A 70721-nucleotide genomic window follows, 5' to 3' on the forward strand; every position below is an offset into this window, starting at 1 on the left:
AGACTGGAAGGCCAGGACATCCCAGTGGCTGCTGAAAAATGTGTTCCTTGCTAATTACTTCCTATAAAGGTCCAGTAGGTAGAAAAAGCTTGGGCACTGGAACAAACTGGTAATAGTGATCCAGAGATTCCCAGGCTCTGATAATTCCTATTGTATGAAGGGAAACCACGAGGGAAGTGGAGCAGTGGGGATGAGGCAGAAGCCAGAGGTGCAGGAATGTTCTGTCGCCAACCCCACGACTGCTGGCAGCAAGGCAAGACCAGCTACAGAAATGAACTGAGAATGTTATATTATTCTCATTTTATACTTATTTAACATAAGGAAGAAGGACTATTGCAAAGTTCATGAGGAAAACCTCTGTCTGGGTGTATGGATGAGAGATGCATCAGGCAGTAGCCAGTGGAGGCATATGGAAGCCTAGTCTGGTACTGGTTTGATACTAGAGATATTTATCAAATGACATGTCCTAGGAATGGTCATGCTCTTGAATACAAATACTTTATGAAGTAATTTAGAATGAACTCAGTCAAAATACAGACAGAATTCCTGCTATAAACAAAGTATCTGAAGTTATTGGCAAGTAGGCAGACTATAATATCAAAACAGAAGCTCCAAAAATTCTCCAGGGAAGCAGTGATTAGAAGATACTGATCAGCAAGTGACATCTTTGTGATTTCTGAGCCTAGGAGGTGATGGGGTGACTACAAAATGCCTGGGACTTTGGAACAAGGTGGCTGTACCTAAACAATTTCGTATGCAGGAAATGTGGCTTTCTGAGATAGAAAACTGTCCCACCTAAAAATAATCTTTCCTTTGCCATCCAACTGTTCACACAGGAGGAAGAGGGGCAAAGAATCCCGATCCTAGATCCCGATTCTGATCCCGGATCCCGATCTCAGATCCCGATCCCGGATCCCGATCTCAGATCCCGGAAATTGCTGTTTTGTTATTGTCTGTGTTTAAACTGTATGGAATTCCTCCTGACTTGGAGTTTTACTCCAGAGGGGTACTCTAGATGTGTTTTTCACTCAATGTTACTTTTTTTGGTGGTATGAAGTGTTTTGTTAGATTATTTGGTGGTTTTTGTGTGTAATTTGTTTTTTGAGTGAAGATAACTTTATGGGTGTGTTTGTCTGTATTTGAGGAAGAATTAAATACCCTTTCTTATAGACTTGGGATATGTGTTTTCGGGTTTTGTTTATTGTGTGTAAGCATTTAGATTGGCTTGGACTGTTGTGTTTGGTTGTTTTTTTTTTTTTGCTTAGTGGTTTTAAGGTGTTTTTAAATAATTTACTGTGTAGCTCTATTTTGCTAGTAGATGGTGTACGATAAGGATTTTGGTCTATTTATTTTGTGTAAGGTTTCTTAGTTTACGTGTTGATCAGAGTACTTTTTAACTGAGTTTTGCTGTTGAATTTTTTTTTTTTGGTGGGCTATTATGTTTTCCAAGGGTATGTTTTCTAAGGTTTATGATGTAGTTGGCTGTGGTGTGAGAAACAGTGCAGACTTTTACTATGGTGAGTGTGTAGTGTTTGTTTTGGTGGGTTTGAGGTAGTGTGATGTAGTTAATTTTCAAGATTTCTAATACTTACAATTGGATTATTGTTTATTGTGTTACAGGGATTTACTAGTTTAGCTTGTTGGACAACAGTATATATTCCATAGTTATGGGTAATTTAGGAGATATTGTTTGTAGTTGAATGGGTCTTTTGGTTTTGTGTGTATTTATAGGTGGTCTTTTTGTTTTGATGGTTTTGAGGAATAATGGATGTATCAGATTAGGAATAACTTTTTTGGTGTTGTCAATTTACATATATTTGTGTTATTTTTTTTTTTTTTTGTCGTTTAATTTGTTTGTTGTTGTCATGGTTTAGGGTAATTTTGGGAGGAGGCTTTTATGTGGGGTTTTTTTGGAAAGTAAACCCAAATAGTCTCTCTTTAAGTTGTTTTGGGAAAGAACTTCCTTGGGGAAAAATAGAAAAAAACATTTATTTAACAAAGTGTGCACAAGCATCAAGATTGAATAGCATGAAATAATTCAACTTCTTGTTATTTTGAAGTAAGGTAGTAAATTCAGAAAGTCCTTCCTGTGGGCTGTAGCTGAGCTCCTTTGGTCTCTTATCAGCTGTTCTGGTGTTGATAAAATGCTGAGGTCCAGGCCCGGTGGGCTGCAGGTGCCAGCTCTCGGTGCTTCTCTGGGTTTGTCAGTCTGCAGCAGGTTTAATCAGTCCTGAGTAAAAGGACAAAAAAACAGTTCAGGGGACTTCTCTGCCCTCGTTAGGTGGAACAAACTAAGAGCCAGGCAGCTCTCTGTGCCGCAGTCTGTCTGTGCTTGGGCTGAGTATACTGGAGAGGGAATGCACAGGAGTGAGCACTGTCTTCTTAACACAAACTGCACGCTTTGTCTTGCCTTGCCTTGCTCTCAAGATCAGTCTGAAAAGTACAGAAGGCATTTTTGAAGTAGTTACTTTATGTCTTTGAGGGGTTTTGGCACTTAAAAGATTTGTTTTGGAGGAAGTTTGCTTGGAGTGCTTGGAGTTTTAGGTTAGTTATAATGGGATTGTTTTATTTTTAATTAGGTGTTTTTAGGTTTTAATGCAGTTAAAAGTTGTGACTTTTTTGATACATTAGTAATAGAAAATAGGTTTTCATTTTGTATTTAGTGATGGGATTGGTGTATATGGTGCACTAGTCTTGACTAAAGGTTTAAAATTCTGTGGTTTGGATGTGTGAGGTTAGTGAATTTACGTAGTTCAAAAGACGTGGGTTTTCTACTTTTTATTTGGTTAGAGGCAGGTCTTTGAGTTGGGGGGTCCTGGGTTGATATTTTGGAGGTTTTTTAAGGGGAATGGGCATGAGGTTATTTTTATTATATGTGGTGGTTTGACCTCACAGGGTGCCCTCAGTCAAGTAAGTGTATTTTTGAAATCAGATTAGGCATATCATTAAATTATACTTGGACAAGTTGTCAGGTTTTCTGTTCACAAAGGCCAACTCCAAGTACATTCACTAAAAGCATCTTTTCAATCAACACCTGGGTAAGTACTTGTGGCAGCAAGTTTTATCCATTCAGATTTACCAGTAAGGAAAGGAAACCTGGCAGAATTATCACTCCTTATAAGTCTTGTCTGACACAATAAACATAATAGATGGATCTATGATGAATCCTTTAATCTTAAATGTCTGTGTCTCAAAACAAAACTATTTTCAAGCAATACCTATCTATTCTTATGGGAAAACTATATTCTTACCAGAAAACTTTCAGAAATGTTCGTTTTCAGCAACTGAAAATTACAAAAAAACTCCTGTTTTTCAATGAGGCGTTCTGAGAAAACCTTAGGATAATTAATAATGAAGTGTACATGCTTTTTGTTCCCATTCAATTTTTCCTCGAAGTTTCTTAGAAACAAGCAAACCTGTCATGTGGTTCTACAGCTGGCACTCCTCTGACTCCATTTTGAAAGGCTCAGTTGTTGCTGTACTTTGGTTATACTTCACACTTTGGTCACTATAATTTTGCAGTCATCCCTACCAACATTCCTGATCAAGCTGGAAAACCAGTTATGGCAGATTAATCCACAAGGATTAGATTAGCTGGAGCCCAGACTCAAGAATAATACACACTCTTTTCCAAGGAGGACTATCCAGGTTTGTAATTTGGTATATATTACAAAAAGAGATACCAGTAAAGGGCATCTAAAAGTATATCAAGACACAAACCAACTCCACAATCAGCAGCACACAAAAATACAGCAGCTAAAAGATACAGCCTTGAGAGGCACATCCTTGTGCCCACATCCAGGTTGTGGTACCATAAACAAAATCACAGAATCCCAGAATCACTTAGGTTAGAAAAGACCTCTGAAATCACTGAGTCTAACCTGTGACTGAACACCACCATGTCACTGAGTGCCATGTTCAGTCTTTCCTTTAACACCTCCAGGGACGATGACTCCACCACCTCTCTGGACAGCCCATTCTAATCTCTGATCACACTTTCTGGGGAGAAATTCATTCTAATGTCCAACCTAAGCCTCCCCTGAAGCAACTGAGGACAATGTCCTCTCATTAGCTGGTTGCCTGGGAAAAGAGGCTGACCCCCACCTGGCCACACCCTCCCTTCAGCCTTTGTAGAGAGTGATAAGGTCACCCCTGAGCCTCCTCCCCTGCAAGCTAAAGGATGTGGTAAGTTCTAACAGCATGAGACATGTTCTTGGCTGTTACACCTGGCTTGAGGTCTAACCTTATTACTTGTATTTTTCCTGGACTAATCCCAGTCTTTCAAGATTTTGAAAATTATATTGTGCAAACTTTGCTATCCCACAAAGACAAGCTAACAGGATAATGATATGCAGGTGTGGTGCACTTATATAAATAATTAGATTGTTTAATAAATCAGATGTAGAGATTATAGATAATGATTAGTTATGCATCATCTTCTCTTAGAAGTTTCAGGACTAGGAGCTGTATAATCTATCAAAACTGACAGATATCAACAGTGATTCACAGTTCAGTAAGCAAGTTCAGGTTAGGAAAGCTGACTTCTATCCTTAGTGGCTTTCATGGAATAAACAAGAATCAGTTTAACAGAACAGATTCTGGGTTTCTTGAATGCAAACATCTCCTCCCAGATCCCAAAATATGTTGTAGTTCTTCTTTGGTGAAAATGATACCTCTTTTCGCAAAGGACTCCAAACCCATTGCAACACATGAGTGACATGCAGCCCAACATCCCCTGCCCCTGCAGCAGTGTGTCCAGCCACGGGGGGATGTTCCCCACAAGGCTGTAGTTGAAGGGTAGCACTTGTATGGCAATAACACTTAAAGTGAGCTAATGAACTCCTGCTGTCAAAGGACAAAATGGAAAATGTGCAAAAAGGGCATGAGGCACCTGAAAGACAATGAGTGCTGCAGGTGTCACCTAATGATGTATCCCCTGCTCCAGTGGGACTGCACATGACACTTCACTGCCATGTGATAAGCCAAAAGGCCACTACAATTTGACAGCAATGCTCAACACATATGTGTGAGGGACCAGACACGCCCCAGGGGTGAGACAAGGTCCATGTTCACAGGGGAAGCTGACTCCTATTCCTTGGAAACCAACCACCCTGAGCATCTACAGCTCAAATATCTGCAAACCCAGATAACTGCAAGCTGTGCATGGGCTGTCTTCTCCAGGAGCTGGACAGAAAAACAGCAGCAAGGTTCAAAGAGAAGTTCCCATACTGTGCTCAGTTTATTAGGGCAATTTAAAATGTGCTTTTTTTTGAGGAACCTGCAAATACAATACCAGGATCAGTGGGCAATTGCTTGATTGGGAACATCAGTGTAGGAATGTGTGGACACCAAATTCTGAGGACATTAGTTATCAGGTTAGAAAGCTCTGGATTTATAACTTCATTTACTTTGGAAATATGAACCTTGGGCAGACTGGATAACAATCCATGATGCTGCCACCGGCATCTAGCATAAACTGGAAATTAATCAGTATTTGAGTCTTCTCCTTTTGCAAATGCATTAAAAATCAAATTACATTCGTGTACATTAAATACCAAAAATTCTGGAACAGATCCCAAGTACTGTCAAGTTTTGGCTAGCATATGATCCTCTGAAAAGGTGAAGAGCAGATAGTTCAAATAAAGGGCTGCCCAAACGTTTTTGTGAGAATAATCCCTGTTGGTCAGGCTCTGATGGAGGTAGCATGTTTTGCTCCATCCTGATACCATTAGCACTGGTTTTGAGATTTATAGAACCACAGAGTGTAAACAGAGACAAGCCACAACCCTTGAGCATATATCAATGAGTATAAAGGTACACCTATGAGCATAAAAAAGCGCTCTGTGGACCATTCTAAGGTCATTTTCCTTTGCCATGCCTGCCAGGGTTATTGTTCCGTATTTCTATGAATGGTTTCCCTACTTTGGTAACTAAAAGGCATGAATATATAAATAAACATAGTTGTATATACACACATTTATACCCCTGGCACACACATGCATATCCTAGTATCTCTTTATTAGTCTGCAGAGTTATCCAAATGCTAATATAAATCCCAGAGACTGATATGCGAGTTCCCTCTTGTGACCAAGTGGTGTTATAGCAATACCTGAAAGTACACACAACATAGGTGCTTAACAAAACAGACATTTAGAGAGAAACAAATCAATGCAAACAGCAGAGAATCTGTCAGTTTTGCAATATTTTTTTTGTTCACTAGCCATTGGTTTAACATTAAAAAGAAATTTAAAAAAACATCATCTGTGCACAGTACAGAAAAGAATGAACAGGAATATCTCTGTGAAGAAGACTGTTAGAAAAATGAATTAGAAATCAAGTTGAGGTTGCTAAAGCTAAAATAATATTTTATCTATGCATGAATCCTAGGCCTCACAGATAAAATCCAAATAAGGTGCAGAAAAATGGTTGATACCACTTCTATAACCTTTATTGTTGTTAGAATTTCCCTTCCTGGCAGAAGAACTGCAACAAACCCACTTCCTCCTTCTGCCAACCGGGTGAACAGATTTTCTCAAATCTGTGAAAAAACCCCAGCACTTGGCAATGGCAGAAAAAGAAGATAAGGACATAAAGAGAGCATGAATGGTTGCAATACAGGATTGAAGGATAACTTGTACAATTGTTTAATCCCTTCCATGATCTGAAGCATGGTCTTGTATGTCGACACCATCCTTACCCCAAATTGTCTTACCTGTTCTGAGATCTTCCAAAGAGGGTTTTGGATGCTTCACAAGCAGCTATAACTCATCTATAAAACTACAAAGCTTCGTCTGGTATTAAAGCTCAAAATGTTTGCTGCTGCATCAGGTGCTGACTTATCAGACATTTATGAGCCATTTTTCTGATCAAATCAAATCTTCAGCTGCCTGCTATGGACAGCTATAGTTCTCTACGGCCTCTGTTTTCTTAGTCTGAAGGGCCTCTATTTGTTAAAGAGGGTAATGAGAACCAAAAGTATTAAAGATGGCATTTTAAAGACAATTTTTTGTGTGCTCATCTCAAACGCATTTATCAAAACCTCAGTGGATATGGCCATTTCAGAGGATTTCATTACTTAGGTCAGATACACTGTGCTCTCTATACCAACACCGATAAACAGAAGCTGAATTAGCTGGCAGGCTATTTTTAACTCTGCTTAGGTAATATTGAGTCAGAGGATCAAATAACCTGTGCTTTACAGATTAGTGGTCAGTTACCCATCGAAAGTGTCACAGCACTAATACATTAATAACCTAATAGGCACTAACAGCCCTGAGCAGCCCAAGCCTCACCCCCAGCCTTGCCCCAGGGCCCCAAGTGCCCATTTAAGCTCAACCCTGCCCTGTCAATCCCTCTCTGAGCAAAGCAGGAGATTGTGTTGGAGTCACTGCCACCCTGAGCCTGGCCAGGAATCCTGACCTGACTTGACCATGAGCCTGCCTCACCCCCAGGGACCTGCTCCACGATGTGGCTGAACCTGGCTGGCACCGGTGAACCTGCCTTGAGCTGGCTGGTCACCCCTGCCCAGCTGCCTACCAGACCCCTGGGTCTCAGACAGCCCTTGTCCTACTGGAACCTTCCTCAAAAAGTTAATGATTGAAAAACTGGGGGTTTTGCTAGGTAGAGATTTTATATATACATATATATAAATTAGAGAATAAAACACATTAGCCCAATGGTGTCTGAACAGCATGCCTACAGTAGTACACCACAGGAATACAGCAGTTTCTCCACACAGTTTGTTTTCAGACAAATTATAAACTATTAACACACCTTTGTGGCGGCTCTTATGACAGAAAGGACAAACAGCACCTCTATCAATAATTTTCTTATCTTGTTTTGCAGTTTGACACACACTGTTAACTGCACCTATTAACAAATTTGTGTAAAACATATATCTAGCATATATATATATGTAGCAACTGTAATATAACATCTTATAGAATCACAGAATTAAACAATGGGATTGGATTGCAACACACTTAGAGTTACTCCCTTCAGTGATTCATGCTTATTTCTGGAGAGACAATATTAGACCGCTGTTGCATTTCTAAAAGTGCATCTCATAAAGATTTGCTCATATAAATCCATGCTTTACTTCGTAATTATAAAGAAAGGCTTTTGCAAAGAGGAATATAGATAAGCCATTGTTTTCCTAATTGTAATTCAGGTTCAGTGTGTACACTAGAAAATTATACAAAGTAACTTGGGTGATTTCTACTCCCGAGACAGGCTGGTTCTTGCTGCCTGCCTGTGCAGCAGCTGGTGTCTAGCAGAATAGCTCAAGAGCCTCCAGCAAACACAACATACTAACCCACTTTCTGGGTGTGAGTCTCATTCACTGCTCCAGTCTGCAGTGTTAGGTTTAAATTGTTAAAGCTGCAGAGTTTGATCACAAAGTTTAAGTGTTTGGGTTTTAATTTAAGAATTACAATCAAACTTTTAAAAGGAATGGCTACAATATAGGACTTATTTGGCTTAGCACTCTTATGCAAATGCAAATGCTTTCAGAGAGAAGCGAAGACTGACCCTGAATACCCTTCAGCATGGAAGTGATGGGGCCTGTGTGAAATTCCAGCCAGAGCTCAGCACCATAGCCTCCTCTGTGATCTTCCAAGAGTTGAAGACAGCACTCAACCAAGAGTTGTGTCCTTCAGTTATGTGGATTTGTCAGAATCACGATCACAATGAAAATGAAGCAGAGCTTGCATTAAAATGTGTAAATCCTGTGATGAAGTTCAGCTATGCCAAAGTACGGGTGTCAAAAAAGCTGGTGGTGAACTCTTTTTGAAAATTCTCTGTATGAACTGGCCTTGTACAGCACAAAGTACTCTATGGCTTCCTACCTCATATTACAATAAATATCCTTCTTCACTTTTTTTTTTTTTTTTTGTACTGTCTCTTCTCACTTTTGCAGTCTATCTATTAAAAACTAGTTAAGAAACGGCCAATAATTTCTAGGCATTCCACAGAGTCCTTGTAAAGCTTTTAAGTTCATGGCATACTGATTTTGAATTGACATATGCTTATTCTTTGGTTCAGGGAAATTTTGATTTCCTGATTGCTTTCTTATACTAATTAACTCATGGCTTTATTCAAACTGTTTTTCTTGATTACTACTTCAAAGCCCAGTGATAAAAATTTTGAATATCATTCTTGATCAAAGTACAAAAAGAGTATGTATTATGAAACCTGCAATGCAAAACATTCCTGTAATCACCATAAACATGAGAAGTGAGTCGACTGCACCTTTCTGTAAATCTGGTTTGAGGAGAGACAACCACAGGAAGAAGGCTAAGCTCGACTTTTGAGCGGCTGGATGGCGTGGGCAGTGAGGGCCCAGATATGCAGGGCCTGTATCCAGTATACCTGCCTATATCAGGGCCAGGCTGCATGGGGCTCTGAGCAACCTGGTCTGGGGGAGCTGTCCCTGCCTACAGCAAGGGGCTGGAGCAACCAGATCTTTAAGGTCCTTTCCAACCCAAACCATTCTGTGGTTGTTCTAAGCTCCAGTGATGCAGTTTCCCCTCATCTTTGCATCTTGTGTATGAGATGAAGGGTTTGGAGACACCACAGAAGCTCTGTGCCAGGCCCCTGCAGTATGAGTAGAGACAGAATCTCCTGGGTGGGCCCATGTCTGTGCTTGTTTCCTTCCAATATTGTCAAATCCATAGCTGATTCATTTTTAAATTCATATATACCTGTAAGCATTTGAGCAAGAATGACTACAGCTATACAATGCATAGAATTCTTCTATACTATTTTATGCTTGTCCATTTTAAGTTAGGTATAAAATTTGTTTCTGCTAGACCAGATCAAAACAGGAAACTCTTCTATACAGAAAGCCTCAGAGATTAGCCTATATGAACCTTTCTAACGTACATTTGAACCTATTACTGCACAGCAGCCCAAAGGTTATTGGCAATGCATCAGAGAAACCCATGACTGGTGGATTTAGATAGTAGCTGCAAATCTGCACTAATCTCTGTTTACAATCTATCCTCTACTACTGTCAACAGAGAGCAACTACTAAGCTGAAGATGGTTTTCATAGCAGTATTTACTGAAAAAACCAGTTTTAAACCATCTACTAGGGACAAAATACTTGAAAAATTTACCTGGAACCTAATCTCCTTCTTCCCGTAAACAGAAAAAAGCAGTCAAGAACCATATAGGTAAGAGCGATTTTGGTAGCTTTTCTAAACTATATTGATTTTAAGAATGTACTGCATTTTGTCTCTCTGTTTGAGGAAATTGAAAATGATTTAAAGAATTGAGGAATTTGAAGATGTCATAGTGACTGTATGGCAAATATTACTTGCAGTTTTTTTCACTAGCCTTTCGACATGCTAGTTTTCTAGGCTTTTAGATGTGTGGAATAAACTGCATTTTGATGTCACACAAATAGTTAACTTTTGCCAGCTTTGGTTTTATGTAGGGCAGATATAATCTACCATGGAAATGCTGCACATGTTAAGCATTACCTCTTCATAAAAAATGATATGAAGGCTTAGTATTGGTAAATAATTGCTACATGCAAGAGCCAGGAAATCTGTGGCTGCAAGTGTTTTGCAGTTGGTAATAAAAGCTCTGTTGTTCAGATACAGCTAGATATAGCTACAATAATAAAGCAGTACTGATTAGTGATGAACTGTTATGCACTGTGTCTGCATAGATTAAATCTGCAACGTTTTTAAAAATTATGCTTTAGATAACAAATTAAAAGGCAGACTTTGGGCATCTGCAGTTTGGGTGTGATGCAGTGCTCAGCCCTCTCTCAGTTGGGTGCTTTGGAGAGGCCCCAGAGAGGATACACACAGCAAGCAGGGAAAGCCTTGCTGCTCAGAATGGGGCCCTTTTTGGCAAAAGACTGTTAGAAATCAGTAATAGCAGCTTGTACCCCATCCTTCTTTGAGTCTATGATCCTATGCCTGGCTCCCATGGAAGGGCAGGGGACGGCTCTGCCTGGAGGGAACAGCCTCTTGGAAGAGGCTTGTGGGGCAGTTTCCAAGGCCAGAGCTGCCCCAGCTCACGGATGATGAGGGCTCACGGATACTTCATGTCAGGAAATGATGGAAAATACATGCGGCAGGAAATGAGTGTGAGCCAGCGTGTGCCCAGGTGGCCAGGAAGGACAACGAGACCTGGCACATACCAGCAACAGTGTGGCCACTGGGAGCAGAGAAGGGATTGCCCGCACTGCTGAGGGCACACCTGCAGCGCCGTGTCCAGGGCTGTGCCCTCACTTCACACACACTGCAGGGCTGCAGCGGGTCCGGAGAACGGAGCTGGAGCAGATCTGGAGCACAAGTCTGGTGAGGGGCAGCTGAGGGAGCTCAGCTTGGGGATAAGGGGACTCAAGAGGGACCTTCTTGCTCTCTACAAGTCCCTGGCAGGATGATGCAGCCAGGCGGGAGTTAGGGACCAGGCAACCAGCAATAAGAGGACATGGTCTGGACCAGGGGAGGTTTAGATCAGGCATTAGGTAAAATTTCTTCCCAGAAAATGTCATCAGACATTGGAATGGGCTGCCCAAGGAGGCAGTGGAGTCACCATCCCTGAAGGTGTTGAAGGAAAAGCTGGCACGACACTCAGTGCTGTACAGAAAATCACACTAGGAAAAGCCAGTGTCCATAAAGAAGACAGAAGGGTCCTGCAACTTTATTCCAGCAAAGGGGGAAAGTCCGCTGGGTCTCCCCTCTCTGAGTTTCAGAGGGCACAGCCTCCTTTTAACCTCTGGGCTATGTGTTGCCCTTTTGCCCATCAGCTGAGGCACTAGGGTACAACCTTCCCGAACCGCCTACCACATACTCCCCCTTCAACCTGTCATTTTACCCCAAAGTTCAGAAACTCAGGCTTGTGTGGGCCCACTTGTGTTTCAGGAGCCAAACTGTCTGGGTTCTGTAACAAACATGAGGCTCGAAGTGGGAAGAAACATTAAGACCTATTTCGAAAACGCTAACACCCACACCATCACCCATGGAATTGCTTGGAAAGACACCCGCACACATCCTTGCTATCAGCACCACGGTCTGTTTGATAAGTTGGTGTTTGGCCACGGGACGGACTCGATAACCGCAGAGGTCTTTTCCAACCCAAGCCATTGTGAGAAGGGGGCCTAGCGTTGGGGAACGCCCTCCTCCCGCCCCGTGTGCCCGCCGAGCCCCGGGAGCAGACGAACCCCTCGCCCCCCCATTTTACCCGCGGCCCCGGCGCGAAATGGCGCCGCCGTCACGTGCCCGCCGCCCGCGGCCTCGCCCCGCGCCTGCGCTGTGGCCGCGGGGCCGCGGCTCCGCCCTCGGCGTGTCCCGGGCGCTGCGGGCTGAGCGCGGTGCTGGCCCTGCTCTGCCCCTGCTCCGTGCCTCGGCCCGGCCTCACGCTGCGAGGGAGCCGCGCTCCGGCGGCGGTGAGCGGCGGGGCGGCCGCGGAGACCGGCCCTTGCGCGGCGGCCGGGGGGTGGGGGGGCACAGGCCGCGGGGCGGCCCGGGCTGCGGAGACAGACGGAGTGACGGGCAGGCAGACGGGCTGACTGAGGGACAGACTGCAGACGAGCAGGTAGACGGACGGACTGACGGGCTGACTGACTGACGGGCAGGCCGACGGGCAGACAGACGGACTGACGGACTGACTGACTGACTGCCGGACAGGCAGACTGACTGACGGGCAGGCAGACGGACTGACGGACTGACGGGCTGACTGACTGACGGGCAGGCCGACGGACTGACGGGCTGACTGACTGACGGACGGACTGCCGGGCAGGCAGACGGACTCCGCGCCTGGAGACCTGTGTTCTCCCTGGGCGCCAGACCTCGTGAGGGGCTCCGTGTGCGGTGCCTGGGTTTGTACCGTCCCGGGAGCTCCCGGCGAGCTGCGGGAGCGGTGCCTGCGAGCTGATATTCCCATGTAAGGAGCTTAAACGGCCTGCGAAAGTCGGGTAGGAAGGCTTCAAGAAAACCTCTGGATGTAACAATTACTTTTCATTCCTGTCGTAGGCGTGTAGGTGAATCCTCAAGAGAGCTTTTCTAAAGAGTTTTGCAGCTTCAGATGTGTCACTGAGTAAAACGAAGGGTCTTGGGCGTCGGGCACAGGGGTGTGGCGTCCTTCCGAAAATAATGCATCAGTAGAAGTCCAGTATCTAAATTCCACCACCAAAAACTGGCGATGCGTTTGTATTTCTTCAGTTAAAATTAATGCAAGCATTAGGATGTTCAGCTGAGTGTGGTTATTTTTAGAGCTCTGAGGGTTTGTCATAAACGTACTAAAAATACAGTAAATCTCTTGAGTCAGAGGCTCAGTTTTGAGAAAAATGAGGACTGGTTTTAAAAAAAATAATCCTCTTTTGAAGCAAAAATGCCGTGCATTAAAAGTCTAAAATACCCTATATGAAGAAAAATCTGAGCTCATCATCCTGAAAGACTCGATCTTCTGGGACTTAGGCATAAAGTGTGTGTTTTACCTATGTTTTGCACCATACTCAGAGGCTGGATTTGTGGTGGCAGCAGTTTCCAGGGCTGCCTGCCTTGTGCTGCTCCTGCTCCCCAGCCAGCCTCTGAATTCGAGTTCCTTACCGTGCTGAGAGGGTGGCCTCGGGTGCTGTCACTGAACTGCGATTTCTTTAAAGACACTGTGATTAATGGGACCGGTATTTCAGCCGTGTGAGGCAGGTCTGCAAACATTAATTTCCAGCTGTTAGAAAGTTAAAGCTTAATTATCAAGATGCCTGCTTTATCCCAGAATATTTCCAAGCTTGGTTATTGGGAAGAGTTTTTATTTTTGTGTTTGGTTGCTACTGTTTCTACTAGAAATCTGATTTTACAGTGTTTTATTAATTCCTGTTGAGTCCCGGTGTTGAGAACTGGAAGGGAAATCTAGAAATCAGAGGAAGCAGTTACTTCTTTGTGGCTTGAATCTGTGATAGGTTTGGTTACAGTAATAGAACCTTTTTTTGAACTGACAGTGTAGCCTGGGAAATAGTGAACAGCTACTGAAGGCTTTTTGCTGCTGACCATATTTCAAATCCCCCACCAAGCCCCTGTGCCACAGTAGAGGTTTTAATGTCTTAATTTTAACAGAAATTTACAGCTCTGTTGGCAGGATAAATTGCAGAAAGAGTTAATTATCTTGATTTTCTCTGAATCCTATTGCCTTTAGTGGATTTGAGGTAGTTTGAGTAAGATAATGTGCAGCTGTCAAAATAATCCATCACAGTTAGAGCTGTAGGGGGGGGCGTGCACCAATTTTTGATACTTTGCTTTATACAAATGAGGATATGAATAGATTTGATGAACCTCAGCAGTTATCAAAGCGTTTCATTTCAATGACTGTGCTGCTGGGGTTTATCTTTGATAATCATTTAGGTAACTACATTAGATAACAATTTACTGTTGTTTGCATAACAAGTTTGTATTTGATTGCATCTCTGATAACGATAATGTTTTATTGTATACATTTCTGCTTACGTAAGCTAACATGATTTTACATTGATTTGGATGGTTCTTGTGTCCTTAGACACTCAGAGGTACATTAGATGTACACCTTACTATGTTTTTATTGATAGCAGTCACTTTTAGTAGCTTTTTTTTAGTGTATTATCTATAATTTTGCTAGTTCTTATATGCAGTGTAAAAGTATGAACTTCCTTCTCTATTGAGGGGTCTTGGGAGACAGGTCTGCCCAAAAGAAACTCTATTCCTCAGGGGTACTCTTGGTTATTTGGCTGTTAAAGGTAACCAGCCCCATCTTTGTGAAACTCAGAAGTCTGCTGGGCATTGTACATAGTCTTTATTGACTACCTCCTTTATTGACCTGTATTTGATACAGTTATTACTAGAAAAGGATATTATTGTCCTTTCCTTAATTTCTGGATGTCAGTTTACTGTTACTGATTACTTTTGCTTGTGGCCTGATGAACAGTGTTGGGAAGAACACTGCACTCCTGAGTTGGGACCAGGTGGAAGGGTGCTCATCCCCCACCCTTGAGATGGGCTATGTAACAGCAATGTCAAGTTTATCACAACAAAGATTTCAGGGTTTTGGTGTGTTTTTATAAAATAGTTTTTGGTGATATTCCTGGAGGTAAAGCTTTGAATGATTACATGTGATGGAAGACTCTGAAACGCAAACTTATCTGTCACGTCATATTAAAAGCAAATAGTGTTGAGGGAGGCAAGAGACTTTTAATGTGAACCCCTTGGTGCAGTGCCATGTGATCTGTTTCCCAGGTGGCCCAGGCTGTCACCTGGCTCCTGGGAGCTCATAAACAGGGAGGTGGCTGCGGGCTGGGTGCTTTGTTGTTGTCAGGGAGCAGCTCCTGCCCTGTGACTGCAGCCAGGCCTGGGCAGGGCTGTGTTTGTGGTGGGAGGCTGAGCCTGTGGCCTCTGTGTGTTCATCACACAGTTCCCCAGGCCATTAGACAGCCTTGCCACTGAAGGGGAGAAGGCAGGAGAAAACATTTGGGTGGGTTTTTTTTCTCTGTTTTTCAGGGCTCTTAGATTACTTTAGTAACTAGAGTGTTGTTTACCACGATTCTCTAGTAGTGAGCAATGATAATGCAAATACTGAATAACTTGCTGTTTACTTTGTACTGTGGACCAGTAAATGTAAATGCAGTTGCAACATTTGTTTCCCGTCACTTTCATACTTAATCTGCCCTCATCTTTCTCTCAGTGGCAATATTTACATTGTAGGATAAGCTACCTTGTGTTAAAATGATCCCCTCAAGCTCCTTTACAAAAGCAAGAAAATTTATAAATTGATGTCAATGTATTTCCCCATCACTTTGATATTTGATGTAATATGAAGATTTGGTTTTTTGGTTTTTTTTTTTTTTTTTTGTTTTTTTTTTTATTTATTTATTTATTTATTTTATTTTTCAGAACTAATACAGGTTTTTGTGGTATTTTATTTGGACAGGAGGGGAAAGCAGACAGATGCATGTGAGTGCCCCATGGCTGCAGCTGCCTCAATTCATTCATTTATTGCCTGTTGTAACTTGGAAGCATTCTTTAGGTAAGAAAATTGCTTCAAAATATGTGGTTTATAAACTTACTGCACTTCTCTGTTGAATCTTTAAATTGCATCTCAGTGTTTTGTGCTCTCAGTTATAATGTTATTTAAGCATGCTGTTTATATGTGGCATTATAAACCTTTTCTTTATTAGACACTGACAGTACTTAGGAAAACAAATTTTGTGTGCTGTACAGACTCTGCTCACTCTACAGGAGAGAGAACATGTGATACTTGCAGACTGTGCAATACAAGGCCACCATAAATGACAGATTTCTTCAGGTGCCACCCACAAACAGAGTTACTAATGAGTATCAGCTTTCTCTTTATAGACAAGCATGACTACTCAGCTCTAATTTTTCTGGTGTGTGAGCTGAGCAGCAGCATTACTTGCACAGATTGAAGTACTTGAGTTGGATTTTGTGTGGAAGATGAGGGCTCCATCTCATGTATTCATAAATAATGTACACTATACCTTTGTTAAGCTTGGCATCTATAAAGCTGATATTAACTGGGTACTTTTTCAAAAGATGATGATAAGACCTGTAGAATCTAAAGCCTTGTCCTATTTTTAAAGAAAAATAGAGAAGTTCAGCACTGGAAGGTTTCTAAAGATGCTATTACTGGTTGAACACAATACCTGGTAAACATCTTCTGTTTCTAAAATCTGTCATGATTTAGTGAGGTGGGTGTTGCTGTTCTTGTAGCTTTCCATTAAAGCATCTTCAGATAATGTAAAATTGGTAAGTGGATATGGGGGATTTGGGTCTATTTTCTCATAGTGCACCAAGATACTCTGTCATACTAAGACATAGGCTAGTTTTATTTGTTAGTATGTGGGAGGATATTTGTACATTATTGGTATCTTTCTTCCAGATACAGTTTAATTAGCCAAAATTGTTTACTGTCAAGATTATCATGGTGCAGTAAGGATACTTTTGGAGTAAAAGTGAGTAAAGTTCAAAGCCAAGTCTATAAATGTCAAAGTATTGGAGGTTCTGCCTTTAAGTATAGCTTTTGATTCTTGTGGTTTTGGTATAGAATAGGCTGCAAAAAAATTAACATTTCTTATTAAGGTCTGTAGATTTCTCCAGATGATATTCAAGAATTCAGAGGTGTATCAGTGTTGCAAAAGATTGCTCATGTGACTAAAACTGTAGATAATGCAAAAGCTATTTTTTTGGCAACAGTTACATATTCCCCTTAGTTAAATGGTATTTTTCAGATAACGCTTGGTAAAACCAACTTGCTTGTTACATTCTGTTGCTCTGCTTCTGCATCTGCCCTGCAGAGCAATGGGTACTATTCATCTCAGTCTTTGTTCAGAATTGATTTTAGTCCTTCCTATGGGTTTCCCAGACACTGCAGAACAGCTTTTCTTTGGTTGGTGGCTTCACAGGTCGGTTCATCTTCTGGGACCCGTCCCTGCCTTCTGGTTAAGGAGTCCATGCACACATACAGGATGACTCAACAGTGGGATGGATGTTCAGATACCAGAAAGGTGCTGGTAACTTGACAGGAACCTCCACATTCTTTGGAGGTAGGGTTGTGTGTGTGTGTGTGTAAACCTCTCATTTGAATGCTACTTTGGTTGTGTGACATTGGACTGTAACTTAGCCAATTTCAGTTCTGCTTTAAAATATATATTGTTCATAAAGTATTTGGAATGAAACAAGGATTCTTACTTTTGCAGTAAACATTTGCGCTTCATGTTTGTCAAAAATGTTAGGATGCATAACCAATGGAATTGGTTATGCAATTTTTCTGGCTTTGCATCCCACACTGAATAATAGGAATTCATTTTGCTGGATACAAAGAGCAGTAATGTAGAATACTAAAAGTAGAAATTCTGGAGACAGCAGTTTCTGAAGGCTGTAGCAACAAGAGCAAGTTCTGGCCAAGTTCCAGCAGGCAGAGCAGCAATACCTTGCTGCATTTCTTCCTACATCTGGAGTGCTGCTTCTGGTCTGTAGCTTGACCTGGTTTAGGGAAATGCTTTTTCTGGTTGTTCTCAGATGTCAGAACTTCTTTGTGGGAGACAAATCAACACCCATGAAGTTCAAGTAAGTTTCAAATTAGATTGGAGACATTTCCATTTTTGTTAGAAACCTGTCTTTGACCAAGATGCTGCAGATCTGCATGAGAATAGCCATAGCAAGGAGAAGCTTCTCAAACAGCATTGTTTATTCAATTTAATTTTTATGTTCTGGACTTCTGTTTTAGGAAACAGCCAAGTCTGTAATTACTGTCAGGTAGGGAGGAGGAAGAACAAACAACAGGTATATTTGACTCAAAAGGTATTTAGTCTTTGCTAAATTTAGCCAGGCTATGAACAACTGTAAAAGATAGTTTTGTAATGGTTAATTACTACATCCACACCTAATGGTTTGGAATGCCCATTTGCTGTGTGACTTAAAGTGGTCTAAAGTCATAAAACATGGTTGTGTGGATGATTACTTGATGGTTTCATAGCAAAATATTTATTCATGCTAAGCCTGCATCTTCATTACATTAGTAACACTGTTAGTGTAAGCCATGTGTCTACTCAGGGAAGAAAAACTAGTATTTAAAATAATTTAAGGAGTGTTGCTGGCTTATCCTTCTGCATATATTGCTGATTTCAGTAAGTAATGGAAATTTAAATAGACTGGGTGAATAGGTATAACAACTGCTAAAATAAATTCGTTGGTGATTGAGGCAGCAGTGAAGCTGGTCGTATGAACAACCCTTGATAAATTTGCTACATTGTTTTTTCCAGTTTCTCAAAGAATGCACATGCTTTCTTTTCATAAAAATGGAGTTTGTCAGACACTCATGAGCCAAACAGGTCAGGTTTTATAGGTTGGTGAAAATGCCAGGTAAATTTTTGATAGGATAGTATGTATTTTGGCAGCTGTTTTTGCAATACTAGGATTGGTGGGTGGTTTGTTTTTTTTTTTACCTCCTTCCCCCCCATAATGAAGATACTGTGGAAAATTTTCAGTCCAGAAAAATCAAGCAGTGGGGGTTGCCATGGAAGTTTGTTCAGTAAAAATAGATAATTTGCTCTCTTCTTTCTTGAAAAATGCATGGTTGCTTTGAAAATACTTCACACAGGTTGGGAAGAGAGGCGGTCTGGATGAACATCTGGTTAGTGGGACATTTGAGAAGGGGCCTCAACCTGTACTAACATGAAGTGGCAAAGACAGTTGTTGAAAATGGCCTGAACAACAGGATTCAGTCTAGAATGGACTTGGTTAGATTGTGCTGCTTCAGCCTGTGAAAGCAGAGCTTTTTTCTTATGCTGCTCTTCTGGGCTCTGGCTTGTGAGGCAAACATCCCATGCTGAAGTAGATCCGTGCAGTTTGCTGATTTCCAAGGTCACTGTCCTTTTCCTGCTGAAAAACAGCATGTGAACCTCACTTACTTTGCCCTGCTTTGATAAGTGGCCTCTGAAGTTTTTTGTTAGTTGTACAAACACTTTCCTCTGCTTGGCATTATTTGGACACAAAAAAACTGGGAGAGGTAGGCAGAACTTTTCAATCTGACTCTTCTGAACATGTCTGTTCCAGGTTTATGTGTATTTAAAAAGGAGTTTATGAATTAAGTTTTTTATTTGATAAACCTTTTTTAGAGATCATGTGTAGATTCCATAGTTTGTCAACTGAGTTTAAATTTAAACAATCTGTTTTCTACTTCTGAATTAAATTGCTGTTAAATACTTCTTGTTCCCTACAAAATGCTTTATATACCATGAAGTACTACTGCATGAAACTGCACTTGGTAAATTAACAAGTCCAAGTTCTCCAGATTCAATCGAAGTTCACAAAATAAAAGGTGTTAAGAGGGAAGGTCCCAGCCAATGTCTGTGCACTGGATATTGACATATGGATATGCTTCTTTTCAAAAAAATAGGCTGTATTTAAATGTCATTAACTTGTTATCTCTTACTGTGTTTCCACTGCCCTTTCTCCCTTCCTCTCCTAATCTTCTGTGTTTTTCTATAGACCCATTGTCCGTGAGACATTTCAGGAGCCTGTGCAGTTGGAGTACGTCGGATTGTTACATTCTGAAACTTTCACGATGAAGAGAGCTAGGCAGAAGGTGGCAGCTGGAACTGAAACTCCTGGAACATCACAGACAAGCAAAAAGCAGAAAACTAGTTTACATGGCTCAGAGTTTGGGGAATCTGACCCGTGCACCTCGATGGACTGGGGCAGCCTTCCACACCATGTAATTCTGCGTGTTTTTCAGTTCCTGACTTTAGTGGATCGAGCCAGGGCATCTTCTGTTTGTCGAAGGTGGAATGAAGTTTTTCACATCCCAGATCTCTGGAGGAGATTTGAATTTGAACTTAGCCAGCCAGCCACTTCTTATTTAAAGTCTACACATCCGGATCTCATTCAGCAGATTATCAAGAGGCACGCTGACCATCTGCAGTACGTCAGCTTCAAGGTAAGCTGTGGATGAGCTGTGGCTCAGCATCACGTCACTGGGCTTGAGGGATGCAGCTGCTCTGGGTCAGCTGCCTCAAGGATTGTACCTGGCAAGTATTACCTTTAAAAATGCAACTACTGCAAGATTTTATTTCCACATGTGCAGACAGTTTTGTCCCAATTTCTACACTCTAACCTCTGCAGGTTAGCAGAATGTTGTGCAAAACAGAGGTGGAAGGTGAGGTGAAAGATTTGTTCATAGTTACTCTTCAGGTGTACGAATTTTGAGTCACTTCATTATTTAAGATGCAAAGGTGTTGCCCATGTAGATAAAATGGATTAGTTTGCTGGAGCAAAGACTTTGTCAAGTCTTTTTGGGGCTCTAAAAATTGGCATTTAAAAAACTGCATCCATATCACTGCCTATTGTAGCAGTGCAGTACTGTTACAGTATTGCAGTCACCAGAGGTTATTTGAAGACAAGACTTAGATTTAAGGTATGTGTTCATACTAGAATTACCCAGTGGTCACATTCAGGAAAAATTTCTGATAGTAACTTCCCTGAACTCTTTCTGGTCTTGAAATTTCCAGTCGATGTTGCGCTTTGTGATGATTGCAGTCTGGAGCATTACCACTGAGTAGATGTGGAATCTGCAGTCTTGGCGCTGTTTTCTAAATAATACTGTAGAATGACTTCACTACTGTAAAATTGCTCTTACAGGTTGATAGTAGTACTGAGTCAGCAGAAGCAGCCTGTGACATCCTTTCTCAGCTGGTGAACTGTTCTATCAAGACACTAGGTTTGATCTCTACAGCAAAACCAAGCTTCATGAATGTCTCTAAGGTAGGGTTCAACAAACTCAAACTACCATATTTTAATTCACTCTTTAACCACTTTAGCTTTCTTAATGTTCTGTTCTTCAGTAGATGGTAATTTTTATGAAAGTCTCTAGTTTCAAGTAACAGAAGAGTTACTTTCTGGAAAATAAAGGCCATTTCTTTTTTTTCTGCAGAAAACTCACAAGTACTTCAGGCTCATCACTGTGTCCAGTTACCCTGTAGTTATCAATATATTACAGTGAAATGATAAATCAGAGTAGATAAGTAATGAGTGTAAGGTTAATTTTTTCACATGCAGCAGCATGTTTTTAAACAAAGATTCCCCTCTGTTCATGCTGAAATAATGCTTATGAAAAGGGGGATTCATAGGAAGTGGGTTTTTGTAATACTTTCTGCATGTGTAGAATGTGAGGTTAAAGCACTGAAGTTTTGCCCATCTTGCCATAAGAATTTTTTCCCTCTTTCAATTTCTCCAAATAGGCTCATTTTGCATCAGCACTGACAGTAGTTTTTGTCAACTCCAAGTCATTATCATCAATCAAGATAGATGACACACCCCTTGATGATCCATCCTTGAAGGTTCTTGTTGCTAACAACAGTGATACTCTAAAACTGCTAAAAATGAGCAGCTGTCCTCATGTTTCACCTGCTGGTGAGTACTGAATGTATGTGAAAAATTGAGCTGAGCGTCATAATTGACTTTGTCTTGAGTTTGGACAGTTGGAAGGTGAAGAAGGTGATTATTAGTGAATGAGTTGAGTTGATGAAGGTGGAGATGCTACTCCCTTGACTGCATTTTCTGGAATCCTGGGGATTTTTTTCATCATCTCCAGCTGTTTTTCTACCTTTGATGATAGGCCTTGAGGAGGAACGTGATGTTTGTTGCTTTACTGTGTGAGGGTAACTAAATCCTCCTTGATGTGTGCAGATTTATAAACTTAACTAACTGGTGTTCTGTGGGAACACCACAGAGTCTGTGATTCATGAATCAGCTGCTGCTTGGTGGGATAAAGGGGATTATAGCAGTTGTCAGTAATTGTTTTGCAGGGTGCTGTGAGTGTGTACAGATTTCAGAAACCTGTGGTGTAGGACTGTGAGTGTTTCCAGAGTGCCCTCATGTGTCCAGATCTGGGACTGGTAACTTCCTCATTGGCTGGTGAAGGACTCACTCCCTTCAAAATACAGCCTTGCTGAAATTTCAGAGGGCTTCAGCATTCCTTCTCATTTGTCTTTCTCCGGAAACCTGAGTGCTGGGGAAAGAGAGACTGGGTCTAGTCTATTCCTGTATTCTTTTCTGGAGTCCCTAAAATGTGACACAATCCATGTACTTCATATTCCAACAGATTAGGAGGAGTTAACGTTACTTAGGTCTTAATTCACAGTACATTGCAGCTGTTAAACTGGGTGGTGGTGATATAAATAGTTTAGTTGAAAGTTGAAGGAATGAGTATTAGGGAATGGAATGGCTACAACTTCAGCTGAATCTGACCTGATTTTAGTTGCTTCCTCAAAGTTGAGGAAATTCTGCATAGGGAGGGGCAAAGAGGAGGATATGCAGACTCAAGATGAATGTGATTTGTGTCTTTTACTGTGAAGTATTAATGTTCAAAATCCTGTAAAAGGTTGTGGATACCTGGAACTTGGGTATTTCATGGGTCTTGGATATAAGCATGAAAACTCAAGCCAACTTTACAGAGAACAACTGTGCTTATATTTGCTTTTCATTTTAAGGAGTAAATTTTTTATTCCTCAGGCATTCTCTGTGTGGCTGATCAGTGTCATGGACTTAAGGAGCTGGCTTTGAACTACTACATACTAAGTGATGAACTGCTGCTGGCTCTTTCAAGTGAAAAACACGTTGATCTTGAACACCTTCGCATTGATGTCGTGAGCGAAAATCCCGGACAAGTTCAATTTCACACCATTAAAAAGCAAAGCTGGGATGCTCTGGTTAAACACTCCCCCAAAGTCAACATTGTGATGTATTTCTTCTTGTATGAAGATGAATTTGATGCTTTCTTCAGAGAGGAAACACCTGTTACACACCTGTACTTTGGGCGTGCAGTGAGCAAGGCGATGCTGGGCCGCATTGGCATGAACTGCCCCAGGCTGATCGAGCTGGTCGTGTGCGCCAATGGACTTCAGCCTCTGGATGATGAGCTCATCCAGATTGCTGAGCGCTGCAAGAACCTAACAGCCATGGGGCTGGGGGAGTGTGAGGTCACCTGCAGAGGTTTTATTGAATTTGTAAAGATGTGTGGGGGCAGGCTTACTCAGCTTTCCATAATGGAGGAGGTGCTGATTCCTGATAGTGATTACAGCTTAGATCGGCTTCACATGGAGGTCTCCAAACACCTTGGAAGAATGTGGTTTCCTGACATGATGCCCACGTGGTAAATTCTCTGTGTGGATAAAACGGTAGAATTGGGGTGTTGCTTTCTATGCAAATAAAAAATTTAAAAATGAAACGTGAAAACTTTCTTCCAGATTTGAGTTTTTCTTCCTTAAGAAAACCTCTGTTAGACTAACAGCAAAACACTCTACAATATTAATTGTATATTGGAATAGAAAATAGATTTAAGTGTACTTAACAGTTCTGAAAGTATGTCTGTGGTTTACAGGTGCTTTGAACTTCAGTGAATTTGGGCTTCTCTGAGCTTCAGTTTAAACATTCCATTTACTTTAAAGTGTATTTGGGTTTGGGTTTTTTTATGTCTTTTTTTACTCTTTCTGATATAGTCAGAAGAGGAATAGAGAAACTATTTTCCTTTAGGAAATCTATCTGTGGAAAGCTGGATAGAATTTTGAGTACAGTATTATTTGTCATGATGTTTTATTTTTTAATTATTTGTGTTTTAATTGTAAAAGCTTGTATATTAAAATACACTATCCCAGGTTAATCAGATATAATCTAGCTTAAATTCATGGCAGTATAACAAAATGTTTATAAGCTTATGCTTACGAAAAACTTTCCAGTTTTAAATTGCACTTTAAGTAATTCTGTCAGATTACAGAAACTAGGGAATGCATTGTACAGTCTGTTGTATTTTGTCTTATGTGTAAAAAGGATGGGAAAGAGATTTTGTTAAAATTACTGGGTTTACGTTTGATTCTAGATTGAGTGAGTAAGTAATAAAGCACTTTGGAAACTGTCAGGACGATAAGGAATAGCTTTGGATTTGGGCTCAAGCCTTTGTAATCAAAGACTGATGTCTGAATGCTGCTCCATGCTTTCACTGCTAAGAAATAAGAAGGATTTCATAAGTGTGGCTAGTAAGAAGGAAAGATCAAATGCAATAAAGTTGTCTTTGATCCATTTCTATTTGGAATCAAGATTTAGAGCACTTAAATTTGTCACTTTGAGGCCAAAATGGACTGTAGTAGTCTTACCTTTATCTTACAGAGCTTTGTGTAAGCCCTGATTTCTAGAGAAAGGCTGCTGGAGGTGATCCTGGAATATTTAATTCAGGACTTTAATACTTGTTGCTATTAATTGTTTTTTGAGAAAGATTGTATTATATTTATTTTCTTAAAATGGGAAAGGTATGGTGAGTTGATGTAAATTAGAGTATGTATTTTTGTGTTAACATTTTGCACACTGTAAACTGAAATGCATTGTATATAAATTTTTGCTGTAATGATTTTGGTGCCACACTTGTTCCATCTTCCTATTGATAATGAGAAGTCTACAAGAATTTGCTGGGGGTGGTTGTCACTGTCGTGGCTTAACCCTGGTTGTCAGCACAGCCAGAGGGATGGGGGAGAGAACTGGAAGGTAAACGTGAGAAAACTCATGGCTAGATATAAAGAGTTTAATAGTAAAGCAAGAGCCACACAGGCAGGCACCTCCAAAAAAAAAGGGAGTCCATTCACCACTTCCATCAGCCATCTCTAGGAAGGCAGGGCTCCATCACCTATAAACATCCCCCTTCCTCCCCCAGCTTTATGTGCTGAGCCTGATGTCAGACACTATGGAATGTCCCTTGGGTCAGCTGGGCTCAGCTGTCCTGGCCTTGTCACCTCCCAGGCTGTGCACCCTCAGCCCTCCTGCCTTCTGAGGCAGTACAGGAGCCAGAGCAGGCTGGACTCTGTGTAGGCACTGCTCAGCCACAGCAGAAACCCCCTCTACGTTACCAGTGCTGTTCCCAGTACAAATCCACAGCTCCATTCTAGCTCCTGTGAATCAAATGAACTACCCAAGCCAGAGCCAGTGCATTCACAGCAGAGAATAAGGGAGTTTCTAACCCACTTCCACAAAGCAGCAGCTAAAGGGCTAAACCACCCTTTTCTTGGACACACTTGTTCCCAGCTGGAAGCCCAAGGATTCAAGATAGCACAGACCTGAGTCAGTGATGCTTTATTGCCTGTTGAACAGTTAAGAAGCATCTATCTGACTCTGGTTCATAGAGGCTGTAAACTGAGCACTTCCATAATCCAAGAGATTATAATTTAAACACGAAACAAATATTTCCAAACAGTGTTTGGTTCAAAGTGTGGTTTGCTTCAAATGGAAATGTAATAAAGTGGTTTAATCCATGCACTGATACTAGACTCATCCATCTGCTGCACTGTGTCCTCCTGGGCTTCTCTCCTGCTAGAAGCCACGTATGTGACAAACCTTGGGAGAGGCTGGAGAATGGCAAATTAGTCATTGTCATTTCATGTTTGTCCCTGAAACCTGATTTCTGACAGGCAAACCCTAAAATGGAGTGTGGATAGAGCTGGTGAGTTGTTGGGATTCCTCTGTGGCTCTCCAGCCAAAAGAACAGTGTTAGTGTATTTATAAACACTGGTGACAGAGTTACAGTTCAGGGGGAAACTCTTGAAAGGCTTCTTTGAACACTGTCCCTCAGCCCCTGTCACTAAGGCAGTGTTTCTGTGAAGAAAGGAATCATAAGGTTAGAGAAGTCCTTTAAGGGAATCAAATACAGCTATGGAATGTCAGCTTGCTCCAGCTCAAAGCTTCCAGTTAAGTAGGCCTGCAATGATGAATGTTGGGATGTTTAATGCGCTGATTTTTTAGAGGATTTGTTCTCCCTGATCTGAACAAGTGAGGCCAGCTGGTGCTTGGGGGAGAAGCTGACGGGAATGCACCTTCTCTGCCACAAGAGGGAGTGAGGACTTTGCATTTTAGCTGATTTTTCAGACTTTGAGAAAGCTTACAGCTAGTCACTGTTAATTTCCTGATTCTCTGGTAAATGCAAATTCCAACAAAAACTCATCTTTTTTTCATTTTGTGGGTCCCAAATGTATTTTTGTTTTGTGGGGCTCAAAGTATTGAATAGGTGATAGTATAAACCGTTGTGCATGGGAAGAAAAACAACTTTTGGATGCTGAGACGGATTTATTTGGAATTTACTGCATTTCCATTTCAATCTCTTTGCCCTTTCCCCCTTTCAAGGTTGCTTGTAGGATCCGAGTGGTCGCAGTTCTCAACGTGAATATGCGATATGATCCCAGGAAATACTCTTTGCATGGGCAACATTCTCCCAAGGACTTGTCCCTTGGAAATTGCACCATTGTATCTTATGGGATGGATACAGAGTAGTTTAACACAGAATCCTGGTGAAAAAACAAGAGGAGGGAAAACATCAGATTAAGGATGAAGCATTTGTTCTTTTGAACTATATTTCAGACATATTAACAATGTCTGTCATGCCCTTTCCACTGAAATAGCAGTAGTGGAAGTACCAAAATAACAGAAATACTGTTATCATAAAAATTAGGTAGTGGTTGGAGTGATTGACTTGGTAGAAGAGGGAAGATGGAAGGCAGGGAGATGGTGGGAATTGTGCTGTGGTAAAGGGAAAAGCTTGAAGACATTCTGCAAAACTCAGTTATTTGCATTGTAGCAGGAGCAAAAAGTTCTGTATGTAAATGGATAGAAGAAAACATGGCTAAACTACTTGGCTAACTGCAAGGTAATGCTTCCTATATGTTGTCAAGACAAAGAAATGGCAAATGAAAGATAGATATTTACCTGATCCTCTGATTTGGACTCCATCATCAATGGCATTTCCATTGTGGAAGAATTTGACAGGCCCAGAAAGCTGGCCAGAGAAAGGAGCGTACACGGTGGCCCCGTCAGCACAGATGACATCCACTGCGCTGTGCTTCCCTTTGCCACTGCGTCTGCAAACAAGCACATCAGGACAGAAACCTCTGGTCAGCCAGCACACAGTGAGACCTGGAAATGGGTTGTTGGGACAGAAACAGTCAGCAAACTGGCTGGAGGAGCTGCAAATGTGTAGGTGAGGCAATGTCCTGTAGGGGGGATGACCTGTTAGAGCTGGAGAAAATTGCCTTTCTTCCAGGTCTTTAAATAAAACCATAGTCACAGAAAGTTTGGCTGTGTGAAGGACATCAAGTCCAACCTTCCACTTCCACTTGAGTCAGAAGTGTTCCCAACATTAGGTCAGGTCAGGCATGGCTTAGTCTGATAAAAATCTCCAAGCAGAGAGGTGTTATAAACAATGTGGGCAGCTTAAAAGTTTCCTGGAGTCCAATCTAAGCCTTCAAAGCTATAATTTTTATGTGGCCTAAATAAAGTTTAACTCATACTTCAGTGGAAGTGCAACAAAACCCCATGCCTTCCAATTTTTATATTACCTTGGAGCTCCATAGTATCCACAGCCATACTTATCACAGCCTCTTATCTCGTTGGTAGGGTTCCCAGCACACACTGCAGCCCAGCGCCCGTCCTGCTGTGGCAGTGGTGGAACATCTGAAATACAGGAACACAACACATCAAAGTTAACTTCCAGGTTGTTTTAACACTTCCAGGTTGTTTGCAAATACTATGTTTGATTTACAGTTAGGTAAGAACAAACTGGCATTACACCCCACGCTTTTAGTTGACTTTTTCTCCATAAAATTTGTAATCCTTTAGGAAATATAAATGGAATGTAGACCTAAGCTGGATGGTAATGTTTCTAGATTAGGGTCATTTCATAGAAGAAACATGCTTTAAACACAAAAATTCAAAAACAGTATCACAAGTCTTATTATTATTTGCACAAGAGTGCAAATCTACTCTTAGATCTGAGTTCCATTTTCTGTTGTTGAGGGTGTTTTTTTACCAGGCGAAAGCAGATGAGTAGGATCAGAGTGGTCACAGTTCTCGACGTGGATGTGAGAAATAATGCCAGGAAATACTTTTTGCATTGGCAGCATTTTCCCAAGTTTTTGCCCTCTGCGGATTTGGCCGTGGTACCGGATGGGGTGAATGCAGACCAGCTTCACGCAGTAACCTGGGAGAGATGGGACAGGATGCAAGGTCAGGAAACATTAGCTGCATCTGCCCCTGGGGTGAGCAAGAAGCATTCCCTGCCAGCCTCTTACTGGAGACTGTTAGGATGAAGCAGAAATCTAGTCCAGGTACCAACAATGGTGAAATCAAAATTACTATATTTTCCAGGGCAAAAAGGAAAAAAGGGAGTCAGAAAATAGAGACAGGAAAACATCCTCTCAGCAGAACCGAGGATGTACTTCTGATGCTTTATTTTTACTGTTTCCTATTTTTTTTGATTTGGGGTTGTTATTTTCCTGCTACCTGTTTTTCAACTCCTTTCTTCCCTCATCTCCAAAAAAAGCATAGGAAAGGACTACATCCTGCTGGTGCTGCCTTCAGTATTTCAGCGTACTGGAGAGGATGTAAGATAAATCAACACTGTGCTTGAATCAGAGAACCACAGAAACCTCAAGTAAATGAAGTGATTACTTGTGCACGCCTCACAGCACACCTACTGTTAGTTACTTGCCTGATCCCCTGATTTGCACTCCATCATCAATGGCATTTCCATTGTGGAAGAAGCGGATGGGTCCCGAGAGCTGCCCGCTGAAAGGAGCGTACACCGTGGCTCCGTCAGAGCAGATGACATCCACACCTGCATGCTTTTCTTTGCCACTCTGCCTGGAGGCAGAAATACATAATTAGGGACATCTCTCAAGGTTAATGTTATGTATCAATTGGTCACTTAATGTAGGATGATAGCTGAAGCTTGTCTAGCAAAAAAAATTTTACCTACAATGAAATTGGACAGAAATAGCAGGTCTGAAGCAAAATTGTTGTTGTTGTTGCAAATTGTTCACATTACTCTGACCTTGTTTATATTGGGATGAAATTTAAGCTTATTTTTTATCTCTCCAGGTTCATGGGGTATTTCAAACTGTTATAGAAAAGCACCATTTTTTTAACCCTAGAAAACATCTGTGCCATGTAAAATAGAATCTTGGCTGGCATTTTCTTACTTAAGCATTTGGAAGTTGCATGATGAAGATGGACACTTAGAGAGCATGGACATGCCTGGGAGAGGAGATGACAAGAAAAAGAAGAAGTCATTCTACATATAAGAGTGTTTTTTCAGAGGAATATAACCTGTTGTTGTTTGAGGACCCTCCTTAAAGACAGTGATGCTGACAGATTTTTAGTTTGTGTAATTGAATCTACTCAGCTTCCTGTAAACTGTTGTGAGTGTTAGTTAAATTTCTGGAATATAAGCAACAAGGGTAAATGACACAAATCCTTGAAATACTTCCATTTCCTTTACTGTCTGTAATTCATGTGACAAGTCCTGCTCCTTCAGCCCTGCATCTGTTGTCAGCAGCAGTCTCACTGTCCTTCTGCAAGATTGCCAAGGAATATCCCAAAAATCAGGAAGAGGTCACGCAGACTACAGTATTCTGAGTGTCAGCTCTGTGCAGCTGTACTCTTTCTCCTGCCTGAACATTTAATTTAGGAGAGCAAAGCGATCCCTGGTGCCCAGGCAGCTGTGTTACCTGTCAGCACCGAAATTCCCACAGCCGTATCGGTCACAGCCGCGGATGCGGTTGGTGGGGTTCCCGCTGCAGATCTGTGCCCAGTGTTGGTGCTGTTGTTGGGGTGGGTGTGCATCCAGCTGCTTGGTAAAAACTTCAGTGGAAAAGAGAAGAAACAGGAAAAATTCAGCCGTGTTCTTAGTCCAGTGCAACAGGAAGTGTTCAGGTACAAAACAGGGTGGTTAAAGTGAAAGACATGAGCTTGAAGGCGTTTGTTGTTTCAGAAACTGTAGGTAAAAGGACATTATACAACCTGCTGTATAGACTGGGTCCATTTTTTCTTGATGTCTTACTTTAAGGTATATACACCAAAAGGCAAAGCTATGCATAAAAATGTTTAAAAATAGTTTGTGAAATAAACTGGTTTTACTTTCTAATGGTGCTGGGTTGATGGTTGGACTTGATGATCTTAAACATATTTTTAAACCTTAATGATTTTATGATTCTTTCTGAAACCTCCAACTACTTCAATATACATCTCTTAATGCACACCTAATTCCATATTTTATAATAGTAATAACTGTCCACATTACCATAATTCTTCATAAAACTAGAGGGGAAAAAACCTCAGCATTATTAATGTTCAAGTGAATTTCAATAATTCATTATTATCTGCCTAAACCCCATCCAGCCCAAGCTGCATTACAGCAATCTCAACTCACCAGTGGACACCAAGCTGACCAGAGTGACCAGGCTGAGAGATGGCATTTTGGGGCCGTGTCACCCGTGTTCTTTGATCCAGTCAAAGACATGGATCAGCTGCCACCTGAGGTATTTATGTGCTTTTGAAAGCCCAAGTCCATTGTCTTGGTCAATCAGTCTTGAGCAAACTGTAACAGCTCCAGGCAGGTGGTGTTGCCATACTGGGCACCGTGGAGGTCTGCAGGCTCTGACAGTTGTTAAAGCTGGTTAGGAAAGATGGATAAAATAATTGAGCTCTTAGCACATAGTAACAGATGGAAATGAACAACCCCACATTTCAGGAAATTCTGGTTGAGCTGTTTCTTAAGACCTTTTCTTCCCCATCCTGAAGTAAGGGCACATTTAGGCAAAAAATGGTAGGAACCACAAATATGGTTCAGAGGATTGAGCTGGAGGGAAAATGTGGTCAAAGCTCCAAAGTGGATGCCACCAGCTTGTCCTTTGCTGCTCATTCCTCCCTGGGTGTTTGTGCCCACCAGAGCTTTGAGACTGAGAACACAGGAAGTGTTTGGTGTTCATGAATATTCACTTATGCAAAGAAAAACAGATGCTTTTGCATAGAAACATTTGTTTTTTCTGGTTCAGCTGAAATTGTCAATTTTTAAATTTAAATCCATGAAGTCTGTTCACTGAAACCCTGTTTTTAACAGTGTAGTACTTATTAAAACATCTTCAAGTTCTGAAACAACAGTTGCAAACCCACGTTGCATAGGCAAAACTGACCTGGAGTTCAATAATTCTCAGTTTTTAAGTGATGCCTTTAGTATCTTCTTGGTTTCAGCTACTGTAATATAAAGCAGACTCCTTTATATCTCTGGTAATCCATCAGTTTGATTTTTCTGCACTACTTACAGAAAAGTGTTAGATTTTCTTTGCAGACATGTCTTGGATAATATGAAATTTAAATGAGTCATTGTGCTTTCACATAAGTTCTTTGATATTTCAAGTTACAGAAAACTCTGGAAGTCCCACAGATTTTATTCAGAGAAGAAGCATATCTGTCTCTGCCCCACTTCTAGTTTGCAAAAGCATCTGTACATTGTGTTTTCTGAAAACCTCCATGGAACAAGCAGTTGGGGACAAATTTTTCCCTTATGTTTCCAAGCTTTTCTTTACATCCAATATTTAATCCCCAAACAATCTTTTAGCCCTCCCTGGGATTATGACAAGTGGTTTGGCTCGTTTTATCCCTGCTGCTTTCTTCTCCATCCTGCCAGGAAGAACTGTTGGTTTCCACACTCATAACCACCAAACAGATATTTGTGTAAAAGCTATGTCCCTTCAGTCCAGTTTTGATGAGGCTTTTGGTTGTAATTTGCTTAATATAATGGAGTCTTGGCTGATAAATGGCATAATGTGCTGGTAAGGATTCTCAGTGGAACCTTTCAGTGGAACCTCAGTGGAAGTATTTATTGGGAATGCTGCTTTTCCCTGAACTGAGAGATGGAGTGTGGGACTTTGTGTGGTCCTTGCCAGACACAACCTTCATTGCTCATTCTCCTTCATTTGACACAAACTCTCTGCAAAACCCCTCAGCTCCCCTTAACAGCAGGAGTCAGCAGGGAGGGTGGTATGGGTGGCATTTTCAATGCAGATTTCATAGCAGAGAGGTTGTAAAGTGTTTCTGAGCTTGGCAACTCTGTACCGGCTGCTGGAAGCTTTTTTCCTACTGCAATCAAAATCATTTAAAAAATAAAGACTTTTTTCAGGGGATGCCTGGACATTCCCTGTTGAGGAGTGTCCAGTGGGATTTCTGCAATAATGATGTCTCTCAACCAGATTTTATTTCTGATTTATTTCAGTTTCCAGTGGGAGAGTTTAAATACCTCATTAGATAGCTTCAGCCTGGGGCAGACCTGCCTTGAAAAGCTACTGATATTTATAGATTCCTGTGAACTCACATGCTCCAAATTTTACCAAGGAAAGAACTGCAGCACTTCAGTCTGCTCTGTGAAGTCTTGTGAAGGAAAGGGCTAGGGTAAAGCCACCCAAGCTGGTAGGCACAAGAAGGGAAGGTGTTGTGTGTGCACAGACACTGCAGAAGCTTTTCCTTGAGCCCTGTTTTGCAGTCTGGTGTTTTATAAAATGTCTCTAAGCTGCCTGCTCTTTGCAATTTTTTCCCCCATCTCTCCTCTGTGCAGGGCTGACTCCAAACTGCTCATAACTGTGTACATTTATTTTTATTTCTTCTCTATAAGAGATCCTAACTGCATTGTATCTTGCTCTGGTCTTTCAAAAACACATCAAAATGCCATTGCTGCTGCAATATATCTAATGCACTTGTGGTAAAGTACTCTTAATAAAACGGCTTTCAAGTGTAGGATGATGCATTTGGGATGTCTCAGTGCCTTCCCTGTCTTTCCTGGGTGAGCTGTCAGTGCAGACCTCTCACCTTGGGCATGAGGAAGCTCAGAACCGAAGCTGGAGGGATTCTTGTGTTGGGCACCCAAGATGTTAATTTAACAGTTGGTAGATGCAGTTGTGAAAGATGTGAATTTCCCACTTAGCGCCCAGTAACAGAAGGATATGGAACAACCCCTGGCATTGCACAGTCCTGGGAGCTGCAGTTGCACCATTTCCTGCCCTGTGGCGGCAGGCAGGCACGAAGATGGAGGGGAGCCAGGTGGGTTAAATTGGGAAATGCTGATTCCTTTCTTTGCACGGGGTGTGAGGTCCCCATTTTCCCTCTTTAATGTCAGTAGTAACTTCAGTGGCTGCATAAGAAAACCCTTCCAGGTCTTCTGATGGACTAAGCAATTGCTCAGCAGGCAAATGGGAGTGTTTGGGCTGATATCACTGAATCACAGAATAATAAACTGGTTTGGGTTGGAAGGGACATATCTCATCTCATTCCAACCCCCCTGCCATGCACAGGGACCCCTCCCATCAGACCAGGATGCTCCAAGCCCCATCCAACCTGGCCCTGAACACTTCCAGGGATGGGGCAGCTGCAGCTTCTCTGGGCACCTCCTGCCAGGGCCTCCCCACCTTCACGGGGAGGAGTTGCTTCCCAATATTCCATCTAACCCTGCCTCTGGCAGTGGAAGCCATTCTCCCTGGTCCTGCCACTCCAGGCCCTTGTCCAAAGTCCCTGTCCAGCTCTACTGGAGTCCCTTTAGGAAGGGGCTCTCAGGTCTCCCTGGAGCTTTCTCTTCTCCAGGTGAACAGCCCCAGCTCTCCCAGCCTGGCTCCAGAGCAAAGGGACTCCAGCCCTGGGAGCATCTCCAGGGCTTCCTCTGGATTTGCTCCAACATGTCCACATCCCTCTGATGCTGACAACTCTGACAGGCAGAGAAGGAGTCAAGCCTGATGCTGTCCTGAAGAAATCCCTCCTTTGCTGTTCAGCCTTTCCAAGCTACACTGATGCTGCCGTGTAAATGATGTCACATTTCAGGAGGGTGAATTGCCAGTTAGCAGAGCTTTGGGTGGTACATGCCACGCATGTGTCCATAAACCTTGCCAACATTAGACTAGTCCCCCTTAACTTATGAATTGTCTTAACATTATCTCTTAATAAATAAACTTGCATAGTAGAAGAATAGAATAAGGTTTTTTTGAGGAAAAAACCCCGGAAAGCTGAGACACAGCTGGGCAATGTAATGGTGCCTTTGGGCAGAAACATCAGCAAAGCCAGGACCAAACCATGAGCCAGAGCAAATCTACCCCCACACCAAACCCTTGGCTTCCTTCCAGCCATGCTGCCTCCCACTTCTGCTTGCCCACAAGTGAGGGCTGCTTTCTCCACTGTTTCCTTTACACAGCTGGATTCAACCAACGTCCAAATTTGATAAAGTCCTTCCTCTTTGCTACCTCTGAAGGGCTGTTCCCCAGTGAACTGGGTAAATGACTGCTGTGCATTTTATTTCTTGGTCGTTTTACAATCTCACAACTGTAGGTTTGCCAGGTTTGTTGGCGGGTGATTGGAAAGGCAAATCCTTTTCCTGTATCTTACCTTTGGCTTCGTCCTTCTTGGCTAGCCCAATGTTTCATGTTGTAAAAACTCAGTGCTGAGCACCCACCTTCCAACTGAGCTGTGGACAATACGTTATTAAAAACTCCTACAAGCTGTTTCTCTGAAAAATGAATCATATTCTATGTGCTAATAATTATAAAATAAAACATATTTCAAGAACAACTGTAGAAGAATTTACTTGTGCCTCTTGCAGCGCAGGCGTTTGTGCTGAAAATCCAGTGGGCACAACGTAAAACAAATTGCACTGGCTGATAATTCCAGCTTCTGATGATTGAAATGAGGGGAATTTTGGCCCAGCGATTGACTAAGCCCTGTAGTTCTGGTGGGATATCAGCAGGCTGCGCTCCTGGACCAGCAAAGGGCAGGGCTGTGCCAGGCTGTGTGAGATCCGAGTATCCTGTCCTTTTTGCTAAGTATGAGCTGAAGACAAAGCCGAAATTGTGCTACTGCACAATTCTGATTGAAGGCTCCCTCTCAAATTTATTTGCCCTTATTAATAAACCTGCCTCAGCCTGAGGTGGGCTGGTTTCAGTGAGTGGACTAAAAACACAAAATACCTTTTGGTTACCTATGTTCTGTCTCCTGGGGAGGACAAAGCTTCAGCTGAATCCCTCAGAAGTCCTCTAAGGTATGAGGAAATAGAAGGGCATAGCATAGACTTGGGTTGCAACTTTAGGCAGTTAGTCTGGGACCTTGTGATACAAACTTATAAAATAAAAGGGGGATGAATCTCTGCAGAAATGGTGCAGAAAAAAAAGCAAATCTGCAGGGCTGAGTTTGCTACCTCTCTATTCAAAAGCCTAATTGTTTCATCCCCCATCACCCCCTCCCCTCACCTTAAATATTTCTAGAACTATGTACTTTACCAGCCCTTTATTTCCCTCACAGATTCAGATACATGTATTTTCTCTTCCTCTACACCCAGTTAATTTTTAATAGATTGAGAAGATAAAACTGGATTTCCTTATACTGTTTTGCCCCAGCTGGTCTGTAACCTGAAACAGAAAGTGGTATTTACTTGCTCTCCTCTGCTGCTGGGTGACTGCCCCTGCTGAAACTGGAAGATTTTATGTAGGAGCATCCCTTTGCTGCTGGAAAAACTCTGATTAAATAATGCATCCCTGAAAATGCCTGGGAAGCCAATCTGTGGGACACACTGGAAAAGTGCCGAGCTGTGGTCATTAATGTACAGGTGAAAATGTTACTCTTGGAGGAGCAAAGCTGGGGTGTTGATGGAGGCTCAGAGCCCTGCTCAGTCACAAAAGTCATCTCAGTTCTCATTAGGGTTTGCATGGAGAGGTGGGGGTTTGAGTGGGTTCTTCTCTTTTCAAATATAAGTTGGTAACTGTGTTAGAACATGGAATTTTAAACAAGTGAATCGTAGGTGGGAGTCTTTCTTTCTTGAGGGCAACCAACTTCATGATAAAAATTTAAAAACATTTGTCAACCTGGATAACACTGGAGACTTTTGCTAAAATATAAGCAAAAGAAGGAGAAGAAGGGAAAGTGTTGGGTTTTGTTTTTTTTTTTCCACAACAAATTTTCACAGCTCAATTGTACTGACTTGTCTTCAATGTCTGGTCATTATCTGCCTCTGCAGGTGGGGCTGAATATTTATGTGGACATGTTGATTTTTCATACACAGCAAAATTAAAGTCGTTCCTGGGGAGGGTGAATAACACACAGCAAGTTAAGCATCTCTCATAGGTGCAGCAAATACCCTTCTGTGGTTAGAAGAAATAAAAATGCTTCCAGGACATACACGGCCCCCACAGAAGCAGCTTCCCTGCTTCTCCAGGGCAGGAGTTGCACTAGGAAATACGTGAGCCTGCAGCACTTGCAGAGCACTTTAGCCCTTGACACTCCCAGTAGCCTGTTGGCAGCCTTGGCCTGAGGAGCCCTGTCCTGTTAACAAGAACTTGTTGTCCCAGGAAAGTCTTCAGCTGATTTACTAATGGAAAGAAATGCCTCACTTGGACAAAAAGGAACCTGAGTGTGCCAAGGCAATCCTGAGGCAGGAGTCTGGGGAAAAGGAATGAGTTACTTCATCAGTGTTGTTTTATGGCTCTGGTGATGGGCCCCAGGGAAGATTCGGGTTTCAGCTTTATACAGGTTTTTTCTCCCCAGCTGCCTTAAAAAAGCAGAACCTAGCCCAAACTCTATGACAGCACCAAAGAAATTCAAAGCAATTTGTAGTGAAGCAGCCCTTTAATAATGTGATTTTCCATGTTTAAGCACAAATGAAATTTCTGGCTTATTAAAGAAATCTTCATTTTTGGCTGAAAGAAAGCAATGAAATCCAAGAGGAGTGAGCTGCAGCAGGGCTCAGGCTGCTGAGCATTGAGGATCCATCTCCTCCCACCATCCCCTGTGCCCACTGCATCAGCCCTCGCCCAAAAGAACACTGATGGATGGGATATAGTTATAGCTTTAAAGCAGGTGTTGTACCTTGCTCTGAGTCTGGTCTGGGTCAGATTTTGTATTTTGTTCATGGATGCTTTTGAGGTGGAACAACTGCTTGAGGCTCAATGATTTCCACTCTACTGGAGTGACTACCTATGCCCAAACAGTGCCCCACAAGTGGGGGGCTGGAGGCTTGACCCTGATGTCCTGCTTACAGGTTGGGACAGGATCCCTTAAGGCACAGTTCTGGATATGGGCATGGGATGTAACTCCTCAGTCACCCTTTGCAGGGGCACCAGGACACTGATGTTCACTCCCTTCTTATGGGGCCTCTGTAGTCAATGAGTTTGATGTAAAACATCTTCACACAGAATTCTATTAACACAGAGAGAGAAAGAGGGGAAAAACTTGCTCCTATGAAATGGTTCCAAAGCCTGGCAAAGTTTGAACATTCAGTAGCAAAATACAAATGACAAAAAAGATGGTAAGAGACTTAGCAGCAATGCTTTAAGAAGAAGCAGAGTTGACATTTGTGAGAGCAAAGAGCCCAGCAGGCACCCTCCCCTTTGGGCTCTGGGAAGAGGAAGGGAAAATGATATGCTGGCACTGGAGGTCTGACCTAAAAGAGTGCAGGATATCTCTAATGCCTTCCTTAAGTAAAAGAGCCCAGGACCTAGGCAGTCTTCATTTATTTATCAGTTGTGTATTCTTTGTGAAGTCAAAGGTGATTGCATTAAAGACAGGAACATCTCTGGACACGCTCTGTGCTGATCTTCAAGTAAAAGGCTTTTAAGAAGTCAGACATGCTGTTAGTAATCAATATGACACAGTTGATTCTTGCTTATTCAATCAACATGATTTCTTAAAGGAACTTTTTCCACAACCCTTGACCAGCTGATGCTGGGCTGGAGTTGGCTTCAGAGCCTGGTGGAGACCAGGTGAGGTGTTTCAGCTCCAGACAGCCCCCTGCAGATCAGCAAGATGAGAGGAGGCATCGTGCTGGTCCTGTTACATGAGGGGCTTTAAGCCCCCCCATCTTCCCACAGCCTGCTCTGCCATTTGGATCCCTGAGTGACCTTTTTTCTCAAGAAGAAACTCTCTTGGTGTACTGTTTTCTTGCTTGTCAGATGTCATATATAGAGAGGGGGAAATCTATTTGACAGTAAAATTTTGAAACAAGATGTTTAGACAGACTGTAGAGGCAAAAAAAAATATATAGTAGCTACTCCTGTGCACTGCTTGCCATGCCCAGGTCTCAAGTAAACCAAGCCAGATAACATTGCATCATCCTAAAGTCATTTTGTTAATCACCAATATTGTTTGAGGGATCAAAGAGGAGAAAAGAATGAGTGAATTTTGTATTTTTCCTCAGAAAATGAATGGGATTTTTTCCTAATTCTGTTAATAAATATCCTGAGTGCCAAATCCTCTGTTTCTTGTTGCACACTCAGTTGAAAGCTGAGGAGGTGAATGCACAGTGGTGAGAGGCCACAGGGAAACCCACCAGCTTCAAGGACATGCTTCAAACACAACAGCAAGGTCTCTCTCTAGCAGCCCATGACATCTCTGACACTCCTCTGCCCCACAGAAGAGCAGCCACCACCGGTGACTTCTGCTCCTGTCCCCAGAGAGGGGTCACCAACATACTGGGCTGCAGAAAAATGTGCTCCAGCTCTTGTGCCACGCTGGGAAATTTGGGTTAAGAGCTCTTTGGAAATCTGGATTTCCAGGCTGCAGATGGGTTTCTTTGGGGTCTTTTAATAAACTTCTGCCTGTCTGCCACTAGTGTGGGAGAGGGGAAGGTGGTGGAGGTCTGCAAGGCATGGCTCCTGGCACCCCCAGGGAGAATTGTTGGCTTCACTTTGATTTTGCTAACTGAGATGAGAGGTTTGTTCATGGAGTCAATTAAACATGGAAAAGACCTAATTACTTGCTGACATTTTGCATTATACCCCGAGATCAAGATCAGGGAGGTAAAGAGTGATTCATGAAGGTTTTGTGTGAGCTGTGCAAGAGCAGGGGATGCTTTGCTCACTTTCTCTGCCCCCACCAGGCTGTGTTTCATGGGGGTTACAGCCTTATTGTGTATCTGAACAACATCCCAAGGCGTGGAGCAGTGCAGATAACCAACCAATTTCTTCACATTTGGCTAATTCCTAACTGGATCCAAAGGAAGGATTTTTTAAATCTGCAGAAAAACTGTTGGCAGACAGGTGGCAGTGATTGGCAATTACTTAATTTTGCACTGATGGCAGGAGTGTCGAAGAGATAAAGCAGGACAAGGGGAGCAAAGTGATGGCAGGGGCTGTGTGATGGAGAGAGTGGAGGGTCCCTCACTGGGAAGGAGATGGGGGAATTGTGTGGGACGTAGGTGAGGCAGGGTGAGATTTTCCTCATCTCAAATAGTGCTGGGAGACACTGAGCAAAGGGGAAGATGTGTGTGAGGTACTGGCAATTCTCTTTAGCTGTGGCTGCAGAGCCTACATAGTGTGTATGTCTGAAGGGGAGGAAGAAAATCACCAAAAACCCCCCCAAACACTGCAGCTCTTCAGGCTTTGCACGTCACCCTGTGGGGCAGGAATGCCCACTGCTCTGTATTTGGGGCTTGCAGCAGGGAGGGTGGGTGCCTTGCTTGCAAAGGGGTGAATAAGGAGCAAAATGGTGAACTTATGTGCAAGTAAGCACCACAGAGCAATCAAATTAAATGTACTCCAAGCAAGATTAAATTTAAAAGACAGTGGCATTAAATTCTAGCTCTAAAACTCATAAAACTCTCTAAAAGCAATTTTCAAAATTGTAACCATGCTGAGATCTAATAAAGTTTTCACTAAAGAGGAAGTGCTTGACTCAGTCTGTCACTTAGCAATAGGAGAGTTGTTTTCCCCTGTTATGGAAGGGATGCAAATAGCTATAATAGTTTCCTTTCTGTTTTACCAAGTAAAAGGCATGACTAAAGTGGTTGGCAATGCTCTAAGGGCTGTGAATCCTCAACTTATGCTAAAAATGCTCTTTTGGTAAGACAGGTGTCTGAAAACTCACAGCCTGTTCTGCCCTTTGACCCAACAGACCAGATCCTTCTTGTTTTCTTCTATTCACCAGTCACTACAGCCTGATAGACCTCAATGTGCTTAAATAGAGACCCAAACAGAGTGAAATCCATGGCTATGGGCAGATTGCAGAGAGGGAAGAGAGGGTGATTTGCTTTCCTAAATGTCAAGTTTTGGACGTATCCAGGTTTTGCAAGATTCTAGTTTAATTTCTTACAGGAAATAAACCCTGGGGCACAGCACTGCAGATGCCTATTAGCAATGCCTTGTTTTTCCTCCATTTTTTTTTTCTTGCTGGTGACAAATGCCACATGAACCATATGAGATGACAAGCTGTAATCCCATGGGGCAGCACACTTTCCCTCTGACTTGTGTTGCTTCTATTTCCTAGAGGCTCCAGAGTTCATAAAAGAGGGCCTGAATTAGTGTTAAAAAAACCAGAAAAACCCCACTGTCTATGGGGATAATAACTTATTGTTTCTTTTAATTATGCTTATAAAAATAATAATTTAGATTAACTAGAGGGGCATTCTAGAGGGTACTGTGATGTCCAAAGAAAGCTTTTGCCTCTCCTTCTCTGATAACACCTTGGACCTTCAAAAAAAATAGGACATAGTTGAACATCAAAGTCTTTTAAAAGTGATTTTTCAAAGGAAATATTGTTATTAGCATGTAATGGATGCCTGAAATGCAGCATCCAGCTTGTGTAATGGGCTCTGAGGGAAAGCATGATAATGAAACCCAGTTTAACTAATGAGTGTAATTTAGAAAGAGACTTCACTGAAGACTTTCACAGGAAATAGTTTAGAAACATTCTGCCTGTGGAGAAGAAGGGGTTTGTGGTTCTTCAAAAAGCCTTGCTTCAATCTGCAGAAACAGAGAGTGGTTTTTTAATAGTTTCTGCAATGGCGGAATCGCTGTGTGCAATCCTGACATTGCAATTGTCCCTGCAGTGCTGCCCTGGCTGGGGGACAGCTGCCTCTGCCTGTCCCAGCAGATGCCCAGGCAAGGGGCCATTAGTGCCTCTCTGTCCCACATTGCTGATTTAGTCCATCAGCAGTTTAAAATCCTGCCGTTTTCTGTGCACAGCTGGCTGTTGGTCCTTGCAGGAAGAAATTCCTTTGGGCTCCTGGGTCCCCACCATGTGGCAGGGATGAGCTGCACAGCCCCATGTCCTGCTGTGGTGCAGCAGCCCCTAGATGTCCCTCATGTCCCACCAGGCTGATGGACACTCTCTGTGGCCCTTGTCTCTGCTCTTGTCCTGTCACTGGGTTCAGGAGTATTTTTGGATGCTTTCTCCTCCCCAAAGCACTTGCTGAGCAAGAGCTCACCTTGGCACATCCAGGACAAGCCTGTGGATACCTGGTTCCAGCTAGGTCTTGGCTTTGGGCACAGGGGAACCAGGAGTGGGCAGCACTCATCTTCCAGAGCAGGAAGGTGTTGGTGAGATGAATTGGGCTGGGCAGGGGACAGTGACAGTGGCAGGGCTGCCACTGCCTTCTGAAGGAAGGCAGGTGAAGGCAGCTCCACTCAGCAGCCTGTCCTGACCTCCCTGCATCCTCATGTCTGTGTAGAGGTGGAGATAAAATGTCTCTGCTATATATATATATTTGACAATTGCCCTGCTCCTTCCCTGGTTAAGGGGAGCTCAGCCTCAATGTTGGGGTTTATGGGGACGTTTTGTGTGTGCTGAGGAAGGGCTGTGTAGTGCAGAATAAGTCTCTTTGCCTCCTCTGATTTTATCTGACATGAAATAATGGCATGATGCCTGCTAACAGCCGATATTTATGGGCAAAATGGAAAAGCCACTTTTTTTCCCTCCTTTATTTCAACATCTGTTTATTCCTGCACCTCCTGGTGTCCAAGGTTGTGCTCTAGCACCTTTGCTTTCATCGGGAAGAAGGAAGAGATATTTATCTCACCTCAGGTAGTTTAAATCAAAATCCTCAAACAGGTCTTGTGTTGCTCAGGATCTCAAATCTCCCCTGTGCAGGTGCCTCAGCTTCTGGGATCAGTCCACAAACAACTTCTCAGTGCTTTGGCATTAACAGGGTGGAGAACTGCACTACACTGGATATCCAATTATGAAAACACATAAAGGAGACTATAAAAATAAGTCGTACAGCTATTGTGGTGACTGCTACTCCTTTGTATTCAGCAGATTTGTTTTACCCTTTAAGAGGAGCTGTTGATGGATTTAGAAAAGCTGCAGACAGAAATGTGGTGCTGCAGCAGGGCTGGATTTGCTGATAGGCAAAGGCAGGTACCACCTCTCCCCTCACCTTCAGGCTGGCCGAGCCCTGTCCTCACCAAAATACAAACTGTGTGGGAATGGCCTCTTGGCAGCTCTCTGAATGGAAACCATATAATTATAAACCACTGTCTAGCCTGAAGTACTGCTCAGTGTTTGAGCTATCACATTTCCACGGCTCATTCAGGGGTATTTTTAGTGCTGGTGGAGAAAGTTGCTGACTCCAGGTCAAGTAAAATCCCTCCCAAGGTCTATGGTCCTGATTCAGGGAAGATAAACCATTTGTTTAGCTGTTTGTTACAGTGAAGCTGCTCTCCCTGCCTCTGCCCAAGCGTTCCCATGGGGGAGCACTGGATCTGGATTGCAGGCATGAAGAAAAATAAACCAGCTTGTGTTAGCATTCAAAGTAGAAAAGTCTGATACTGCTAAAATGTAGATATCTGTCCAAATGTCATTTCTCTCACCTATTTCCATTGCTCATGCCTGATTCTCCCAGCGTGGAGGCAAGCAGCAGGGAGCTGCCTCCATACAGAGTGCCTTGCTGTTTGGGGCTCATGAATCCAGCTGTGCAGCACAGCTGGCTGAAGAGCTTGGATTTGTTTGTTTTACACACAAGCCTCTTGGTAAGATAATGAAGGGAAGGCATGGTTAAGCTGCCACTCACAGAGCAAAGACAAGAGCCAGAAGCTGGAATTTTGCTTGGTGTTTTTGGTCCTGTGTGTGTTCCCCATCCTGCCCCTCTGGGCCCTCGTGGGGGACCAGAGCTTAAACAGGGATGTGTGAGAGCCACACTGAGTGAGGGCACTCCCAGGGCTGAACCCACAGGAGGGAGAGAGCAGCAGGGACACCACAGTGGCCAGCACCAGGGGGAAAGGCTCAGCTGGCTTTTCTGTGGGAGGAACAATGTCCCAGGGCACAGCTCAGGAGGGTTTCTGGGTGGTGGAGGAGAGCCCCCTGCATGAGGAGGATGGCTGGATGAAGGGAAGGAGCTCTCCTGCAGGCAGCCAAGCAGGGGACTGGCTGGGGTTTGCCTTTGGCAGTGGAGGTGAGCAGGGCTGGCAGATTGCAGGTGGGTGTTGATGGTTTGACAGCCCGTGGGAGAAGCCCAGCGCTGGGATGAGCTGAGGAGATGAGGATGAATTGACACCTTTGACATAACAAGGGGGAGCCATGGAGAGAGAGGAGTGATGTGGTTCTGCTGACAAGCCAGAAAAGGAGCCCAGGCTCCTCTGAGTGAGGAGATACTCTGCAGAAGAGCCACGAATGCTGGGGCCAGAGTGCATTATTGAAGTCACCCAAATACCAGGTTAATTAAACATTAATTCTAGAAAATACATCCCATTTAAGGTTAATCTCCAATTTTAACCCAGCAGCAAGTTTTTCTTGTGGACAACAATCCCTCAGAGTTGACGACAGGAGCAGGGGTCTCCCTGGATACATTTGAGGGGTCGCAGCTGCTTTGTGATACTTTAAATGCCACTTCCAGTGGTAGCAGCACCCTGCTGCTGAACATGTACTCCAGGTTTGATAACTACAATTAAGAGAGGGTTTGTAAATAACTCCTTCTTGTGCCATTAAATTCACTGATCATTCCCTGTGGTTTTATTACCTTTGTGCTGATAACTTTCCTGTATGAGTTCTCTCAGAAAAAAGTCTTTCCTGCTAAGAGTTTCCTTTCACTGGTGCGTGAGGATTAATTAAAACATCCCTAGGATTTGGTGCTTTGATGCAATGAGGGATAGGGCATGGGGTTTTTTTTCCCTTTTAAGAAATAACCAATTGTCTGCAGGTAGTCTGCATGCTCCTGCATCTCTCAGAAGAAATTCCTGCTTGTTTTGCAAGGTCCTTCTTGGACACATAGCTTTAATAATAAGCTTTAACTAATAAGATTGGTTTATCTTATTGTGAAATGGGGAAGACCTGTGGCTCTAGAATGGACGAATGGCTTGTTAGGGAAGCTGTGAGCTGTCTATCTCAGGCCATGATTGTCCAGATCTATAGCTGGATGATACCTCTGTTTTGTTCCATTTCCCCTCAGAAGTTGGCCATGTCCCTCCAAGAGCAGTGGGATGTGATCAGGGGCTCCCATGGGGCTGAGGATCCCCAAAATCTGCTCAGGTTTGAAGTATGCCCTGGGCTGTTTCAGCTGATTTGTGGGTGTTCTTCAAGAGAAAGGGGTGTCTGACCCTTCTCCAGCATTTCTGACCCCGATGTTCCCAAACCAGTAGTGTTGGATCTCCCTCATTTGCTCCTGGATGCTGCTGCAAGTCAGTCCCTGAGTCACTTTGGATACTTAGGCTAAAAAGATGTTTAATTTTAATCATTGCTGGAAGCAAGCTTGTCAGCTGCCCTATTAACTTGCAGGTGTGGCTGGCACTGAATTTATAATTCTTGCTTTCTAGAGCACAATTTGCGCCACTGTTCATCCCTAATTGGGATGAGAGCTGCTGTGAGCCATGTTGTGCTTTCATCTGTGCTGTACAACTGGAAAGACATAGTCAGGAAAAATTAATTTCTCTTGTACAGGACGACACATAATGTGTGCAGCTTCCCGAAGGCAGTCTCGAGGAGTCCCCTCAACAGGCTCCAGCAGAGGGTGCAGTGGCTTTTTCTTTTTTTCTCCAGAGCCAGTTTTAAGAAAGGTTGTCTTCCCTCCCTTATCCTTCTCCTTTTTTGTTTGATTCCAAGGCCCTTTTGCTCCCTGAAAACTGAAGTTGTTTAATGCCCGTAACAAAACCAATCTATTTAATCCTAGAGAAAAATATAGCATTCAGTAAACATTCAGATATCCAGCTGACTGAAACCTTTGTCAATAGGCAACAGATGGGAGGTTTATAAGAGTCATTTTATATTTATTCCTGCATTTTTTTATGAAGCCTTTATCTATCAAATTGTGTGACAATTTTGTAATACCTTTGGAATGTGCTGATCCCAGTGTCTGCAGTGAGGGCAGGATATTTCTTTCCTCATGTTGCCTGTTCTCAGTAGCACAGATGCTACAGGGGAGCATTAGCCAGTGGATCATCTGAACCTTTAGACTCTTGCTTCCAAAATACAAATACTGTGCAGAAGTGGCCGTTCTTTACAGCAAGTATGAAACCCAGTGCTCAAAGGCTGCTCCTTCCAGTGTCTCTATAGGCTGAGGTGAGCTTTTTCCCTCGGAATAACAAGTTTTGAAAAGTGTCCACGCAATATGCACAGTTGGGTAGAAGGAACCTGATACCACAGGGTACCTTCCTTGTGGTACTGGGTTCAGAAGTCACTTTGATGCCTTAAGGTTTTAGTCTTTATAAGTTTCAAATGTACTGCATTAGTGCATAACTCCAAACTCCATGTAGAGTGTTAGTTAACTCTCGTCACACTTTGGTCAGACAAAAAAATTTCTCTCTAGGCCTGGGACTTAAGGACACCCTACAGCCTCAGCCCCAAAAAGTACAAACACAATTATGGGGGAGCAAACTGGGGCAATATGACTTCATTACCTGAGGCTGGAATTGGAGGATTGACCCCTGATATGTAAATAGACCAAACCTATTTCTGTCTGAAAAACTCATGAGCATTGTCCAGCTTGGCTCCTGACTGCCCAAGGTGTATCTATTGAAGGCCTTTAATAAATACCCACTTTATTCCCTTAACCTTGTCTGGCCTCTGTTCTGGGTAGCCACTCCAGGGCATCAGCTTGGTTGTGATCCTTATATCAGTTGTGAGTAAGTCCTCTGCCAACTAGAGTCAGCCAAACTGTGCTAGAGAACTGCTGGGGGTTAAGTTCTGGTCAGCAAAGTCTGGTTTCATGCTTTTTTAAATTAAAAAAAAACAGAAAGAAGAAGAACAAAGGAACAAAAACCCCCAAACACTGGTCCTACAAAGAGCCTGAAGGGCTTTTGGCCCTGGTCAGGCAGGAACAGACATGGTAAGAGCCGGGCAGCCTCACCACATGCTGTGGCCTCTGTGTGCCAGCACCTGGTGAGAGGGGGCAGAGGATAATTTCCCTAGATTACAGACCAGGGCTTGATGCTGCAGGCTGTGTTGATCAGGGCCTTGATAGTCTCATAGCAAGAAGCTTCTGTGCCAAGTTCCCCCAGTGGTGAGCAGAGTGACACGAGTGCCAAGTCTCCAGAAGGTTCCCAACCTCTTTGCAGAGGTCTGGGGGCTGATTTATTTCACAGTGCCAGTTATGATTGGCAGGAATTGGCATGGGGATAATGAGGACTGCTGCAGAAATGATCAGTGGGTTTGCAAAATCTGCTCTTTGAAGACCCAGCACATCAACTGTACATCTCCAGTGGGATGGGGCTTTTGTGGTCTCTCTAAAGCTTGGAACATGGTAACTCAATGCAGCCTAATTGGATTCAGCCTCCTAACTTAAGTCTATATTCTCTTCATAATGAGCTACAGATCTTACAAAGATAATTGATGGGCTATCAGTGTGTGTGTTGTGAGCAATGCACCAAAATTATTCTTCCTGCAAAGGAGGAGAGAGCCAAGACCTGGACGATGGTGCATGTGCTGGTGCACCAGGGCAGAGCCCCCTCCAGCCCTGTGCATTGATCTAATGAGGGCCAAAGAGTGATCTAATTCCTGCAGCAGCCACACTGGGCAGTTCAGTTTCCATACTCAGCCCTGGTACCCCCATGACATCTCTGGGCTGTGCCAAGGACATCAGCTCAGGTCTGGGGACAGCCTGGGACCACGTGCTCTCCTTCTTCTTATGGCTGTTTAATTGATCTCTCTATTCTGAGCTGTCTCTAGACATCACTAAAGGGTTTGCTAATTTGTTTGAAAAGCCTAATATTTCTCAAAATTCCCTCATTTTAATGTGATATTTCTTTGTGTTTATATGTGCCAAAATGATCCTTGTTTTTACACCAGGCTTGGAAAGTTTCCACTGAACCTGCTCAGATGTGGTGGGGTCAGATAATTTGGCTGCAAGTAAGAGGCACAAATTCAGCAGCTCCTTGTCACTGTACTCCTGGTAGAAAGAGAAAATGAGTAATTCCCTTCCCAATGAATGGTCTGAGAGATTCGGTAAACTTCCCACATCTCTCAAAGAGGAAACCAGCCAGATGCTGGTCAGTATTCCAGTTTCCCCATTCCTTGTGCTGTGGGCCAAAGCTGACCTGTGTGAAGGGGTAGCATTTTCCTCTCTGGAGGCAATTTCTCTGTGGAAGGGCTGAGAGCCCCCCATTTGCTGTTGAGGATGGCCTGGAATGCAGTAGCAGAACAGAAGAGATCTCTGCAGGACAGTGGTGTCAGGGCAGGTTGGGATGAATTGATACGAAGGGCAAAATGAGATCCTTTCACATATTTCTCAAATTAAATCATTAAATGATTTGGGTTAGAAGAGACCTTAAAGCTCATTTTGTTCCACCATCCCTGCCATGGGCAGGGACACCTTCCACTAGATCAGGTTGCCCCAACCCATCCAACGTGGCCTTGGACACTTCCAGGGATGGGGCAGCCACAGCATCTCTGAGAAACCCATCTCAGGGCTTCAGCACCCTCACAGAGAACAATTTATTCCTAATATCTGATCAAACCCTCCCCTCTAGCAGTTTAAAGCTATTCCTCCTTGTCTTCCTTCTTGCTTGTCTCCTGTGGCCCCTTGGTTCAGGGTGGAGACATGGTGGGTGGGGGACTCAGCAACTCCAATTCAGCAAATTTGCAAAGGGAAAAAAGGAACAAAAAAAGAGTGTGAAGTCTCCTGAGACACCTTCCTATGGCATTTCTTAAACTCTTCAGCGGAGTCAAAGTCTTACTTGGACATGGGGAGAAGAGCAGGGGAGTTGCTCAGGCTCCTCTGCAGTGAACAGAACTTGTGAGTTTGCCCTGGGCAAACAGCTTCCCACTGCTCTGCTCTGGTGATAAACAGTCCTGGAAACCTTTCAGCCAGCTCTTGCTGGCAATTAAGAGGTGACCAATTAATATCATTCCATAGTGGATGTTTCCAACAGGGTATTGAGTCCACTACTCCATCAGGGTATTTCCCTAATGACCAAAGCAAGCTGAAGCCATGGCGTGCAAGCTGAGCTGCATCCTGTGCTCTGCATCCCTTCAGGGAAGGAAACTTTGTTCCCCCAGCTTGACATGTTTCCTAGAAAAAATTCAAACCCTCAGCTAGCTGTATATATGCTCTTCAGAACTGATGAAGCAATATTTTCCTACTGAAAAGTTATTCCACTTCCCCTCCCCCTTCAAGTGAGCCTTCGTTTTCACTCTCCTTGAAAAAAAGTACATCTTGTTTCAGCTTTGTCCTGGTCTCAATTTTTTTTTGCATTTGCAGTTAATTTCCTACTTCAAAGAAAAACAGAAAAGTCTTTGATTTAGTAGATTGCCTAAATTCAATATCTTTTCCAGAAACAGTGGCTCAGTGTTTCCTAAAAATAAGTCCAAACATTTGAGTGATATAATTTCCTCACTTCTGACACTCATCAAAATCAGCATATTGCATCCAGTTTGGGCTCCTTCATCTCCCTGTGGCAAGCTTAGCATAAATTTTATCCACTTTAAACAATAGCTGTGTTTGCCACACAGTGTCCTAAAGCTGCACAGCCTGATTCGTGATACGAATAACATGCACAGTTGGATACCTACATTAAGTATGTATGATGAGATCACTTCCAGTAAAATCTTGAAATGCAGTAATGTGAAAAACATCTGGTTGTTGTGTGTTTGATTTAAAGTTGGAAGTCTTGGACAAAGAGACTATACATTTATTAATGAGTTCTCTGCTTTATGGAGGTTTCCATGCAATTTACTCATTAGACTTCAAAAGCAGGAAATTATGCCACCTCTTGATTGAAATTAGCTTATTAGACATCAAAAGTAAGAAAATATATGATCTTTTGGTGGAAAATAATTATTGCATTGGTTTGGGTTTTTTTAAAATGTTTAAATTTAGCATGGTAATTCCCTCCTATGAACCATCCACTGATGCAATATGTCTGTGTTTGTTTATGTACGAATGTGCCAAAAAAAAAAGGATGGGGAAAAATATTTGGATGCTGGCAGTTGGCCACCCTGAGCCATGCTGAGCCTTAGCTGGAGATGCTGGTGCATGCACAAGGGGTAATCCCAGAGCATGGACCTAGAGCTCAACCCTGTGGCCTCGCCAAATGTTTAAACCCACAGGAGGTGGCCACACCGTGTCTCTACCCCAGAGCAAGGAGAAGCAAGGACAGAGCACCTTCTCCCCATCACCTTTCGCCTGGGTTAGTGCCTGCCCTCCCTCATTGCCCTCAGCAGGGCTCCCTGAGCCTCTCAGCTGTGCCCACTGCTCTGGGTGGTGTGTCCCCAGCAAAAATGCACCCTGTGTTTGAGCCCTATCAATAGCAAGCAGTGGTAACCATGAAAATCCTGCTGTTTAGCAAATTGTAGAGAGGAAAACTCAACAGAGATGGCCAAGGGGATGAATTAGAGCTTCCCCTTGGCAAGCAAGGCACAGAAAGTGGTGGGTTTGGGATTTTTTTTTAAAAAACGTACTCATGTGACATTTCTAATTTTTCGTTCGCTGCTGAATTTCTGCCCTGAAAAGTGGAAAATATTTGCAGGGGCATTGCAAATTCTGCCACATTTCTCTTGTGCTGCTGCCCCACCTTGCTGGGTTGGCCTCTCCCTGTGCTGTGAGTGCTGCTGTGGTGGGGTCCCTCTGCCCCCTCCAGCTCACAGGAATGTGCTCCTGACATCCCCAGATTGACATGTCCTGAGTAAAGCTCCTCAGATATGTAGGAAAGTTGCTGGAAATGTTACCAGGAGCCAAACTGGCAAGCAGAGGGGCTGCTCCTGTGTGACCCGTTCATTTCCCCACCACCTCTATTTGTATACATAAATCTTTGTGTTGGACCTCTCTGTTGGTCTGCACCCAGTTCCTCACAAATGGCCAGTTATGGTGGTTTTTTTGATAGTTTTTTCAAACAGGGCTGTGATGGCAGATTAGACTGGAAAACTCTAAGAAATGTGTACTATAAAGTGCCGATATTTCTGGAATTGCCTTGTGCTACAGTCCTTCTGATGCTGCTTAAAGGTGCATTTGTTTCTATATCTTGTTTGCTGCTGCTGAGGATATTGCTGCATTAATCCTCAGTTTCTAATAAATTGCTATGTATCTATAGAGAGAATTATTATTTTAGTCCCCATAATCTTTGATGCAGGGAAACATGGATGGATGCTAAGCAATATATCTCTGCAGCAGTCACTGTGTTGCCCTTAGAAATACGAGCAGTGAGCCAAGCAGAATTTAAACAGTTTATTCAGAAAAACAGTTATTTAGATCTTGCCTCAGGCTGCATATTTGGGATGTGGATACACAAATCCTTTGGCTTGGGCACAGTGAGGATAAATATGACCAGTTTCCACCTAATGTGCAGTTCCCCATGAGAAAGAAAGACTTTACAATCTGTAAACAGTTTTTCTGACCAGTCATTTTTAACTCCTTTTGTTCTGGCTACTCATCTTCTGGGTCCAGCAGTGTTTCAAACACGACCATGGTTTGCTGCATCCCCCTGCATGGGCCAGGAAATGTCTGAGGAAACCTGTCCTCTGGATGTACAGACATTACAAATGACCAGTTACTGGAAAATACTCTTCTAATGAAACCATCTGCATGCAGTCTGACTCATCTAAGAGCTGACGAAGCAGACAAGTCACCTCTTGTGTTTAAAAACCCAGGTTAGCCCCATGTGTAAATGTTCTTTTCCAGTAGCACCATGACTTTATCCATCTGGCATGTTCTGCTGAGCCTGCTGTGGGTCAGCTCCCAGGAAAGCACTACCAAGGCACGACAGCCCCACCAGTGCAGGACATCTGCTCTGTGTTTTCACACGATTTATGGCAACGTGCCGAAAATACATGTGCAGATGTGTGTGTATATATATGAACAAATAATGCCTTATCACTGATCGAAAATCCTGCTTACTACTCTAACGCCAACAAACGTATTTTTTAGGCTTCTCAGATCACTTGCTGCCAAAATTCCCTCATGGCATGCTTGCATAATAAAATAAGATGAAAAAGGCAACTCCATTGATCTTCAAAATCGACTGTACTTCATTTTTCTACATGAAAAAATGAAGAGATTTATATATATTCCTGTATTCCTACACTTAGTAGGACTATGGTTTAGCTTTGGACTGTATGGAATCATTTATCTTCATGTAATACCAGTGAAGGTCTCTAATTATTTAAGTGCTTACAGGGTTTATAAGATTAGCTCAAATTCCTCACATTAGGCTCCTTAATTACTTTTTATTTTGAAAAAATGTGATAGCCTTTGGAAAGAAGAGAAACACTTTTTTTTCTAGATTAAGAGAAATGGGACTCGGCAGGAATTTTTTTGATGACTTTTTTACAGACTAAATTTCACTATTTCAATGCTTTTGAGTTTTCTTCTTCCCACTCTGCCTTTCTTTCCTTTTTTTTTTTTCCTTTAAATGGGAAGGACTGTTTCTTCCTTCTCTTCTGCTTTTTACAGACTATGAGGCAATAGAACTGGGGACTGATGTTAGTCCCAGTGGGCAGACAAAACAGGAAAGTCAAGTCCTAACCTGAAAAATATGAAAAACCCTGGGTGCAGATGCCCAAGGGTGTAAGGCAGTGCATGGGCCAGGAGCTCACATTAGTGTGAGTGGATCTGTGAGCCCCAGTGAGGCACCCCCAGCTCATTAGTGCTGGGATTACCCCGGGATTTACAGCCTGGGGAACTCGGAGAGCTCAGGCCTGGCCAGCCCTTGCAGGTGACAGTTCGATGGGGTGGGTTAATTCCAGATGTTGCACAGCCAGAAGCAGCTGTGCTATTTTGCCCTGGATCCTCTGGCTGCTTTTGCTGGTGAGTTCATCCTCCCACAGGTAACTCCCAGAGGAGTTACAAAGGAGCCCCGATGGCAGCAGGATGGCTCCAACCATGACCTGTGATTATGTCAGACTCTGCAAACTCTTTCTCATCTGCTGAGCTAAGGCTTTCATGGGACATGGTGCAGTGTGTAAAAGGCAAGGGAGTGAAGGATAGCAGGGAAAGCAGAGCAATGAGAAATAAACAGCCCATGGCAGGTATGGAGCCTCCTTCCTCCTCTCATTTTTGGTTTAAATTCAGTACTTCGATAGCACTGGACTTATCCTCCTACTAAAGTCAGTCTTGCCCCATATCCTCCTTTCTTCCTTTAGAGCCTTCCAAACTTTAGGGAGAAAAATGATTAATTAATCATTGTTGGAAAATAATAATTGGCAATTATTTAATGAAGTTGTTCATTAATCCATTAACCAGGATATATAGGAACATCATGCTCTTCTTACTACAACCCAGCCATCCCAAACCTTTGCCTGGAGGTTACAGCCCTGTTTTCAGGGTTGAGGTGTGGTGCAGATCAGGGGGGCTGTGGTCAGGGCCCCCCCAGGGCTGCCATTCCTGGTGACAGTGTCCCCATTTGCAGATTGTCCCTAGGCCACAGAGCAATCACAGCCACTCCAGGACTCCCCACCACACATGAGTGCTCTGACATAAACACTTCATGTAAATCCTCCAGGGCTCATAATGCCATTTTTTTGCAATGACTATTTTGGCTGAGAACAGTATAAACTTACTGGAAAATGAATAGCCACTGGAAAATAAATAGCCACTGTTACAAGTGTCAGAACTAAACATTTGCTCTGTTTCCCGGTTTCACCCATCTCCTTTTCCCCTCAAGGTCTCTGTTTCTGTCTCACTTTGCTCCTGAGGCTGGAGCTGGTCCCTGGGGGTTCCTAGGTGTTCTAGACCAACCATATCACACACTGGAAAAGAATTGCATGGTTTTGTCCTTTGTGGGGGAGGAATAAGGTGTCACTTGTGCTTTTCACCATGCTTGTCTGCATCTCAGGAGAGCTGCAGTTAGACTCCAAAGTCTCCATCACCAAGATGAGCTGTGGGAGGAGGTGGAGGCAGCCCAAGGGGGACAGGAGGGAGGTACTGGGAGGCATCAGGTGGCAGGTCTGGTGGGTGCAGGCCTGGGGATGCAAAAGGCTCAAGGAAAAGGAGACATGCTGTTGTATTTGCACAGGGGACCCCAGTTTTGTAGGTTTCTGGAGTTTTGGTGAGATTTCCTTTATTTCCATTTACTTTAAGGAACGATTTCTACGAGGCAACTCCCCAGGGCACTGGGGAAGGGAAAAGGGAGCATGGGAAAGGGATGGAAAGCAAACCCACCTTCCAGGTGGGGAGAGGAGGGAGAGGGCTCTAGGAGACAGGCTTCCCCAAATTTCCTCTGAAAGGGAAAGCCTGAGGCACCCAACTTCTGAGATCTTCTTTTGAAGAGAGGCAGCAGTCTTCTCCTAGGGCAAGGATCTGATAGCAGTGGAGGAAAAAGGAAATAAATCATCACTGGGAACTGTGTGAGAGGCAGTGAGCTGAGTCAGCACTTGTGGGATCACTGTCACACAGACACATCTTCTAGTGGTTTTATCTCAGGAAATTTGGAGGACTGGTTCCAAGCAGTGCTGGCCATGCTGGGCTCCCCTGGCTGACATGAATCTGGAAAGGGTTCAGCCTCCAGCTGCTTTTCAAATGGATGTGATGTGAGCTATCCTCTGCAAAATTAGTGGATTTGAGTTAGAACGAGGCACTGATGTCTCTGAGGAGAGATCTGTGTTCTTTTACAGCACATGGCTGTGCTGTTTTGCAACCAAACCTCGTTGTTTGGGATTTTTGCTGAGTTGCCCAATTTTCTGCTTCACCCATTTATGCCACATTGCTGTGGAGGTGATGCTGATGGTGAAGCTGGTTTTACACCAGGCAGAACACCTCGACCCTTGACATCTCTGCAGCACAAGGAGGTGAGCAAGGGCTGACTTTTTGCTCATCTAGTGAATGTCTGGTGCCTATTCTGAGGCTGCACTCAGGAGCAGTTTCGCACACTCAAGGGTATTTGCCAACCTGTCCTGGTGCTCTGGGTGTCCACATTGGGCACCTTGTACCCTGTAACTGAGGGTCCTGTTGAGCTCCAACACAGACTGTGGGCTGGGTCCTGCACAGGCCAGCATTGAAGCCCATAAACAAGGAATAAATCTCCAGGAGTTGAACATTTCATCCTGTCAACCTGGGAGAGATTTGCTCAGATGACTTACATTAATTTTAATGGAAACTGTGTGCAGAAACCACAAGCTTAAATCAAGAAGATTATGTCAAAAGGGCAGACTTCATAAATCCAAATGACAGGCTCCAAGTGGGTTTTTCTGTTCACTGCAAAGAACCCATCACTATTTTCAGCTTCTTAGAGCTGACACAATGCCCAGCCTTCATGGGGATCAAGTTTTGGAATGGTTTTTGTAATTCAAAGGATAAAGGAAGAAATCTCCCCAAGTAGGGTCATGTTAATAAGCAGCTGCACTAAAGGAACAGTTCTCAGAGACTTCAGCACAAGTTCTGGCTTGGCATCTCACTGCAGTCTCTGTGCCAAGGTGGGATGAGCTCTGAATAACGTTTCCTTGTGGTGCTGTGGTTGGGAGCATGGCAAAGGATGTTGCATCAGTCCATCCTGCCTGCCCATCCCAGTAGGGAGACTGGCACTTTCCATGGAAGAAACAGTCCTTCCTGTCCAGCTGTACTTTTAAAATTATATCCATTAACTACAATGAAAGGAGAGAAAAATATAACCTTCAGAAATCTCCACAGTAGATAGTATTGATTTTTTTGAGGATAATTTAGCTTGGCAAAGTATCTCCTGAGCTTGTGTGGAGATGGAGGTGTAAGACAAATCCAACAGAGCAATCACAAACTGATCAAAATGCAATTGAAGAAAGTGATGAAATTTGATGTATTGCAACAGGTCAAGAAAACCATGATGTCTTTGCAAAGAAAGATGTCTTGGCAAAGAAAAGGACTTGTCAGCCAGGAGCTAGGCTTGGAACCAAAGTCCTGTTGTCCTCTGTGCCTGAGAGAGCCCCTTGTCACAGAGTCACAGTCTTCTCCACGACTCTCCATGAGTCTCCTTGTCTTCTCCTGCTTGTGTGGAAGGAGCAATCAGGAGGTTTCTTTCTCTTCTATCCTGAGCTGCTCCCAGCCAGCCCCTCCATCTGCTCCTTTTCTCCAAAGCCATCCTGACCTCAGGACCTGCTTGAGTTCCCACCTGGCTCCCTGGGGCTGGCATTGTCAACACAGAAGTCTAATGCCACCAAACTTTTGGGGACCCTCACAGCCTGGGGCTTAAACCCCACTGCCTGGAGACAGATCTGCTCCTTGTTTCCTCTCTACAGATCCTAAAATGCCTGTGCAATGGGGTCCCCTGTGCCAGTGCTGCAGCAGCAGCTCCAGGTCAGGTCTCCAGACCAGCTGGGATCTCCTCATGACCCACCAGACAGCAGCCCTCTTTCTGGGGAAGGAAGAAAACACCCTCCCTGCAAAACCTGCTTTTGGAGGCAGGGCAGGGCAAAGCTCTTCTGCCAGGAAACAGTAGCTGTCACTAATGAACAGGGAGCCACTTGTCATTAGGCTCCTGTCAGTGACTGACATGTTTGTGCCTCTGGACATCTGGAAGGGATTTAGCAGAAAGGTCTGGTTCCTGTGACACTGCTGATCTCCCTGGCTGATGGATTTGAAGGGAATGAGGTAGAAGGAGAAAACTGAAGGGGCTGAGAAAACCAAAGGCTGATTCTTCCCACATGTGAAATAAATAAAGACCTTCTCAGGAGAGAGGGTAAACAACACCGTTCTGCTGCATCAACCACTTTCTCTTGATTTTCCCTTCTGCAGTTATTTATTGGAGTTAACTACAATGTGCCAAAAGCAAAACAGCTCAGACCCAGAGGATGTGGGTTTCTGCAGGGTAGTGGAGGCTCAGGAGCTCTCCCTCCTCTGACTCCCCAGCCACCTTCCCCTTTTGGAGGGAGTGTTTGGGGCTCAGTGATGCACAGAGGTGGTGAGCAGAGCTTGAACTACACCCCAGACCACTTCCTGCTTATAAACTCTCACCCAGATTTTGTGAGTGCTTTTGAGGCTCAGCCTGTGACCCTGCCTTTGGACCTTGTGCTGTGTGACCCCAGCAGACCCCACTGCTGACCTGAGGCAAACGTGGGAGTCCTCCCACTGCTGCAGACCTGGGGGAGAGACACGGGGACTGTTGTCGAAACTGTTGGTTTCGTCTTCCTGTGACATAAGAAAGAAGAGTTGTGGCAAAAACTAGCAGAGAGATTTTCCAAAGTCAAATCTGGTAGCTGGTGGTTGCGTCACACTTCATCTGTGGAAGACCTGGGCTTGGCTGCAGGTAAAGGGGCAACTCTGGGTTAGTCATGCTCAGAAATTACCCAGTCTTACAGAAAATTGCACAGCTAAAGTCTGATTCAAAATAAGGGACATGGTCTGCCTTTACAATCTCCTTGACTACTTGGTTGTCAGATTCTTCTGAGTGACTCAAATTTCATCTTGACTGAGGTTTGGGAAACCTTCCAGCTGTAAATGCCACCCACAATAAGCTGGTTGTGTTCTTTTCCCTTGGTTCACTCATGCTCAAGATAACCTCATGCCTAGACATTGTGCTGCTATACATTGTGTACTGATGAGCAACATATTTAAAGTTGTTTCTATGAGTATGACACATTATTTGGACTATTATCTTAAGCATGGCATTCCTAAAATATACCATTGGATGTCTCATGGTTTTGAGATGGTCTTTTTTTAGTACCATCTGGGCTAAAATAATAAGGGTCTGTCCAAGACCCATGAGCTCAGACCTCAGTAGGAATCACATACAATTCCTAATTTGGACAATTTCGGATTCAGTCACTGGATGAAAATGGTCAGGGAATTCCCTGGTTCTTCAGTTTAAGGTGTAAAACATCAAAGGCCAGTGAAAGCTAATGAGCAAGCCAAAGATATCTTAGCCAGCTAAACAAGTATTCCCTGCAGTAATCAGCTCAGAGAGCCTTTAAATGACATTTTTTAAAAAATGTTTTATCTTACTCTTTTCTTAATTTTTGAGAAGGAATTTTGCTTAAAAGAGCTTTCGCTTAAAAGAGCTTTCAAGCAGTTTGGCAAATGGATTTTGCCAAGTTCTGGAAAGTTAGAGCAACAGGTGCCCAGAGTTGGTGCTGGAAATTCAATGCTGGCAGCCCTGACGTGCTCTGGAGCGAGTGTTGTGCGTGTTCATAGGTGTGTACTTGCACATCATGTCCCTAAACCCCTGTGGTTTTTAGCCTGGCCAGCCCCAGGCAGGGATAAGTGTGCTCCATCTTCCACCTACCTGACCTGGCCTCTAGAAAAAACGGAGAGTCTGGGATTCAGCAACCATGACCTCATCCAGGGAGTTTCACGTTACCGCGAGGGTTAGGACCATATGACTGGAAAGCCCATCTGATAAATATTTGTTCCTGCTCATGGATGAAACATCTCTCCTGCAGCAGCTGGAGGAGGGAATGTTGTCTCCCTGCTTCTCTTGGCTCTGCTGGGCTCCTGGTGTAAATCAGCCCATCCCTGTGCTATAATAAAAGAAGCGAATGTGTCCACTTGCCAGCTTCAGAGTTGGAGAGTGATGAGTGTGGACAGTGCCAAACCATTGTGAAAAGCAGACTCAGAAGAATCAAAAACTAATAATGAAGAAATTAGTCAGTCTTGATTGTGTTAGAACTCCCAGACTAATCCTACTGGAATCCTCCCAGGCCAGAGCATAACTTACTTTCTCAGTAGCTGGCAACTCTTCTCTTTAAAAGTAGTGGTGGAAACTACTTTGGTTTTAAGAAAATCTTTATTTGCAGTGAGGTTTTGCTTCATTTGAATTCCAGATTTTCAGGCACTTGGGGCTAATGGGAATACAAACTCCTATTGCATCACACCAAAGAAATCACTCCTCTCATTCTTCCCGTCAATGCCCAAAGCTGAGTTTGTTGACCCTTCCTGAGTGAGAAGCCCCAGCAAAATCAGTTTGCCTAAAGAAGAGCAACTGGATTTTAGCCCAAGATGTTTTGCTTTACAACGTGCTATGTCTCCTATAAAATCCATGTCTCCAGTTTCTGACTGCTTTGGCTATGCTGAAGTCCTGGTGCATGTTCAGACATCCTCTACAAGACCTATTCCCACACCTGCATCTCTTGTAAAAAGCCATAAACCCACATGCATGTGAGCTCAGAAACGTACGTGTGCTTTGCAGGACAAATCAGTGCGTGCCTGCTTCAAATACTTGACTGAAACCTGTAGAAAATGCTGCTCCTCATATTTTATGGAAAATAAGCGACATGGCCCTGGCTGGCTGTAAAAGTGTTTTATCCAGGAACATATGTCTGTACATGGAACTTGCATAATGAAGGCAATTATTTTCCATTCAACCCTCCTGACACATATTGCAACGATCGTTCTCAGCAGTGGTGAGGAAATGGATCCAAACCACTCCAGCTCTGCCTGGCCCTTTATCAGGGAGCCTCTGTGAGCACTGCAGATTATATGATTAAATCATTCCCTCCTAGAAACAATCACCAGCCTTGTCATGTTATCTACTCAGCTGTAGCGAGGAAACCATTGCAACTCAATTAAGGCATATGTTCCCCCAAAATTCCCCATGGTGATGATGGACTTGAAGTATCTAATTGAGAAGTGTGCATGTGCATCATGGACAGGGAAAACTCTGGTTTTTGGGTATGCAGCCCCGAAGCAGACAGTGGTGGATGGTATGTCTCTGTCTCAGGAAGCAGAAGGCAAAGGTGAAATCCAGACATGAAGGAGCTGATGAGGTAAAGAATCACCTTCAGAGTGTGATGTCAAAGCTGAAGGAAAGCCTGAGGAGGTGTTTTGCTGCCAATGGTGTGATGCCAGGCAGGAAAGCACATGAGGTTGTTTTGTTCTTGTACCTACACAGTCCAGCCCTGTGGGGATCAATGTGGAGGTGGCCAGTGACATCTTTCCAAGCTGTTACAGAAGCCAAGAGGGGAGATCTGTCGGTTTTCTCCTTCCCAGTTGTGCAGGGCCTCTCCAATGTCAAGACTGTATCAAAATCATTAAGGTTTGAAAAGTCCTTTAAGATCATCACTTCCAAATATTAACCCAGCACAGCCAAGCCCACCACTAAACCCTGTCCCTCAGTGCCACAAGGCCACACTGACACATTTACTGAACACTTGTATAACTCTACAGAACTGGAATATCAGAGATGTGCAATTACCACATGTAACAGATACCAATAATTTTAAAATTTTCATTATTATTTCAACCCCTATTTCTCCTCTTAGATGCAGCATTAAAGCATTTTGTGCTTTAATGGCGCTTTCTCTTTTCTTCCATAACACACACAGTGCATGAAGAGATTCTTGCGCAGAGGCCTCCTGATCTGTGAGCAATGCCCACCTTGCCATGTGGGGTGTAGCATAGTAAAATCTGAAAATCTGAAATGATTGTTCTGAGCCACATAGACACTTTTTGAGGCTGGCCTTGAAGTCAGAGTTCTGTCATGTTTTCTGGGAGCTGAACTTCATCCAGAGTGTGTAGGGCCAACAGGAGCAGCCTTCTGGCTATGCACCTCCGGTTATGAGATGGTCTATTGACATAATGGGGTTTGTGTATCTTTTTGGCAGGCAATGCCTTCTTCTGCCTGCTCTATTTAAACAGAATTAATGAGTATCTTGGGTTTTGTTCCATTTTCTCCTTTCTTTTTTTTTTTTTTTTTTTTTTAAGGAAGTTTCAGTATATCATAATAAACTAAATGAATTCAGATTTCAAAGCTTAGCGTCCCAAAATAACAGTCAGTTGTAATTTGGCTCAGGATGCTCCAGCGTTTGCTCTCTTCCTGCATTACAACATGGCCTGGGGCCAACCTCAGCAGATTACTGTGCTGATGCTGGGCATCTATCAGACCTTTAAATCAGAGGGTGCAGGCCAGAAAAAACTTGCTTTTATCCATTTTAAGGTCTGCAGACTCTGCTCGTAAAGTGGTTTGCTCTCCAGTGATGCCACAGACTTCTCCATGGCTTATGCAGCTATGCATGGAAATTAATATTCCCCAGAAAGATATGTCAGAATAAGATTTCTTAGGGGTTTTCTACTTCATTGCTGGCTTGCTGAAAGTAAGAAGATAAATTGCAGGATAAGGAATAAAATGAGAACATGTGAGAGCTAGACTTCTCCCTTGTGGGAGCGGTTCTCTATCTCTCTTTTTCATTTTTCATATACATGGACGATATGAATAAGTGACACTGAATTATTCCCTGAAAGTTGAATTGCTACTTCTTGTGACTTCCTGTTCTGTAAATCTACTGCATCATATATCTACAATATTGGGCAATGGGAAGGAGGAGAAAATAGAAAACAGATGAGAAGATATCAGCTTGTACCATAGCTGTGCTCCTGAGATTCAGTGGGTTTGTTTTGTGTGTGTGCCTGTCAGCAAATGACAGAGCAACAGCAACAGAGAGGTGTTCTTAAAAAGACTTTTCTCAAAGTATATAATGTGGGAAGATACTTGCAAACTTATACGATGAAGTAAGAGAATTGTTTTGTTTATACAAGAGAAGACGAAGCACATATTACTTCCATCACAATGATATATTAAAAGGAAGCAGAATATTGTGTGTAATTGCCTTTTTGGCCAGCGCTCCCGAGGCCCCTGAGGACAGGACAAGGGGTGCCTGTCCCATCTAACCCAGGGCAACAATCCTGCTTAAATGCTTGGGGGAGGTACTTTAGCACTGCTCAGTGTAGATTAATTGGGCCAGACCTAACAAGACCTACAATAGTATCTCTGCCTTTAATCAGAGAAGAGAGATCCAACAAACAGTAACTGTACCGAGGGCATGTAGTGACAGGACAGAGAGGACTGGTTTTAAACTGACAGAGGGCAGGGCTGGATGGGATATTTGGGAGAAATTCTTCCATGTGAGGGTAGTGAGGCCCTGGCACAGGTAGCCAGTGGCTGTGGCAGGGCGAGGAGGGATGAGACTTTGAGCAACTTGGTGTCAGAGACTGAAATGTTACAATTTATGGCTAAAACATCTTCATGGAGGACTTTTGCCTATTATAGCAAAATTGTATAAAAGCTGCAGAGAAGACCCCCGCAGCCCTGACTAAAGCCCTGGACTGCTCATGGATGGAGATAAGATAAAGTAACTCCAGTCTGGGCTGAGGGAAGAATACATTCACAGAGGGATCAAGCTTAGCACGTCGGGGAGGAGACCCCAGCCCAGGGCTGTCAGCTGCCAGGCTGGCACAGACCCTCACACCCAAGGGTGGGTGAAGAGAGGTTTTGAGGTGTGTTGGAAAAGCCTCTGGTGAGAACTCCACAGCTGAGGGGCCCTTCACCCCTGGAAAAGCTGCATCCATGTGAAGGACAGCAGAGGGGGTGACATGACCCCCAAAGTGGTCCCCAAACCCTGCACCAGACCCTCAGTGTTGCAAGGGATGGTGCCAAACTGGCCCCTGCAAGGGAGGCACTGGGGTGTTCCCACCTGGGCTACAGATGTGTTAATCCACAGGATTCTACACTTTTTGGCACTGTAGCAAAAGACCCACACCACCACCAAGACCAGATAGAGGGAAACCATGGGATGTCAGTGGGACTCCCAGAAGGGTGATCCGTTTCTACCTAACCCTTCTCACTCTCTTCCTGCCCTCTCCACCCCAGCACACTTCTTTTTCTATTTCTCTCTTTTTTTTTTTTTAATTTTTTATTTTTTATTTTCTCTTTCTTTCTCATTGCCTCTTCTCCTATGAAATAAATGATATCAATTTCTTTGGAACCGACCTCAAGCCTTGTTTGGTTTTAATCAAGTTTTGGGGTATACTTTGAACCTTTCTGTGTTTAATCTGTTTTATTCAGAGACTTAATTTTCTTTTCTCTTCTGTGTTTAAACTGGTTTGTAACACATGGGCTAGGATCTTCTTGTTCCAACCAACCTGCCATGGGCAGGGACACCTTCCACTAGACCAGGCTGCTCAAGGCCCCCTCCAGCCTGACCTGTTATGTATGTTATTTCATGCTACTGTACATAAATGTATTTTACTCTTTTATTAGTATGTTGCTGTACATAATAATAACGCTTCACACGTATAGAGAGCCTTTTGGACACAGTTTGGAGTGGAGCTGGAACATAAATCCCCCGAATTCCCTGCTGTGTGTGGTCGAGGCAAGCGGGATTAGCTGTCTTCCTTTTCCAGCAGGCTCTGACATCAAATGGAGCTGTCTGCAAAGGGAAACGAAGAGGATTACCTGATCTTTATCGGAATCTTTTTACAAGGCTGATGTGTGAAAGCAAGAGCAGGGTGTGAAGGACCATCTGCCACATCGTTAACACATTGGACGTGGAAAGCAGACCCAAAAGGCAAATGTGGGAGCATTTGGGGTAAAGAAGTTGTTCCATAAGAACTAGAAAGGCAGAGAAGGGGAAATATATTCCCTTGATGTTAGTATGGATAGTGAAAGCAGGGAACAAAGTGGGAGGGTGGGATGAGATGGGATGTATTTCACACCAGTGCATGGACAGGATTGTGGTTACTGTCATTTCCAACCAGTAACTGACTGCTCTGAACTCCCAGCCCAAGCCAGGCAGGGGCTGCTGGCTGTCAGTGCTGCAGTCACCAGGGAATAGTGCTCTGGAATATTCTGAATCCACCTCTCTGGACCATTTGTTGTTTGCTCCAGCCCCGTTTGTGCTGGAGCTGCTCCGATCCTGCTGTGTCCCCTGGAGGACAGTGCCTCCAGCCGTGGCAGCAATCTCTCCACCTGGCATCCCAGAAACATACAGGAGTGAATAGAATGAAGCATCCGCTTTTTATTCTTCCAAATACATTCTGCTGAGTTTCATACAACAGCACAACAAAGACGCTCAGAGTTATTTTCAGCGCTTTTTCTCAGTGTCTGTGAAAACAAGAGCAGAGGCTGCTCTGGGGGAAAATAAATTCAACCTGAAATCACCATTAAGTAGACTGAATGAAATGGAGTTTCAGCCTGGTGTAGGAATGTGAGGTTTACCAAAAATCGCTATGACTTTTTATTGTGGGAATTAGAGATCATACTATTATGAGGATAGCAGAAATTTAATATGGCAGACAAATACAAAGAAACCACTTTTAGTTCTATGTTGTTGATTATTTGCCTTGAAACTGTTACTAGAAAGGTGGAAAGGTGGTTTTTCTCCAAAAGCTCTCCTTCTGGCCTTTCTGTGCAGCTCACAGAACAAAATGAAAAATATTTATGGTCCTAATGGTTCAGTAACTTCAACCTTCACTTTTGTTTATACAGGAAGAGCTTTTTAAATAATAGATGTTTATTATTGCTGCAGATTTCTTCGTTTGGCTTAGGGTATGTCTTTCGGTTCCTCCCTTTTGGTGGAGCAGCTGTTATGTCTGAAATGTGTACAGAAGGGTCTATTTGTCTAAGTGCAATTTTCTACGTGATTGATTTTAGAGTATTTGTATGAGTGTGCAGAGAGTCCACTGCCCGTGGATTTCATTTCAAACTAAACATCCGTCTGGAAGCAGAGGTTAAAACAAGTGCAAATCAAAGCACTGGTTGTTCACAAATAGGTTTGTCACAGTCTGATAGCCAAGTATATTTAAATATTTCTTTGCAACACTTGAACTGCTCTCAAACAGATTCTAGAAGCTAATTGAAAGCTTTAGTCAGTACAGAAAGTCCTGTTGGAGAGGAATAATGAATAAAGATGCACTGAAGAAGAACGAGGAGGCAGCTGGACCGCGAGGGAGGGATGGGGAGGGAGTAAACCAGCAGTGGTGGATAAAACCAATGAATTTGCTTGTGTGTGACCTCGGGGACCCAGGACGTGTCAGTGCTGGGCACAGCATGGCAGTGGGGCTGTCCCATCCCCCCAACACTCACCCTGACCCCTCACAGTGGCTCTCCCTCCTCACTCCCTGTTGGCTTAATCTCCACAGAAGCATTGCACTGCGAAAAATCTTTGTCGAGTAAATTTCCAATGTTTTGGGTTCAACAAACTTCTGCTGGATCCAGTGTGGGGTTTGGTGTCTCAAGGACATCAACCCTCATTCTGGAAGGTTGTGAAAGGAACACAGTGGTCCTGCTGAGCTCATCCCAGGACAGGCAGCCCTGTGCCCCTGGGGAAAGATGCTCTTCTGAGGATCTGAGATTCCTGCTCCTTGGGTTGTCCAGGAGAGAAGCTCATACATCTATAAACCATCTTTGTGTGTGAAAGGGACCTTGTGATTCCCAAAACACAGTCTAGCACGTGGGAGCAAGACAGGAGCCTACACCCAGGGACTTGGCTCTGCCACCATGTGGGATCTTTGATGTTCTTTTTCACAGAGAAATTGCAATTGGCTGCTGTTTTCAGAGGACTCAGCAGTTGGCAATGCATTTGCTTGATTTCCCTCTGCTTTTCATTCTATTTTTTAAGAGTTTTAAGCCTTCCTCTGGAAAAAAAAAAAAAAAAAAAAAAAAAAAAAAAAAAAAAGGCAATAGCTGGTAGAGGAGGAGTTATAGCAAGGGGTCTAACTCTAGGCTGGAAAAATACACAGCCACAGATCAGGCTTCACAGCTGAAAATCCCTGCCCAGAGCCAGGGAACCAAGTCACCCCTTTCTGGGCAGAGCATAGATCACTCCTCTCTTCTAAACAGAGAATTGGAGGCTCATAAAATTGCCTCCATTTTATAGAGGTGCAGCTGAGGCTCTCAGGCAATACTTGAGAGGGTTTAAAGCATCACCTTTTCCTTAGAAAGACCTGAGACCTCTGTTTCTTATCTTTTACGCCGGAGTCATGAGCCTTTGCAGGTAAGATTTCATGATTTACCTATTTAGATGGAGGAAGTAATGAAACACTCCCTGGGGAGAGGAAACCTGACTGAGGAAATGGTTAAATGTACTTTATCCAATAAGCATTAATGGATTTTATGCAGATCAGATTTATTTACTGTTGGGAAAAAAATCTTTGTAAATTTAAAGTGCTTAATATTGCTAAAGACTTTTTCTCTTTGGCTCAGTGGCTGCTCCCTGGACACGTTTCAATTCCCATCCTTTGCTGAACAGCTGCCCTGGCTGGCCACTGCCCAGTCTGCAAAGCCACAGGAGGATTTTGCACAGATCTGTCCCTTAGGGCAAGTGGCCCCAAAGAACCCCTTTCGCTTCCCAGGCAGATTTAGGGAGGAAAGAGCTCTTCAACTTTGATGTCAGTCCAATCAGAGCAAATCCTTTACAAACACTGGGATGCTGCAGTGAATCATAGAATCACACAGAAGTTTGGTTTGGAAGCAACTTACAAACTCATCTGGCTCCAACCCCCTGCCATGGGCAGGGACATCTTCCACTCTCCCAGGTTGATCCAAGCCCCATCCAGCCCGGCCTTTAACACTTCCAGGGATGGGGCAGCGACAATTGCTCTGGGCAGCCTTTGCCAGGGCCTCAGCACCCTCACAGGGGAAGAATTTCTTCCTAATATCAAATCTAATATCTCCCACTTTTAGTTAAACCATTCCTCTTTGTCTTAACACTATCTACCTATATAAAAAGTTGCTCCTTTTCCTTTTTGTATGTCCCATTTAGGTACTGTCAGGGTCTCTAAGATCTCCCTGAAGCTCATTTTCTCCAGACTGAACACCCCCAAACTTTCTCGGCTCCTGCTTTCATCTGGTTTGGTATAAAGGCAACAAGAAACCTCCTGTCAAGGGCGACCCCTGGCAGTGCTGGCAGTGGCCGGGAGTGGATGGACACCAGGAGACACTGAGGGGAGCAGGGGGACGGCCCGGGACATTCCCGCCGGTGGGCAGCGCTGGGCTGAGCCGGAGAAGCCCCGGGCAGGGACATCGCCAAGGGGCCGGGGTCGGTGGGACACCCGGAGCGTGGCAGTGCGACCACCCGCTCTGAGTCCGGCCGGGGGCAGGGTGGAGGGAAAAAGTCCGGATGGAGAAGAAATTGAAGATGAAACGCTGGTCTGAGAAGGAGGATAGAGAACATCCCTGGCCGCTTTGCTCCCCGCGGGAAGCACGGACGGAGGCACGGGACGGAGCGACGTGTGGAAAGACGGAGGGATGGAAGGGCGGGGGTAAGGACGGAGGGACGGAGGGACGGATGCTCTTAGCGGGAGGTGGCTCCTCTCCCCTTATTCTCTCCCCTTCTCCCCTCCCCTCCGGCCGGGCCGGGCAGGGCTGAGCCGGGCTAGGCTGAGGTGGGCTGGGCTGAGGTGGGTCGGACCGGGCTGGGCTGCGCTGAGCTGGGCTGAGCTGGGCTGGGCCAAGCCGGGCTGAGGTGGGCCGGGCCGGGCCAGGCTGGGCTGAGCCGGGCTGGGCTGGGCTGAGGTGGGCCGGGCTGGGCTGGGCTGAGCCGGGCTGGGCTGGGCTGAGGTGGGCCGGGCTGGGCTGGGCTGAGCCGGGCTGGGCTGGGCTGAGGTGGGGCCGGGCCGGGCTGGGCTGGGCTGGGCTGAGGTGGGCCGGGCTGGGCTGGGCTGAGCCGGGCTGGGCTGGGCTGAGGTGGGCCGGGCCGGGCTGGGCTGGGCTGGGCTGGGCTGGGCTGAGGTGGGCCGGGCTGGGCTGCGCTGAGCTGGGCTGAGCTGGGCTGAGCTGGGCTGAGCTGGGCTGGGCTGGGCTGAGGTGGGCCGGGCTGGGCTGAGCCGGGCTGGGCTGGGCTGAGGTGGGCTGGGCTGGGCTGAGGTGGGCCGGGCTGGGCTGGGCTGAGCCGGGCTGGGCTGGGCTGAGGTGGGCCGGGCTGGGCTGGGCTGAGCCGGGCTGGGCTGAGCTGGGCTGGGCTGGGCTGAGGTGGGCCGGGCCGGGCTGGGCTGAGCCGGGCTGGGCTGGGCTGGGCTGAGGTGGGCCGGGCCGGGCTGGGCTGAGCCGGGCTGGGCTGGGCTGAGGTGGGCCGGGCCGGGCCGGGCTGGGCTGGGCTGCTCCGCTCCGCTCCCCCCTCGGGGCCGCCCCCGCCCCGTTCCGCCGCCGCATTTAACGGGGCTCGCTGCCTCCAGCCCGGCCCGTCCCGTCCCGTCCCGTCCCACGCCCGGCCATGTCGCGCCCGCTGCCGCTGCTGCTGCTGGCGCTCGGGCTGGCCGCCGCCGCCAAGTCCCCGTACCAGCAGGTCCTGCAGCACAGCCGGCTCCGCGGCCGGCAGCACGGGTAAGCGCTGCCCCGGGAGGCGGGGAGTTGGGGAGTTGGGGAGGAAAAGCCTTTTAAAACCTCTTTTAAAGCCTTTTTTTTTCCCCCGCGTTGCCCCGATCCCGCCGGGATGCGCCCGGTGCGGTGCCCCCGTGCCGCGGCTCTTTGTGCGGGCGCGGAGGCGGCGCCGGGCCGGGGCCGTGCGGGAACCGTGGGGAACTCTCGGTAACCACGGCTTCGTTTCTTCCCCTTGCATCCCCTGGTAACTTTTCTCTTTCGATAGTTTTTATGCCTTTTCATCACGAAACTTAGTATTGCAGATGTCAGTTCAGACCCTTCAACGGTTCTTTTCCCCCGTCAAGGGAAAAGGGGATAAAAATCCCTAGATTTTCAGTTAAAAGATTTTGTGTAAAGAGTTCTCATTTTCATGAATTTGTAGGAAAAAAAAAAAAAAAAAAAAGAAAAATCCCTTCCATGCCTCTGTGGAGTCAGCAACAACTTACTCTTTGACTGGAAACCCCAGTTAGTCTTGAAAGTTTTCTCAGCAAAAATAATTATTTATTTACTCATAAGCCTTACAAGATAAGGTCTATGGAAAAATGCATGTAGACTCTTGCTTGATACACAGCCTGTTATAGAGTACTTGGAGTCTTCATTAATGGGCAGAAAACTAACCCAATGTTAATAGTTGTTCCCATTGTTTTAAAAATTAAGAATTAGGAATGGTGAAAGGATGGCAAACCTTTCAGCTGGCTTCCATCTCTCAGGATGGTGATAGTGGTTGAAGCTTCTGTTTAAGTGTGTTGCTGGAAGCAGGGTCATAAAATACTTTAAATAAAAAAACTCCCAAGATTTAAATACTGCAATTTGATACACTTTCTGGCAGGGATCCAGGTCAGAATTTATGACAGGAGATGTGCTGTTTGTTTGTCTGATCAGGGACGCAATCCAAAAGGCAAATTCTGAGCTGATATCTATTTGTAATAGGTCAGTAATGCCAGAATTGCAGTGATTTACGTAGAAATACAGTGAATGTTGTTCACCCTATCTGTGTGATGTGAAACTAAGTAAATAGTTCTGCTGGTAGCCCTGCGACTGAAGTTTTCTCAGGTTGAATAAGTTAAAGCAGTCCTGGTGTAAAGCACTCATCTCTGCAGAGAGAAGCTTGTTACATTTCTCCCGGCACAATTAACAGAGGCTCTGGGTAAGATGTGACTGCAGCCCACTCTGGTGCCTGAGATCTTTGGAACACACAAGGAACTGGAATGCCAGAACTTCCATCTGAGTTGAGATAAACCCAGTGTATCTGACCACAGCTCTTTGCTCACTGCTCCCTTTCTGATGCAGTGATTTATACCAAGCCAACTTTTGAACATACATGGAATTTTGAGCATTGATTAATGATGTGCCAAAGAGATACAGCAACACGAAACCAGCGAAAAACATCCTGGATGTTGGGCATGTTGTGTTGCTTGCAGGAGCCAGCTCCAGAGGGATGTGCAACCAGGACTGCCACCCTTTGCTGTGAGCATCCCCCACACCATCAATGCCCCTATTGAGCTGAGAGGCAGAGCTTGGCTCTACAGCAAAACCTGTACATCTTAATTAACTTTTTTTAAAATGAGCCAGCTCAAGTCAGTGAGAGGAGCTGAAATGTGCATAAGGAACATTAACATTTCAAGATGAAAATGTAGGAGTGCCCTTCCCAAACTCACCCAGCTTTGTGGGCACAGTGTGATTGATGCTAGGGAGTGCCATGGCCACAGCCAGTGCAGGTATCTGGGGCTGTACATTCAGTCCTGCTTTTCTCAGCCTCTTCCCAAGGGCAGCCCCTGTCCCAGCAGCTCCCAGCTGCTGCTGCCAAGCAAAAGGCTTTGGCTGGAGGGGAACAATAGGCAGTTTTATCCTGGAGTCAGCGCGGCTGGCTGGGAACGGCATGGCAGAGGTGATGAACTCCAACGAGGAGAGGGAAGAGTGTTGACAAATTCATTTTAAGCCAGACTGGGCAAGGAACCAGAACATGCAATGCGGAGAGCCGCTACTACAGCGTGCCTGCGGGAATCATTGATAACACAGGCCTGAGCAGGGGGTTTTTCCACACTGAGGAGAAACTGGAAAGAAGTTTTCCCCCATAAGTCAGGGAGGGGGGAGCAGCCCCACAGAGCTGCAGCCCCAGGCAGGGAGGAGGGAGCAAGGCAGCTCAATACAGTCCAGGAGGCACAAGGGTTTTCTTGGCAGGCTGCTCCTGGGGATGCGGGGGAAGTGATCAAACAAGTCCTTCAGTAGCCAGGCTTGTCAAGATGAATATTAGAGGGATTGTCCACTGCCGTCAGCCAGATGCTAAAATTGAGGCAAGGTTTGGAATTTCGATGTAATTGGAACCGTATTTTGGCACGGTGGAGCCGGGTGGCCAAGGTGGGCTGAGTCAGAGAGCACAGACGTCTCTCTAAGTGATTTGGCTTGGAAGTTGCTGAGTCTGGGCCAGTTTGCACCAGCTGAAAGTTTGGTTTTGTGATTTCTAACTTTTTTGTCAGTAGGTTCTTGCTCCTTGTTCTCTGCCTTACATACAGACACTGCATGAAATCCTTTCATGAAGAAACAAACCACCACTACTGGATGTGGCAGTAATGGGGGGAAACGATGAGCTGAGTCTCCCCAGGTCCCCACAGGTCCTGTCTTTCCCCTCGGGGCAGGACGAAGGTGCCTGGGACACGCGGGGTCGGATGCTGCCTCCGCAGGGCCCTGCAGCAGCCGCACCAACAAAGGCTCATTGAAGCACGCCAGGCTCCCGCGGAGGCTGGCACTGGACTCAGCCAGCGTATGGGAGACCCTCAGGTTAATTCATGCTAATGATGGCAGGCTGGCCCGGTCTGGGATGCCGCTGAAAAGCAAGCACGGCCGCAGGAGGACTTGGTGGTTGGGCTGCAGACTCTGCTTTTGTTCATTTTGGGGGGCGAGCGGGCAGCGCCTCGGTCAGACACAGCGGGACACAGGCTGCTGCCTGTTCTCCTGAGCAGATCAACAAGACCTTCACAGGAGCATCTCCAGACCCCCTTTGGAGTTTTGTTTGTGCAAATGAAAAATCTGCCTTGGACAGCACACAGCACTTCTGACAGGCTGAAGCGATGATTTATGTGTTTTGCTTAATTATTTGTTTTCCCTTCAAGTATTGGCAGCCAATACTGTGCATGCTTTTGGTGATGCTGCTGCAACTGGGACGTGGTGGTGGTGTTGGGAATCCAGCCTCAGCTGGACAAAGCATCCTCAGCTTGCTGGAGTGT

The 70721-nt window shown here is 44.3% G+C and overlaps 3 protein-coding genes across 3 annotated transcripts in view; 2 read left to right on the forward strand and 1 right to left on the reverse strand.

Annotated features, from left to right (window-relative positions):
* Positions 1-12284: 12284 nt before the first annotated feature.
* Positions 12285-24953, forward strand: LOC136367446 (F-box/LRR-repeat protein 21-like). Its single transcript, XM_066329056.1, has 7 exons — positions 12285-12405; positions 15912-16007; positions 17404-17544; positions 19991-20438; positions 21140-21262; positions 21739-21910; positions 23012-24953. Exons 4-7 carry the CDS (start codon positions 20067-20069, stop codon positions 23653-23655), a joined length of 1311 nt encoding a protein of 436 aa, XP_066185153.1. The 5' UTR covers positions 12285-12405; positions 15912-16007; positions 17404-17544; positions 19991-20066; the 3' UTR covers positions 23656-24953.
* A 1629-nt stretch (positions 24954-26582) lies between these two features.
* LECT2 (leukocyte cell derived chemotaxin 2) lies at positions 26583-30838 on the reverse strand. The gene is made up of 7 exons (XM_066329058.1): positions 30738-30838; positions 30037-30169; positions 29019-29170; positions 28338-28508; positions 27868-27982; positions 27239-27390; positions 26583-26820 (listed from the first exon to the last, which is right to left on the reverse strand). The coding sequence occupies exons 1-7, from the start codon at positions 30781-30783 to the stop codon at positions 26630-26632; spliced, it is 960 nt and encodes a 319-aa protein (XP_066185155.1). The 5' UTR covers positions 30784-30838; the 3' UTR covers positions 26583-26629.
* A 36481-nt stretch (positions 30839-67319) lies between these two features.
* Positions 67320-70721, forward strand: part of TGFBI (transforming growth factor beta induced) — a 22006-nt gene continuing 18604 nt past the window's right edge. Inside the window, exon 1 of the mRNA XM_066329059.1 lies at positions 67320-67461. Coding sequence (XP_066185156.1) covers positions 67352-67461 — 110 coding nt within the window. The 5' untranslated portion in view covers positions 67320-67351. The remainder of the gene's footprint in view (positions 67462-70721) is intronic.

The sequence above is a fragment of the Sylvia atricapilla genome, chromosome 14 (assembly GCF_009819655.1).
Source record: "Sylvia atricapilla isolate bSylAtr1 chromosome 14, bSylAtr1.pri, whole genome shotgun sequence".
Lineage (NCBI taxonomy): Eukaryota > Metazoa > Chordata > Aves > Passeriformes > Sylviidae > Sylvia > Sylvia atricapilla.

Excerpts from the sequence above, each read along its gene's own strand:
- LOC136367446 (XM_066329056.1), top strand. The coding sequence starts at position 20,067 with ATGAAGAGAGCTAGGCAGAAGGTGGCAGCTGGAACTGAAACTCCTGGA. Across the intron at positions 20,439-21,139 it reads TGCAGTACGTCAGCTTCAAG|GTTGATAGTAGTACTGAGTC; the intron begins GTAAGCTGTGGA and ends TTGCTCTTACAG. Across the intron at positions 21,911-23,011 it reads TCCTCATGTTTCACCTGCTG|GCATTCTCTGTGTGGCTGAT; the intron begins GTGAGTACTGAA and ends TTTATTCCTCAG.
- LECT2 (XM_066329058.1), bottom strand. The coding sequence starts at position 30,783 with ATGCCATCTCTCAGCCTGGTCACTCTGGTCAGCTTGGTGTCCACTG. Across the intron at positions 30,170-30,737 it reads GGTCAGCTTGGTGTCCACTG|TTTTTACCAAGCAGCTGGAT; the intron begins GTGAGTTGAGAT and ends TTTCCACTGAAG. Across the intron at positions 29,171-30,036 it reads GGGAATTTCGGTGCTGACAG|GCAGAGTGGCAAAGAAAAGC; the intron begins GTAACACAGCTG and ends TTCTGCCTCCAG.